Genomic DNA, 72089 nt, shown 5'->3' on the forward strand with positions numbered 1-72089 from the left:
AAAATGAGTCACATCACATGTTTACTCCCATAATAATGCACTCATTTGACTCTAAATGTAGGAGGAAAGGTGTGCAGGAATGATAGAGCCATGATAAATAAAGCCGTAATCAAAGCCATTATAGGTCACAGTCTGTATTGTGACTGCAATGCTGAATTTGAATGTGGACAGTACTGACAAGACAGTAACTCAATATCACATTATGCTTTTCAATGTTCATGTATAAACAGAAACATAAACATATAAACAAATTTTGTGTCTCTTGCAATTTTGCCAATTTGATGATCCAGATAAAAGTATCTTGAATTCTAAATGTGTCAAATGCACAAACGTGACGGACAGTGCTTTTAGTGAAAGCTAAATCCATGAGCCAGCCACACTGAGAGAAAACTGGATCAGTTCACTCAGCAGGAATTAGGCCAGGGATTGATGTCATATTCCCCAGACCTCCTCAAATGCCGGCCTTTACCAGGCTGCCCTCTGCCCAGCCATGGCAACAGTGGCAAAAATGCCCAAAATGACGCACAAACACATTGTAAATATTTCCCCACTGGACTGCACTCTCTCATGGCTCCATTATCGGCCATCCTCTCTTTGGCCACATTCACACTGCAGGCCTTTGTCCTCAATACAGATTTATTGCTCAGATCTGATTGTTTTGTTTGGCTGTTCACCTATTTGTCTCATTCGGCTAATATCATATTCCAGTGTGAACTACTCACAGTCCTGAACCGACCAGCATGCACATAAGAACAAGAGCTAAGCTAACAACCAAACAGGATTGGTACAACTTTTGAAAAGTACAATTCAAGCATTTTCAAGGTATTGGGGGCGGCAGTAGCTCAGTCCATAGGTGACTTGGCTGGGAACCGGAGGGTCGACGGTTTGAGTCCCTATGTGGATTATAAATGGAGCGTGGACTGGTGGCTGGAGAGGTGCCAGTTCATCTCCTGGGCACTGCCGAGGTGCTGTTGAGCAAGGCACCGAACCCCTAACACAGTTGACAGTGGAGGGGAGATGGGGGTGTTCTGGACTGTTGTGGGGTTGTGAGAAAACAATGTTTCCATTCATCTTTTTCCTGTAGAGCTAACATCATCAATTGAGATTGAGAAAACTGGTCAGTGTGTTTAATATGTCACCGATCACTGGCAGCATCATCTCTCCATTAATTGCATGTATATAGGTCCTGTCTGTGCATGTGTGTGTATATCGGGCCTGTGTGGGTGTGTAACATGAATAATAATAGTGAAAAAATAGAATTTCCCCGTTGCGGGAATAATAGAGGAATTCTTCTTCTTCTTCTACCCAACTCAAACATTTTACAGACCCTCAAAGCGTTTATCATTGCCTACAGGGATTCGTTTACATGAGTGATTGTGTAGATGAAACACCAGTTAATGTTGAAAATCATGCATTTTTCAAAGAGTATATTCAAATTAAAGCCTATTCCAGACCTGGAAAACAGGACTCCCTGCATATCAAAACATCAGAGCTGTATGTGATTTAGGACCACAGATGAAAGGTCAGATTCCATGTGACTCATGTTTTTCACCTGAGTGTGAGCGCAGCCTTAGTTCCCTGCAGGCTCCTTAAAATTGCACCAGAGGGGGGAAAAAATGCAGCTTGTCAAGTCCACCCGGTTCTTAAAGTCACAGAGCGTGCTGACACATGTTTAGAACAGGTGGAAACAGGTGTTTCCAATGTCAACCACAAGTACGGACAAAAGGCTGGATGTCCTTTCAGAGTTTACCGTTGCAACAATTGAATTGATTTGTTTTGATAAGCGGAGATTTGACTGATGGCCACTTGGTTATGATTAATGAATAAAATCAACCATATGACCATGCAGACAAACTACACACAGATCATCTAAACAGACTTCCAGGAGCTTCCAATGTGTGCTTTGACCAACCATAACACCAATGTGTTTTACATTAGCGACCGTCTCAGATTCAACGTGGGATAAAAGAAGCTAGGCCCATGCAGGTTCTATGAAGACGTGCCAATTTGTGCTGATTTAATCATTTTGAATATCAGGAATACTCTGATCTACAGGTACTAAAACTGATTATAGGAGGATCGCTCACTGAAGCATCTGGAGGCAGGTTTTACACACTTTAATTGGTGGTGGTCAGGAAGGAGCTTGAATCCTATAGTCAGTGGACGACACTGAAGGGCTCAAATCTACACAACATTAACTTTTCATGTATGTCACAGAGGTTATCGCACTGGAATAGATATTATTTGTTGGTTTCTGCCTAACAAAGACTAGCCTGCCCAACAAAAGGGTTGTGCGTGTGTTGACAGTGACTCATCGTGTTCCTAGATCATCTATTCAATTATGACGACAGCAGACATTATTCAAGTGTTCTTACCTGTCTGCTGCTTTTGCCTGTTGCGGCGGCTCCCCTTATGTCTGTAAACACAATAAAAGAAACACTGGTTATTTTTTATTTTCCAGGTAGGATTAGAACAGATTCATAACTACAGCATATGTTTAATAGGGGGTTACCACATCATGTATCGTCACAAATAAATAATGGAACTGAATTTCAACAAAACAGATTTTAAAATCCCCTAAAATTACACTAAAATGGATTATTTTGGAGGCAAACGGGGGTATCTGTGTTTCCCCCAAATGATTGATGGCAGAGGATCAAAGATTAAATGTTCTTCTGTTTATTCTAAAGTAATGTGGCCGAATCCAAACCGGCTTTTAAAATTATAGTGTATATCAAAAAGAGTATTTTATTCTCTTTTTATGATGATGATCAAGTTTTTGTTATTCCAAAGTTTAACAAAAGGCACAGTGTATTTATTATTATTGATAATTAACACATATTTAATAGAGTCCATACATAAAACTCTATTTGGATGCTTCAGACATGGCCTCATACTGAACCCCCACTGATTATTCTAACACAAAAAGCTTAATTATTAATAAATTAATAAGTCTAAGCACCTCGAAATGCTTTTTCAAAAAATTCCTTCCATGGAACAATAATCATGTGAGTGCTGTGTAGACTGGTGCAAAATTTATAGCTGGAGGATTATACATAATCCTATTATAATCCATTCTTGTTATAGTGAGCACTTTTTCCAGTCACATTCTTGGGGATAACAACCTGCCCTACATCCACTGTATCTCTCCCTCACTCAGCCAGAAATAGAAAGTTTAGGGAACAAAAGGAACAAAACGGTATTGACATACCAGAAGAAGGCTGTAAGTTAAACACCCATGCCTTTATTGAAGCTTCCCTCCACTCAAAAACATGTTTTGCTTATGCACACTTGAGTTTGACAGTAGAAGATGATCATTTTGTGACATGACAACTGGTTTTGAAGGAAAGTGTGGTTTAATACGCCTGTGTATGTTCTCATTTGTCCAGGTCATCGTTATCCCCGAAGCCATTTCAGTCAAAAACAACTGGACTTGGTTATTTGTCTAGGAAGACGTTTCACCTCTCATCCAAGAGGCTTCATCAGTTCATGGACGCGTCTGACCAGACTGGGACTGGACCAACTAAGTGGTGGTTTAATATACAACTTACAAAATAGTGACGTGAGAACTTGAAACCAGTGCACCTAGGCTGCATTGGTGAAGACTTTATTTTGTATTGTTTATTTTATTTTGTATTTTTCTGTGCTTTTTGAGAGAGGAGAGAAAAAATCCAGAGTCAAATTCTTTGTATATTTGCACATACATGGCGAATAAAGCAGATTCTGAGTCTGAAACGTTTGTATATTCATAATCCATATTTTTTAAAGAACAACCATATGGGGACACACATCATCAATCAACACAGTGTTTTTGTGTGTCTGGAGGGGATAATTAAGTGAAACATCTTTTAGGAATATCACAGGCAGGTGCTTAAGCATTAGGATACGTGAGTAATACAAAATGATGAGGATTTTGATTTGAATTAACAATAATAATCAATAAGAAATGAGAATATGGTGTCTACTTTTATTATTGGCAGCTTATTAGGCCTATACTAAATGAGTAGACATTTAACATTTTAGGAACTAATACTTTTGTTACACTAAATTTATTGAGAAAACTAAAATAATAAATCACAGTCGAAACAAAAAAATTCATGCAGTCATATGTAAGCCACATATAGGCCTGAGAATATTAAATAATAAAGTCCTAGGCTACTTCAATGAAAATAAACAGTGTCGTGCTACTTTACTACAGATTATAAACAGTGCTGTCTCTCACTGAAAACATGAGCTGGAGCAGCTGTAAAGCAACTACAGCCTTAACCGTGACACAAACCGACCCCACCGACGTGCTAACGGTTACATAAGTGACAGACTCACCGCTGACTCTCGTCTCCACCGTCATGTCTCCTCCTCGGTGCTGCTCAGGTGCTGCTACCTCTATGCACGCCGTCCCAGAACAACAGGGTATTTACAACAGCGAGCGACTTCTGATTGGACGCTTCTGGGTCAGCTGACTCCAGCCCTACCCGGAAGTAACGGCAGTGGTGTCACGATAATAAACAATGGTGAAGGGTTGAAACTGAGCATGGAGGCCGGGCTCTGCGACGGTGTGCGGCTACACAGCATGCTGAGAAATAATAAATGAGAGGAGAATACAGTAAAACACACTGCACTACAGTTATTAGATTAATAAAATAATGTCATAATAGATAAAGCAGCTTATTATTATTGTAATCAATATAGCGCCGCCTATAAAATATCTTATCTATAGCTGGAACAATTAATCAATTGGGCTAGTTGACCGACTACCTCTTAATCTGCAGCTATTTTGTATAGCCTAATCGATTAATCATTTTAGTCATTTTTCATTTAAAGCACCAAATAGTGTGAGGATTTTCCACTTGTCTTTGTGTTATGGTTATAGGGAACTGAATAGCCAGGACATCATCTTTTGTCTGCACATCATGTTGTGATAAGCATTTTTACACTATTAATTGAATATATTTGAAAAAACATTTTGCAGATGCATCACTAATGGAAACAGTCTAATCCATTGTTGCAGCCTAAATGTTATTTCTGTTCATTCTTATGGACCCCTGATTCAATACTTCACAAATAATCTCTTATAGCCTATAGTTATTTCTTGGAGACAGAGCATATTATTATGATAAATCATAATTAAGGGGCCCAAGAGTCAGTTCAGCTAAAAAAAACAGGATGATGAAATGGGTATCTATGATTTCTTGAATTTATTTATTCATGATCTGTGATATAGGATGTGTTTTTCATAGTGTCAGGAGGTAGGTAAGCTGTCTCATGGGTTTACCTCTTTATTTTAGTTTAAATTCTGTTAGAGATGATTTTGAGAGATGAAATTTTATATCTGTTTTTTTTGTCTTGATCATATCTTTTGGTTTGTTTATTGGTTGCAAACACACTCATTTTTTTGTAAATGAGTGTTAACAGGGTACTCCTGCAGAGCATACTCTCTGTGAGTTTCCCCTGCATAAATAAAGGTTTCAATCAACCAATATGATGAATAGTATTTTGCCAACCACTAAAAGGACAAGTCTGGAAACATGGTTGTTGTTGTAAACAAGTCCTCAAGTACTCAATTTCCTTGCGGAAATCCCAAAGGATCAATAAAGAGAGGTCTAAGTCTAAGTCTAAGTCCAACGATATGACCAGGACCAAGAATACGTTCAATCAATGAATTCCTCCTTGGCTTTTGGTCTTTTCATGAGAATTAAAAAAATAAAAAAATATCCTCAAACTTATGTTTAAGTGCTACTTCAAGGGACAATTAAGGGACAAACTGTGATAGTAACAAAAAAGCACATTATTATCTGGTAACAGGAGCAAAAGTGTCGTAGCTTCCTCATGACCGTAAGTTAACTCAACCAACGAGATCTCTGGCTCCAGAGCAGCTTTTCCTCCAAGACATGTTTAAACATAACTGCAACGTGCTGTTCTGTAATATTTACAACGCACTCCACGACCACTGCAGAAAGAGAGTATTGAGGACTACAGGCCTCTCTGTCTCTCTCTCTCTCTCTCTCTCTCACACACACACACACACACACACACACACACACACACACACACACACACACACACACACACACACACACACACACACACACACACACACACACACACACACACACACACACACACACACACACACACACACACACACACACACACACACACACACACACACACACACACACACACTGTTAACCTTCTCCCCTCATCAATAACATCTCCTTCAGCTATCACTTCACACTCCCTGACACAGATAACCTCCAGACCTGTCTACTGATGCAGCGACATGTGGCTCCACTATCACCCATTATTGCTGTACAGGGGGTCAGTCCACCATTATCATTATGTAAAATGAGTACGACTTACGTGACTTTGAACACCTGGAAACCCCCTTTAATAAATGTGGAGGGAGAAGTTAAGTATTTCTTACTAAACTCATCAAATGTATATACTTTCTTATCGTCTGAACCTCTAAATTATCGCTATAATTAGTAGATTCATGACACTTGTTATGACATATGCTGCGGAAATGAAATGTAATCTGCTTGGAAAGACTAAACAGTCTGGTTGTGTTCTGTCATACCAGCCAAATACCTCAATTCAATATTCAAGATGTTTATCGTCACACCGGTTATACAAGGACAAACATAAGCATAAGCGACATCTCAGCATAAGCATGGAATAGTTACAATTACAGCAAATGTAAGGGACATGTAATAAAATAAAGTATAAAACAAATATAAGAGGCAATGAAAGAAAAACTGTTAATATAAAAAGGCATATAAAATAGAATAAAGTCAATATACAGGAAGAAGCAATTAAAAATATATAATATGTGTATATAATGAAAAATATAAATATTTGAGCATGTTTACAAAGACAGTGACTATTAAACACAGAATGAATATTGCAGAGGAGGTTGATAATGATATATGTCTTAATAGTTTGCTTGGTCACAACATATTTGCACTGCATGGCATCAGGGTCTCAAGCTTTTAAATCTATTCTCAGATCATCCAGGAGGGGGCGCCAGACATTTTTAGCTGCTAACTCATTCTGTTTTAGCGGAAGCTATGAAATAGAGCCTCCCACACACCAAATATGACAACACAAGTCATATGATTTGCTGCTGACCATTTTGCATGACTTTGGTCTATTATGTGCTGTAATTACATAAATCACAGCACATCATGAATTTTATTTATTTTGAAGATTTGTCAACTGTTATTGGTGTCAGTGTCAAAGAGAACGGCAAATTAGGGATTTTGCTGGACAATATAATTCTTTTTTCTATGTATGTACTGTAAAAACAAGAGTTTTGACTTTAATTTACTTTAAAAATTCCAATATGGGCCGGCTGGTGGCCAGAGCGGTTAGAGCAGTCACCCCATGTAAAGAGGCTGAAGGTCCTCGATGCACCGGCCACTGGTTCGACTCTGACCTGCGGCCCTTTGCTGAATGTCTCCCCCTTTCTCTCTCACCCTATTACCTGTCCGTCCTAAATAATAAAGGCTTGAAAAACTGCCCAAAAAATTATTTATAAAAAAAACTTCAGTAAATTCTAGTTTGTATCCCAAATAGTGTCACTTTAAATGCTTTTACAAAAACTGATGAAATGGCAGGTGTATGATTAGTATAACGTTCATATTCTCTAACATGTTACTAGACACAAGTCTAATTTACATAGTTAAATCTCACTCGCAATGATGACTTTATCTTTTCTGTGTAAACTTCAGCTCCACAGTCTACATAACATGAGCCTGTGCTGACTGCGTGAAAGACACTTTCACCGCATACCAGCGTAAACAGTCCTCCTGCATAAATAGTGTTTTATTGCACAGCTCCGGTCTGACCTCTGGTGGGAAGTTGTTGCCAATGCAACAGTGTGCTGCAGGGTTTGGGCGAACATCTGTCACTTACCCTTCACAGACACTCTGAAGGCCGTAAAGCCCGGACTGTGTTAATAACTGATTACGTATGAGGTGGTGACTTAGTTGACATTGCTTCGAGTTAAAGCTGATATTAGGAAACAAACAGCTGTTTCTGTTTATTATGGTTGTACTGAATGTATGGGACATGGTGAGAGTTTAAAGATAAGGTCAGCATTGTTTTATATCTTTAGAATTATCAACAAATTGTAATAATAGCCCATAATGGTGTAAAATAAGATGTCTTGTATGTGTTTTATACGTTCTTGCATACATTTTTGTTACGCAGACAACAGTTATTAGTAACACACATTCCTTTATGGTTGTGGGATTTGTTGAAATAAATAATAAAATAAGGGTTTAATTCTGTTTAGCTGCTTCAGTCGCACTATCATGGATTAGAAAAAGAGACTTTGTTAATGCCATTATAACCTGTGTTTTGCCAAACATCGATGCTGTCCTGGCAAACAGAGGGGTCAGTAGAGAACATTATGTCAGTGCCAGTGCTCAAGTATTGATTTGATGAAATTAGTTTGAGAATGTATTTAATTTAAAAGGTGTTGACGTCTTTGATTACTTTGGAGAAACACAGCTGATTATTTCCACTGTCAAAACGTTAACGCTGTGCTGAAAGCTACGTGTTTATCATGGGCGTGTGTGTGTTTAGAATATTTACTTAACAGGCTAAGACCATATATAGAAAAATGCAGGTCAGCATGTTTACCCTCTCAAAGCTGCTTCGACTGGTTTTGGCCTCTTTTAAAATCAATTCAAGCGTGATTCAAAGGTTACCCCTCCCATGATAGGGGCTGCATTGATATTCCTGGAGCTGTCTAATTCTGTTTGTATCATAACTTTGTGTTTGACTCATTTGATTATCTCTATTACATAGCTTGTTAAGTTTCTCTTATAGAATATGTGTTGTGGCGGGCAAATTGTATCCAGGTAGGGAAGGCCCTACTGAAGCATCTGCTGCAACATAGGCTGTTTTTCTCCTGTTTATATATTATATTTGTTACATTAAGGCTTCAATCTATAATGTTTTTATAAATATTCTTATCTGAATGACAGAGTGTGGAAAATAACAATAAAGGTGGAACATTTACACATGGCAATGGCTGTCTGTCAGTCAACAATCCTATATGATTAGATGCACTTCCATGAAAGTTTGTACTGATGGTGCCTGCATGGAGGATGAATCCTAATGACTTTGGTGATCTGGCTTTTAGTCTCCCACCATCATCAGGTAAAATGTCCATTTATCCCATAGACTGTATATGATTTATCCAAAATACCTGAATAGGCTTAACATTATAGCTTCCTGCAAAACTACTGTTTTCCCCCTCAGCCTCTGCTTTGTGCTAATTACCAAATGTTAATATGTGATAAACATGGTACACATACTGTAGCATCAGCATTGAGCATGTTAGCATACTTAGCATCTAGCTCGTAACACCATTACATTGTGCTGTATGACCGTAGACTCCTAAAGTGTGTGCAGACAGAAACTGAAGTGAATTTTCCTGCTGTGTTTGTGTTTATTTTGGTTGGTAAGCAAGTAGTTAGCTGTAAGCTAGCTAAGAGACACTCAGATAGGCTACAACTACAAACTCACAAGATACAGTCACAAAGCAACAGGTGTGTTCAAAGTTCAAAAATGGGTGTGATCCGAGCAAGGATCCCCCCACACACACTTTACAGCCCTGACCTCGTTTGGCGTCATGATGGGATCACACCCTCTTTGCAGCCTATGTTAGGCGTGTAATATTTTGCTCATGTTTTAAACATTTTCAACTTGCACACGTAAGTGAATTTAGTGCTGTTGTGTCACTGTTGCTCTGATATAGATTGACAATCTTTTTCATACATTACCAGAAAAAAAACAACTTAAAATGTAATTGCAAACATAGGGATTTGTACACGCGGGGCTTGATATTTGTATAAGGTTCCCAGAATGTGTGACACCCCTGCAGAGGCGCTGCTTGCCAGCAGGCAAGGCAGGCAACTGCTTGGAGCCCCAGGCCAGGAGGGGGCCCCAGATGGCTGACAACTACAGCAGTGACAATGCATAAAATTTGCAATAGGTGCGTTTCCACTATGGTCAACTATCCGGAATGAGGTGGGTCTTTTTTGCCAGAACGCCCCTAATTTCGCATGTGAGTCGCTCAAGAGGCCGTTTGACCGGGATTTCCCCAATTACTGATTGGATAATCCTAAGCGGTATGTGACATGTGGTAGTACAGACGCCACAACAACACGGTGAAGTAGAGTAGACACTTTGATCCAGTGGTGTAATAGAACGCAGCACAGAAAATGATCCGTGCATGCAATGGCACGGCACTTTGCAAGCGGGGCGACGGCCTGTCTGTCAACACACACTTTAACAGCACCTCAAATCTTTAAGGTGGAGTGTTTTCTTTCAAGTTACTTGTACATAAGTTGAGATTGTGAATCATGCAGGCCACCTTAAATCAAACTATTTTGTATTTCTCACTTTGAGGAAGTGGGGCGCAGCGCTTTATCACTGATCAGCTGATCATCTTTGATCTAGACCCGTTCTGAGTGATACGTCACCTCAGCGGTCTCGTAAATCCCTGTCTGGCCTTTTTTTTGTAATGGAAACACGACGAGTGAACGGCCATTTGAGAGGGCGTGCCTTGGAAGTTTCCGAGCGGCTACTTTATAGGGATAGTGGAAACTCACCTATTGACAGTAGGAGACCTGACCTGCCTTAGGGGGCCCCAACTGACTCCACCCAAGTTTTTATTGTTCTGGTTTTATCAGGTTTTATCTGGTTACAGTACGACGCTACCCAACGCCCTTTCAAAATAGGATGTCCCAGTCCAAGCTGGTTCAAGCCTCGTATTTCTACGCCGCATAGCCGTGTTCACCGTTGTTTAAACCGATCTAAGTTTTTAAAAAAACAACGTAATAGTCATCTAATTGTGACTAACTGACGAAAGAGGTGATCGTAATTGTTCACATGTTCGGCCGCTGTGTCTGTTTTGGTTCAACGGAGCGTTTGGACCCAGAAATCGTATTTTGAAAGGCATCAGACTTAACAGCCGGATTTCTTTCCTGTTTTTCTATTTATTGTTCTTCATATGAATATGTTTTTTTTAATAACTAAAAAAAATATATATTCATATTTTGAAAATAACTAACTTTGAAATAACTAAAATATGCACTTTTGAAATAATTTTCATTACCTTTCGCAATTTTTTTTGTCGGTGTCAGATTATTTATAACATAATGGAGATAAATGCCGGTTCTAGGGGGCTCCTGTTAATTTTTCTACCTTGGCCCCAACAGACTCTAGACTCGCCTCTGCATCCCTGGTCCAAAGAGTTTGACGTCGCCTTCAGTAAAATACGCAATTTAAATGTGACTGTCAGAAAGCCTGGCCTGAATGTGAGAGCTTGCATCGATCTTAACCGTAAACACTCAGCGTTTTTTATCCAAACCACGTGTTTCCCTGCACGGGGAAAAGGTGTAAAGGTTTAAAGATCATCTCGGCAGCAGATTCACATTCAGCAGGTTCGCTCTCTCCGGTAGTTGCATCGCTCCGCGGGCAGCAGCGCTGGCTCGCTCCGATATCTCAACTCGCTGTGGATTGTGGGAGTCGAGGACACTGCCCAGGCTTGTTCCCGAAGAACCGCAGACGGTCTTTCCCCCCGCTGTGTTTTTGTAAGTAACGCACCGGGCTTTGTCACCTGTCGTGTCGAGCACGGTCCCTTATTCGGTGTCCGCTCTCGTTAACGTTGCCATTTTAGTGTTTTTTTTTATTGGCATGGAGGCCGAGAGCGGAGACTGCTGGAGCTGGCAGGCGGGGAGGGGAGGGAAGGAGGAGCGGGCAGCTGCCGCCGCTCTGCCGGGGTTATTTCCACCCCAAAAAAAAGCTCGCTGACCTGCACGGGAAAATGTGCTCAGGTCGTCCGACAGCTCAATTTTAGCTTTTAATATAGTCGCTGAGTCTGTGGATGAAATGAATTTACATGTGCGAGACATCCAGCGGGCTGTTGACATGCGGAAATCGTTGTCAGCTGCCAGCAGAGAGAAATACAGTCAGCGAGGCGGTGAAATCAACCTCTACCTGTCCGGAGCGGAGAAATGCCGCAGATGGGTGATCTCCTTCCCGCCGCTCATTAACGTTATTGCCGGTTAATTGTCACGGCGCAGCGCTGTGTTTCATACGATACAATGTAGGCTATATCGTGTGAAATCCTTGCATTACAGCAGTTTGGCCTTTGGTGGGGGCTAATTAATTACCAGGAACATACAGCTAATTAATAAATGAATTCATGTCTGCAGCTGTTACATGGGAAAATGGTTTCCAACACATGTCATGACAACATCCACGGGAATAACTTGAAATATTAAGACTTTTCTATTCGACTTTAAGCCAGGAATTCATAGCTATATGCATATTTACATTGAATAAGTCATCATTCCCATGGTAACAGGGTGCTAATGTGCATATGTTAATACAATCTGACAGCAATCCATCACTGCTTACAGCCAGTGTGGCATTTCAGATGCTCTTTGGCCTTAGGGTGATCTAAGTAAATAAAAACCTGTGGATCTTGGGCAATTAATATTATGAAGTGTGGGGAAGTAAATTGTGAAAGTGATGTGCTTATGCATCCAGGGGATTTGTAGTTACTGAGAGTGAAAGCACAGGACTAACTAGAGGGTGACAGTAGATCCATGATGAAGGACTTAGCCTTGATCGAATAATAATAATTGTATTATTTATTATTACATAAAGTGAACCTGACGTTGCTTATATTTCGATTGCTTTGATTCTGTATTTTTCTTGATATTTATAAGCATTTGTGCTTTATTTTATTCTTTGTAAATAAGTCCTTAATACAAGGCGATATTCATTTGAGGCAGATGCAGTTTAGTTGTGCTTGAATAATGACAGTAAAGAGTTTAGAGCGGGGTGTTTGGATGTGAAACCTTGAAACCTATTCAGGATTGTATCAGCTTCTGTTTTTATTATATTTAAGGGGTCAAAAGTTATCCGACCTCTAAACACTAAATATTACATAAAGATGTATTGGTTCTTTATTCAGGAAGTTCTTTTAGTTTGTTGTAAAAGTCTTTAGAAAACATTATATCCGTGAATGTCACACTTACAGGAATGTAACGTGTCGGTGTCAGAAAAATATCATGAAAGTACAATATTAGTATGTTTTCAGTGTCAGAAAAATATCATGAAAGTACAATATTAGTATATTTTCAGTGTCAGAATAGATGTTTTGAAATTATTCCATGGGACCCAGCGAGCCCCAGAGGGCCGACTGCTTATTTATTTCAGTCTTTATTGTGATTAATCACTTCCTGTTGGAGAAGAGAAGTGTCCAAACATAACACTGGGATTTCATCTGGGCAAATTTCCAGTTTTGGAAATATGTCCTCTGTTGCAGCCTCAGTGTGTTATTGCAACCAGAGCGCACGTTTTCACCACTTACCAAGACAAATAAGGAATACAGTCAGCCACACTAGGTGTACTCTGTATTGTATTACTGCTTATTAAATATTTTACTCACCATAAAGGAATATTCAGATGGATCCCGGTTGTTGTGTCCCTACAGAGACCCACACTGGTAGCGGTCTCAGCACCATGTCGAGCCGAGGAGGAAAGAAGAAGTCGACCAAGACGTCCCGGTCCACCAAGGCCGGGGTCATCTTCCCCGTGGGTCGTATGCTGCGCTACATCAAGAGGGGACTGCCCAAATATCGCATCGGGGTGGGAGCGCCCGTCTACCTGGCTGCTGTCCTTGAGTATCTTACTGGTGAGAGAATGATAAATATGAATAATGCTTATTTGAATACAGATGTCAGCTTATCTACTATCACAGATGCTTTTTAGCTGCTACTGCAGTTTTGTACTGTTGTTTGCTGCAGCAACTTGTTCTCAAGCAAGACGAGCAAAATCTTAATATTCAGTGGTATCTACTCCACGCAGAAAGCAACGCAACCAAAATAGGCAACTGCTATGAATTAGAAACTTTTCCCACAAAATTGCATTACATTAACATTAACACAAGCTTCACATAGAAATAGGTAACATTGAGGAACTTTTCTTGAAGCTGTACATATATTCAGAGATGACCTAATCTCTTGGTATGAGCTAAAAGATGATTGGTCCAGACATTTGCTCCATTCTCATGTAAATTATGTTTTTTTTTTCTCTGTAGAGATTATATAGAATTAGAGGACCACGTGAAAGTTTAACATTATTTATTAGGCTTACCTCAGCATTCATAGATTTTCTACGCCACATGTTCATTGATGGTTGCAGGTTCGCATCCCGGCCTGGGCCTTTCTGTGTGGAGTTTGCATGTTCTCCCTGTGTCTGCGTGGGTTTCCTCCGGGTTCTCTGGTTTCCTCCCACAATCCAAAGACATGCAGGTGTTCGGTTCATTGATGACGCTACAAAATTGCCCTTAGGTGTGAATGGTTGTCTGTCTCTGTTTGTCTCTATGTGTCCTGTGATAGACTGGCGTCCTGTCCAGAGTGTACCCTGCCTCACGCCCGGTGTCAGCTGGGATTGGCTCCAGCCCCCTGCGACCCCGACCCCAGGAATAAGCGGTTGAAGATGAATGAATGAATTAATGTTAATTGATGGTATTTTTTATTCACCCATGTAGCTGAGATCTTGGAGTTGGCCGGTAATGCAGCCAGAGACAACAAGAAGGGTCGCGTCACACCACGGCACATCCTGCTGGCCATCGCCAACGATGAGGAGTTGAACCAGGTCGGCTGCTGCACTCATCTGAAAAAAACATTATTGACATGCCGCGCTTATGTAAACTTGATATCGTCAAGTTCATTTTAAAGTTTTCTAATCTGTCACTTGAAGGACATTGTGTAGTCCATTTACAAAAAAAATTACAGCATTCTATCATTGTCAATGCAAGACTTTTTGATTTCTTACCTTCCCTGCAGCGTGGGACAGTGTGGACCCCGGTTTGTAACGCTTGTCTTCCTGTCTCAGTTGCTGAAAGGTGTGACCATTGCAGCAGGTGGAGTCTTGCCCAACATCCACCCGGAGCTGCTGGCTAAGAAGAGAGGAGCAAAGGGAAAACTGGAGACGCCGGTCTCACCCGCCCCCGAGAAGAAACCCAAGCCGGTCAAGAAATCAGCGAGCAAGAAAATGAGTGGGAAAAAGGGAGGAGCGAGGGCTAAGGTATTGCTTCATGTGAACAGTCTGGTGAATGTCATCTACACCTAATGTGTCAAGGCGTTAGCTGAGAAAGGTTCATCACTGAACACCTGTTATTAAGTATTTGTTTATCTGCTTTATCTAGCAGCACTAGAAACATTTAATCGGACTTCTTTAACCACTTTATGTCATTGTTGTGGTACGTTGATTGATTTGATAAGCGTGCAATGCTCAAATTAAAATCAGAAGATTAGTTTTTTAAGACATGCAGATTTTGCTACTGAAACACACTCAACGTCCTCAGCAGCAACTCACAAACTTTATTTTAATGAACCTTTACAGTAGTTAGTAGTATACAGAAGGGGAAAATGCCAATCGTGCATCAAGTCATACTAAAACCTGTGACCAACAGTCATTTCTGGAGCAGTGTATTTTATCTTTTGAGCATTCAGTCTTGTAGTTTGAGTCATTTTGGAACAATAAAAGAGAGAAATGAAGAAATCCATGTTGACATCTGATAGCCAGGCTTTTCCTCCCCCAAGATCTGGACTGAAGCTCATATTTAGCTATTTCCTGATGTGTCCTTAGCTGGCTTCAACACATGACAAAGATGATCAAAGATGAAAAATTGGTGTTTCCAGTCCAGTACAGAGTTACTTTCCAATAAACTTTACACAAACTTTAAAGACATAGTACGGGATAGGTGAAAGAGTTTAAATGTTTTGTAGTAGTTGGGAGAAAATAAGATTCATTTAAAAGGCTCAACATCTTAAATGCGGACGACTTCTGGTCGGTTGATCGACTGTTTGGTCAATATGCTCTTGTGCGGCCATCTTCTCATTGGACGGACAACCGCTGGCGTTGCTTTCATAAGGCAGTGGCGTGTTCAATTAAGCATTTTATCCAAGCTGAAAATTCCAGGCGAACTTCTGTAGACATCCAGCAGAGTGAGGTTGTGGTTTTTCTATCTACCTGAGTGAGTCTTTGCTTGATCTTGAATCCCGCTGCCGTGCTGTGAGATGTCGGCAGACGTGTCGGCACATTAAGGTGAAATAGGTCTGGATGAAGGGAAGGCTGAAGCCCGATATATACGGTCCAGCAGTATTACTTTCTCCTCTGTTGTTGTTGTTCAGCACTTTTGTCCCGTCCATCCTTCACTGTGATTGGACAGCTGGGTAAAAAACAGTGATGAGCACAGCATCACAAGCGACCAGGACATAACTCCAAATGAGCAGCACTCAGCACCTCGCACGCTGCTGGTGTTTGAGTAAATACATATATACTGTAAATACACGGCACTCCCATTGCAAATAATAAAAAACTAATAATACACTGCGCTTAGGACAAAACGCTTCGGTGGACACTCAGCACTACCAGGTAGAGTACACATAATTGGTGGAAGAGTAGGTAGACCAAGTTCCTTGGGTGACTAACGGCCCTAAAGTTCAATGAACATCCAGAACAAGAACAATCTAAAAGCACAGCACTAAGACAGGATGTTATCGTGAAACAGCTTCAGCAGTAAAAATTAATAAACTAACTTATTACCTCCCTGCAGAAGGGACCAAGGGAATAGATAATATTCCCATATAGTGTCACATAAAGACAACGTGTATTCTGTTTCCTCAACAGAAGCAGGGTGAGGTGAGCAAGGCAGCGTCAGCGGACAGCACCACAGAGGGCTCTCCAGTTGACAGCTTCACCGTGCTCTCCACCAAAAGCCTCTTCCTGGGTCAAAAGGTCAGTGTTCTGTCTGTGGAAATAGACACAGGTCGAAGCTAAATACATAATAAACTACAGGTGAGTCTCTATTGAATGATTTAGGTTTGGCATGAACAGATACCTAACTCCTAACTCATGCCAGGCTAAAATAAGGCGTATACAGAAGTAAGAGTTCAAGACACATCTTTGAATACTTACATTAAATACATAAAGGAGGACATACAAATATGTACGCATTAGATATTATGAGTAAAATTGTTTTAAAATGATGTGCCATACATTATAAAAGTTTTAAGTTGGATAAAAGTCAAAGGAATAAGACACAATCTCATGCCATTTCTTTAGTCACGGAGGATCTTATCTCTGTTTTTGGTTTTTGATGAGCAACAAGATGAATCACATCATGAACTATAAAACTAAAGATATGTTTTATATTCTCAGCCACAGGGGTTTTAATTAAAGATTTAAGACTAGAATAAAATCTGTTATTCAGTCTTTTATCTATTATTGAACCACATTTAAGAGGTGCAATCAATCAAAGATGAGGTGATAATGTTGTGTATATAGTTATCTGTTCTGTCTCATAAAAAGAAAGCTGCTTGTGATATTTCGTCCTATAAATGTAAGTTTCCATCACGCTGTACTTCCTAACAGGTCTGCTATAGTTCCCCAGACTTCATATGAGGGCTCATAGTGCTACACAACAGAGCAGCGCACAACGCTTTTAACCTTAAATGTAGCAACCATGAGTGTTTCAACTGTATCTCACATCTGTAAGCTCCCCCTCGCTTTGGTCCTGCTGAGCATAGAAACTTCTTTTTGGCCATTTTCTTTTTTAAATTGAACTGAAACATGGAAGTAAATTTGCCTTGCAGTCACATCCAAGCCTTTTTTTTCTATTTTCAAGTTTCAAGATTGCAAGATCATCCTGATCAGAAGCTCATAAAAGGCGGGACACCTTATGTGTAAGAGAATGACTTAAGAATGATGCAAGAAGTGTCACTGAGTCCCTAATTTCAAACAGTTATAGTAATTATGGATTTATTATGATTTGGGCTTCTGTGCACCGTCTTTGTGCTTTATATATATATATATATTTGGCGTTACTGTCCAGTACAACATAATATTAACACAAACAGATAATATTGACTGATAGTGTCCACAGAAATGTAATTTGGAGGTGTTTTACAAGTCTTCAGAGAAGGGCTGGACGATAATTCAATATTATTATCGTCTTTCAATGGAATCAGGTTGTGATGAAATCAAATATCGAGATATCATGATACACAATTAGGTCATCTAAATTGATAACAAGCACATACTAACTCAAATTGATGTAAATTATTTTGAGTTTATTTTTTTTCACCAAAGTTCTTATTGAATTTAGAAAATACTCAATAGTATTTTTCATGTTATATGTTCAATTCAAACAGGAATATACAAATATAGGCCTTACCATGTGGTTATTTTAGACTATTTATTTATTCACTCAGCAGAGAACATGCTGTATCTTGATAAATATATATATATATATATATATATATATATATTAATTATCATTATGGAGATAAGGAATGATCCATATCGTGATAGAAGATTTTGGCGATATCGTCCAGCCCTATGGAAGAGTCATGAAAACTCTCTCTACACTGTTTAAACAGAATCCAAAAAAACACAACATTAAATGCCCCCAGTAGAAGAACAAAAAGGGGAAATTTACTTCCAGAGCTCAATGTTTCAGCTCAGCGACTGCTAAGGGCTCTGCATGCTTTGGTCTACCCTGCATATGCTAATACTACTGTAAGAGTTATATAGTAATTACCCTGACCTGATGTGATAGCAGATTTAGTTTTTAAAGGATCATGAAACAGACTCCTTGCTTGCGGTTTTGTCAGAAATCTTGGGCAATTTTTCTTCTCAGCCATGAATTCATGGATCATTTAGGATCCTCGGAAAACATCACAGTCTGTAGCTACATGTATAACAAATTACAAGGCTGGAGTATTACAGTTTAAACACATGCTGTCTTGGCTCAGATGTATTGCATTTAATATCAAACTTACATTTATTTACTCTGTCCGTCTAATAGATTAGGCTCCAGTCAGTAGAGGGACGTATTTGTGTGCTGTCATACTTTCTTCATTAGTAAAATGTGCTCGATCGTGTAGTCGACCACAGATTACAGCAGCTGTTTGAAATCAGCGCATGGTAATCAAATTAATTCCATTAATCTCCCACTGATTAAGATAATGAACCTATGAGTGGAAAAGCTTGTCTGTTTTCTGTTTTATATACTTAATTAGCACAACTGCACTTTTTCTGCTCCTTTGTCTGTTCTGTTTCTGGTCTTTTATTACTTTTATTACCGAGTTCATATCACTAAAATGTAGTGTTTGCATAACCGATGATGAATCTTAAGCCAGTTTCACACATGCACTGCAAACCTGAAAGCACCTAGACATTCCCGCACAGTTGGAACGGACATTAAACAGACTTTAACCTGCCAGCTCCCTACTACAAAGACGAAACTTTGTCGATGACATTTCTATTTTGCGGATCGCGTAACCGGAGAGACGATGAGGTTCTGGAACTTTTGTCAGGAAGGACCAACACTGTAATCATCAGATTCAAGGGCCGGAAAGAGAATCGTTTATTTATGACCGAAATAGGCTACACGGCCGCGTTGTAATCCGCGCCACGCCCTTCCTCCTACGGGTATTTCCAGTAAGTGAGAACGCGTCGACATGGAAAATCTCCTGATTTGTGTGCTACATGTGCGAAATAGAAACTCCTAACATTGTCCAGCGTTCTTTTCAGGAAACAGCTTTTGACTCTGAGATACTAACAGGACAATATATATATAAGGATACCATGTTTGCTCTGAAACTTTAACAAAGTATAAATATTAATATAGTGGAATTAGCTTTGCAAACTAATAAATAGTAGGACGATGAACTGATTCCAATAGGAACAACAGGACTAAAGGAACATTAGCTAGACTACACTCTACACAAAAAACGAAAATAAAGTAATATGCCAAACTTTAGGAAAAGTACAGGTGTAAATAATCCAGTTATTGATGGTTGAATTGCATTTTGCTGCTTCAGACAGTTTCAGGGTCCTGGTATTGTTTGTGCAGGCTCACTGTCACGCTGTCACGGCTTACCGGGACACTTAAATAGACCAAAAGACCAACTAACAGTACATATTGTATCCATCATATCCACGTTGGTTAGTTTCTGCTTGTGACTGCTGTCCCTCTTGGTTGCTTCCATCATGGTCCTAATAATCCAGTCTCTGTTCATTGACATTTTAAATAATTTAGCATTTCCTAATCAATACACCTGCAGGCCCGCTGTCCTTATTTTCTGTCTCCTGTACAAAAAGTCTAGTCAGTCTGTCGACGGTTAGTCATTAAATTGCACGCATACGTTTAGCACTCACTCACTGTGTGCTTTCAGCTGTAGTGCAGATATGTTAAGCCGTGGTGTGAATCTGGTTTTAATTGCTTTGCTTCCTCCCCTCTTCCTTCTTGCTCTCCCTCCTCCTCTGCATGCCTCCCCCTCGCTCCCTGCCCTGCTCCCCTCCGCAGCTCAACCTTATCCACAGCGAGGTCAGTAACTTGGCTGGCTTTGACGTGGAGGGGGTCATCAACCCCACCAATGCTGAACTTGAACTTAAAGATGATCTAGGTGAGCTCCCCAGTCCCCCACATCCTCTCTGGTTCTGATTTTAAAAAATCCTTGAATGTTCGAGAGCTTGAGAAATTCTCCTGAATTAAATCGTCAGTGAATGAAAAACTCTCAACGGCCATCCTTCACCAGGTCTGTTCATTCACACTGAGGACAATTTGGTTCATGAAAGTGGAAGAGATATTGATTAAATTTGCAATACGTTTGCCTTAACTACAGCTCATTTTGAATTTCTCTTTCAAAGAAACACAAATGTATCGCTTTTCATATGGATGAATTGAAATCAACTGAAGATCTGATAAAAAAAAAAGAAGAATTGATACAAAATCCATTGAGGAAAACTGGGACCTTCTCTGCATTTTCTCTTTGCGTACTATCACTGTGGTGAGCTCCTTGCAAGCTCAGAAAAACAAGTTTATCTTAATCGTATTAATCTAAAGAGATAAGCATCCTCCGGTAGCAGGAAATACAACTTTTGGAAGCTTGGGAACATGAAATGAAATAGATGAAAATTAGTTTAAACTAACTTTTAAAAGCAGATATTATATTATACAATACATATTTTTGTTTATTTGCTAGTTACTTTCTAAATATCTCAGTACTGTAAATAAAAGCACAGGTTTAACCATTGCCCAGCTTTGTTGCATGTACGTCTATTTCTGTGTAAGTACTTTGCAGCGAACACCGGAGAGATTACACTTTACAGTAAACCCTAACGAAAGATTCAACCATTGGAAATTAATTGAAAAAACAGAAAGGAAAGCGAAGGACAGGTGCTATATGGTTACCCTTTGATGTCTGCTGACCGGTAAAAACCTCAGCTGCAGCCAACTTTCTTCAGCCAACGACTTAAAATCATAAAATCACTTATTGATGATGTTGCTCGCAGTGTGAATACCTGGTGAGGATTTTATTTTTGATCTTCTTGGACCTTGAGGGACTCACCCTGCTCTTTGACTGAAAACGAAGAGAAAGATTAATTTTAGTTCTTGAAGATGTACATAAAATACATTTCCCAGCAGCAAGGTATGAATTCCTGTGGAGACATTCAAGGATTTTTTATTTTTAAATCAAAACTCCACAGAGCAGTGATCCTGCTCGCTCTTCCCATTGTGTAGATGTGTTGAGGTTCATTCCAGGTCGTCCTCCTTTCAGATGGCTGTCAGACCTTTTTTATAATAATATGAAATGTGATGAAATAGAGCACCAATTTACAGGAGAGAAGCATGGCGTGAAGCTCTGTTAGTTGCTCGCTGCAGCTTGACTGTAAGGTCGGTGGCTTGGAGTGGGATCATACAATTGTGTGCTCAGTTACATTTGCCAAGAAATCAGGGCTGCACAATTAGTCAGAAAATGGGTTCAAAAAAATGTTCACTTTCTTAATATCCTCAATTTAAAAACTACAAAAACAAAGTGTGATTATTTTCAAATGCACTTGAGTGAAAGGTACCAAAGGTTAGGGTAATTTACTGTACTGTAAGAAATTAAAAAAGTAAATCTGCTAACTGTGCAGTCCTGCTTCCTAATTAAATAATGTGACTCACCATGTCCTCAGTTGCCTCCTTGTTTCCTGGGACGTCCTCAGCCAATAAGGAGCGCTCTCGCTTTGTCTCTTTTTTCCCTGTTCTTCTCTTTCATCCTTTTTTTTTGGTTCACCTTGTTTCTGCCCATCTGGTTGCTCCTGATCCCCTTTCACACACACACACACACACACACACACACACACACACACACACACACACACACACACACACACACACACACACACACACACACACACACACACACACACACACACACACACACACACACACACACACACACACACACACACATACACATACACACTCACTGTGTTTTTACCACCATGTTGTTTGCCTGTTGTCGTTGTTGTCGTCGTCTGTAGTTGCAAGTTGTCCAAGCCGACATTTCCATCGTGGAGAGCGATGCTGTCGTTCACCCGACCAACTCCTCCCTCTATACAGGTGGTGAAGTAGGTAAAGGAACCATTGAAACCAGAGACCACAAGTGCCTGTCTGTCTGCTCTCTTTTTGCATACTCCAGATAGTCCGCACTGCAGTCTGTGGACAAACACCACAGCAGCAGCAGCAGCACAATGTCTTAGTCTGCAATCGTAGTTGTTTAGCCGTTGTCATCAACCCAACTCCCTGCGGTTCTTAGTGTAAATGCTTGACTGTGGTAGTTATGTAATCTGGTGAAACATCGACTGAAAGAACTACTACTCTATCATGAGTGGAGATGTAATTGCAGAAGCTTGATATGTGCAAGCAGGGACTATTTTATGTATGCAGGGAAGTGCTTGTGGGGAAACTCCAGTCTCCAAGATTTGAACATGAGCTGCCAAACAGTGTTACAGTCACACGCTATGTTTTCACTAAACCTCACCCAGAAGACAAACTCAGTGTGGACACTGCAGGAAAAGATCATTTGAATTTGGCAGCGTACTGCATTAAAAACAGTCTGATAGTTGGCAGCCGGCTCTGTTTTCTCAGATGTCAGAAATTCCTGCATTTTTTTTACGCACCAAAAATGAAGAGTTTTAAAAACAGTTCCTCTTCTCAATAAGGCTCAGCCTCTCAAAACAGCACTAATGAGGTTGGCTGGATAATCTGGGACCCCCCACCTCAATATTGTGGACTGAAGCTGAAAAAACTGCTTTGGTTTTTACACCATCGCAGCCCCTTGGATTGTTTTAACGCAGGGCTGTTTCAGTCTGAGTGTCCATTAATTTAGTAATCCCCTGATATAGCTGCTACCCAAGCCATCTTAAAAAAAACATTGAAGTAAAAGTTCACTGTCTCACGCAACTTTCAAGTCTTTGTAGGTTTATCACATCACACAGGCACGGGCTACAGCCAGCCTGCAAAATGTGTAAAAGCAGGGACACAGTCCTTTTTAACATGGGGGGCTCATGTGTCGCTGCTGTACTCTACCCACTGATGATCCACCTTCAGCTAATCCCACTAAAGAAAACATACACAGTACTTCAATAGATTACCCTTAATAGTCATGTTGTACCCAAAGGCAGTGTTATACACAAACATGATCTACAGTTGAGTGCATAATGTAATGCATACACAGCTGTATATCAGTGTAATCCTGAAACCATGCTGCTGCTGCTGCTGCTGCCGCTGCCGCTGCTCGTTGCTGCTTTGTTCCTACTTCCACTTAACTAAAACGTGGGCAATCTGAGACCCGCTTCACTTCCTGTTCCCCTCGACTGTGCTGTCAGTTTTTGATCAAGACACGATCCAGAAGCCTCAAATTCAACCTTCTGAGCGCCGATCACTGTTCATTTAAATGAACCAGTAATTGTAATTTGTAATGTATTTAATTAAAGACAGGGGCAGTGCACAGTAAGACATTGATCTTGTACCAGAGGAGAATATGCATTGTGCCTGGTAATATAAAAAAAAAAGAGTGAGTGAATGCGTAACTATTTAACCACTAATGAAACAAAAGATAATACAAAGAAGATTCTTTTTCTGCTTGCTTGTATTGGCTGTTTAATCGTTTGAAGAAGGCTTATCACTAACTTTTCTTTAAAGCGCCGATATTAACCTTATTGTAATTTTCTCTCCTGCCTGTTTTTTTAATGATATTGCAGCCAGAACATTAATTTCTCTGGCTCTGGTAGTCCTTAACCACCCCTCTCTCCTCTCCGGTTTCCTTGTGGCTTCTCTCTTAAGCTCTGAGTTAATCTGAGCAATGTGGTACGACGTCCTTTAGCTGTTAACATAAGTAGGGAATAAAGAATTTGCTCTTGGTAAATGTATCTTCCTTCTCTTCAGAGTTGATTGGGCTGTTTTATTTTAAACTTGTATGCAAACTTGTCAGCAGAGCTTTCACATTATCATTAACAACACGCTGCTAGCCTTTTTTTAGCCTCTAATTTGGGAGTGTAAGAAAATACCCTCAGTCCACTGCAAATAAACCAGTATGTGAGGACAGAGGGAAGTAATTAGGCGCCGCAGCTTTAATACATTAGTTGAACAGAATCAGAGTGAGTCATTTGGAAAATAGCAGCCCAGAATCTTTACACTTCATTTGTGAGTCTTTTCCCTCATAACTGGAGTAACAGAGGCTCGGTGAGCTCAGAGATTCAGAGAGAAAGCAGGTGAAATGATTGACAGCATCGTTGTCTTGCCCGCTCGCCTGTCGTGCCCGTCTGCATGACGTCACCTCTCCTCTTTCCTCTCCTGCTTTCTGTCTGTCTGTCTGTCCATCAGCAGTATGCCAGGATGTAACCCCTCCAATCCCCTCCTCTGCTCACAGGCTCTGCTCTGGAAAAGAAGGGAGGGAAGGAGTTCACTGAAGCGCTGTTGGAGGTGAAGAAGAAAAACGGCCCTCTGGAGGTGGCTGGCGGTAAGTGCACAGACCAGATAACAGGATTGCCTACCAGCACCTGCTGCTTACATTACCACGGGGATGGTAAAGAGAGTTTAAAAAAATATTTTCTTTTTATTTAAAAGTATAGTTTGTCATTTCGTTTTGAGAAATTTGGGTTTTTTCTTGCATTATTAGATGGACCTCCATCAAGTCAGGATCTGCTGTTGTGACTTTAAACTGGATGTCACAAAAGACCAACAGAACTTCCCCTTTAGAGGGAGGGACCCATGTTATTATATTCTGTTATCATATGCTGTGCTCATAATTCAAAGAGATATTTTATCCTTTTTAATCCAGGCCTGAGTCATGGCCGTTTACATTGTGTTCAGATGAATGGTGTTTGGCCAGTCTCAGAGGCCGAAGTCCGCACAGAACGGAGCATCAGAGATTTGCCAGATTTCTGCAGAGCGCTGTGATGCGAAACGACTCATTTCATGTCATTCGGTGGATTTCGGCACATCTCCAATGCTCCATTCTGCAGAGACTCTGACATGTGACAAGCCAAACCCTGTTCATCTGAATACAATGCCCTCATTGAAACAGACCCGGTTTAAATATGGCAAAGTGTCTCTTTTAAATGATAGGCTGTCACAGATAGTCGGCTTAGACTTTAAAGTTTATGATTGTTTTATGTGGCAAAACAGCTGCAGCAGTAACTTCATCGCAGCAGTGTTCCAGGAGATTTAACAGAACCAGAATGACGGTTATTGCCATGGATTCACTTTCCCTCACACTGCATTTGCCTTGGTGTTTGGCGCATACAGTAAACATATTGAGAGGAAATTAAAATAAAGGTAAAGTACTGCAACAGCCAAGAGCATGCATGTAAAATAGAAACAGGAAACAGTGATAGATTGGACAGAACACAAACTGAAACACTGCATTACAGTTATTCTCAGAAAAAAAAATGGGTAGGACTTTCCGTAAGTGCTGTCTAAGTGGTATCAACTATTAGTAGTTGATTTTGCCTTCCATCCGTATAGGAGCAGCCAACATGTGTGGCTATGAGATCGATTTTAAAGACACACTTTGGCCTTTTCATTCTTCTCTTAAAGGTTTTGCCAGAATGTCCTGTTATTTAACTTTTTAGTGACCCTGTGAATACTTAAGTTATTTTTGTCATGAAAATGATCATAGACATTTATTATTGGCACGTAATATCTGTCCCTGGCAACTTTATCCTAAAACTACAGGCATCAGTCTTCAGGGACCCATATTCTTTGAGCCACCAGATTATTTTATCCTTCAGTCCATTTGTCTTCACTTTCTTTCTGCCCCTCTCTTATTCTTTCTCCATCTGTCTCTCTCCTTAAGCATCACTCACACTCCCTTTTTTAAACACTCCCCACCTTCACCAGTGCTCTCTCTCTCTCTCTCTCTCTCCCCCCCCCCACATTCAGCCAAGTTAGCTCAGCCTCATAATCCCGGTCTCTGAGTGGAGCTCGTAAATAGATTACCAGGTGACTGAACACCGAGCCAGCGGAGCCTGTCAGGGATTCCTGGGAATCAGGATTGGCCTAGCAGGCATCCTGACCAGACCTGGTTCAGAAACTGCTGTCAAAAAAGTTCTTCAGGATGGAAAAAATACTTGTTAAAAGTATTTGCTCATCTAAATTACACAACCAAGCTTCACAATTTCGAGTTCAGTCAGATACAGTACCATAGAGTTGTGGTGAAGATGGATTTGTAGAGAGGAAAAAAAGGCCAAAAGAGAAGGTTTATATATGTGCTGAGGGAGGGCATGCAGGTGGTTGGGCATGCAGGTGGTTGGTGCGACAGAGGAAAATGGAGAGGACAGGAAGTGTTGGAAACAGATGATCTGCTGTGGTGACACTTGACGGCAGCAGCCAAAAGACGAAGTATTTATTGACAATAAGAAAAATACAGAAATGTCTTTTGCAGAAACAATTCTATGGCACACAGGAAGTAATGCGATCCCTATTTCTGGAAGCAGCATGACCTGTTTTGCTTTTCAGACTGCATTAAAGACATTGGTCAGCTAAATTGCAAAAATGTTGCACGACAGTACTGTCCTCATAGTTTGATTGACAGGCGATCTCCAGATGTGCAGCGCACAAACACCACCACCACACACTGTTCCTCCGTTCCAAACCACAAAACAAGTTGAACTTTGCAGGCTGTCATGAAGACTGTGATCATCATCATCCAGACACTTTACCTCACAACCAGATCACATATGCAGTGAGGCTCTCACTCCGCTGTGTGAAGTCTCTCCATCCTCTCTCTGTGTGCCATCTGGAAAGAAGCTCGTCCTCAGCTTTGACTCCAGTCCACTCACACGTTCGCTGTGAGCTAATAAAATCTGACTGGAGGCTTTCTCACTTCACAGAGTCACGGGGCTTTGGCCGAGTTGTCTACAAATGCCGGTTTGACTCGTTCATCTCGTGTCTTCTCTCCGTTTCCTCCTCTCGCCTTCTCTTCCTTGTTCTGCTTCTCCTCCTTTTCCTCGCTCCTCTTCAGCGGTCTGGAGAAGTGATTTCTCCAGCCCACCTCGCTGTAATGCCCTGGCCAAACCAAATTTTAAGCTCTTAGGGATTTGCTGCATGCCTTTTCCACAAAGCAACTTGTTCTTTTAGCATCTCAGGCCTCCAGGGTTTTTAGACTTCTGACAAAAGTGGTTAACGAAGCGGATTTTGACTGTAGACAATAGACGTGAGACAATCCAGCAGTCTGTCAGAGGTGAATGAGTTCACTCACTGAAATTTAGCTAAATATGATGTGGTGTCTCAGGAAAACTATGTTTAAGGTAACTGATTTCACTCTACACAACAGATAACAGCAGGTGTTTAGTGAGGTTATCCGGCTGTTAAGTCTGACGTAACACCCTTTTAAAATATAATTTCCGGGTCCAAACGCTCCGTTAAAACAAAACCGACACAGCGGCTGAATATGTGAACAATTACGGTCACCTCTTTGGTCAGTTAGACACCTTTTCCATCCATAAGAAAAAGGTAAAATGACAATGACAGTGTTTTTTTAAAACTCAGGTCTGTTCAAACAACGGGAAGACGGAACTGCGGTGTTGGAGAAATATGAGGCTTGGACCTGCTAGGACCCGGAAATCATATTTTGAAAGGGCGTTACGTCACAACTTAACAGCCGGATAGAACATTTAAAGTGTCATTGCAAGGTGACAGTGGCTGTTGTAATTTAATTTAGGGCTGAAGCGTATTAGTGGATTGATTGATTAGTTGATCCACACAAACAATGTGTTTTAAACCCTAACCTTCATTAGCATTAGCTTTTGGTACCATGATGTTGGACTTTTGATCAAACAAAACAAGCAATTTGAAGACGTCATCTTGACTATCGATACTTTTTTTTTCATTTTCTAACATTTTCCTTAATTGTATTCAAAAAGATATTCTAATAATTTGTGATTAAAAATAATAATTTGTCACACCCCAAATTTAAATCATCATAGCTCCTAAAAACTATTCTGATTATTATATTAAAATAGAAACATTTCTACTAGGAATGCTAGTACTTATATAAGATGAGATGAAACTTTGTTGTCCACTCACATGGAAATATTATCCTTACTAAACTTTTCTACCTGAAGTACGTTTCCATTCTGCTCCTCCTCCTCTGCTTTGTCCCCAATTTTGTGTCCTTTCCTCTTCTTATAACACTCGTCATCCTCTCTTCTCTCCATCCCTCAGCTGTGTTGACCGGCGGCTTCAGTCTGCCTGCGAAGTACGTCATCCACTGTAACAGTCCAGGCTGGGGCTCCGACAAGTGCGAGGAATTGCTGGACAAGACGGTGAAGAACTGCCTGGCTCTGGCGGATGAGAAGAAACTCAAGTCTGTGGCTTTCCCCTCTATTGGTAGTGGGAGGTAAGAAAACACACAGGAAGATACACACCCACTAAACCAGTGTTTATACATTTCCAAGCAAATTCTTAGGATGAAAATCCGTGCTCGGTGTGAAACGGCTTTAAACAGCTTTAAAACTGGAGTGTATTTGCAAAAAAGCTTCGTAAAAGAACACTTTTTTTTTTAGAAACATGGTCCCTGACAAGAAACACCCGAGCTACATACCCCCAACAGGCAGAAATGCCTTCACATGTCTTCATAACATCATGAGTGGCATACTTGCGTCGTCAGCAGTCAAATGTTCATGCTCATGTGTCTCTGCCCGCTTTTACATTTTGCTGCATTTTGTCTGTGTGAGACTAAACGGGAGTTGACATGGTTCCCTGGCAACGGCGGTAAACGGCTCCACTTTGATCAGGAAAGATTTACACAAACCTAGCATGTGTTGGAATAACAGTAAGAATGTGTGAAAGCAGCACATGGAGGTCAGCGCAGCGGATCAAAACCTTTTTGGCTCGAAGAAACATGCACCTGTGAACTCTCATCCCAGGTTTAATACTGTATGAGCTGCAGTAATTGAACCAAAGGGTGATGTTCCCTTCTTGTGTCATTTCAGTAGTCAGAGGGCTGAGAAGGTAAAACAAGGATTTAACAAAAAAAAGTCTGTGTTTAGCAGAAATATAGCCACTGTAGTGGTATTGCTCAAGTGTTGGTCAGTTGCTCCACCACTTTGGTCCAGACTGTGATATCTCAATTCTATTGGATGGGTTGTCCTGACAATTTTGTACAGATATTCATGTTCCCCTGTTGTGTGAACTCATCTAGGGCCAATATCCGGTCACAATTTCAGTTAACTTTAGTTTGTAATTAAATACCTCCAAAACTAATGACATTCCCATCAGCCTCAGCTTTACTTTGTGCTTGTAATTCGCAATGTTAGCATGCTAACATGCTAAACTAAGATGGTAAAGAAGGTAAAACAGTATACCTGCTCAACATCAGCATGTTAGCATTTGGCACAAAGCACCGCTCTGCCTGAGAGCACAGAGCCGCCAGCATGCCTGTAAACCTATTTTCTTATTCCCCATTTTGTTAATTATTTTATGACCCATTGCGTTTATCTTTCGGACACTTGTTGGACTTCGAAACACAGGCTGGGAACCACTGAGCAATAGGGGGTCAGTCGAAGTCAGTCAGTTCACAGTAGAACAAGCAGCTTTAGAGTGACGTGCAAAGTTTTCACACTCACACGCATCAGGGGCATACGTTGTGAGAAGAAGTGGAAAAAAACCCCAAACATTCTACTTAAAATTTGAGCCTGGGCTGAAAGAGGCGTATGTACATGTATGCTGATGATAAACCTTTTTTTCATTTTACCTTTTTAACATTTCACACATCTAGTTGCACTGTCGTTATTTGCTGCTCTGTGTGCCCTGAATTGCCCCCCGGGGACAAATAAAGTTTTTTGAATTGAATTGAATTGAATTGATATGCAGAGAAAACAATGTTTGGAGTGATTTAGAAATGGTGTCAAAAATTCACTATATGGGCTGTAATATCAGTTATCTGTTCATTTCTTTGACTCTCTTGAAATTCCCACATCGGTCGGGCCCTAAACATAACGAAAGTCACAGTCATGGTCAAGTAAATAAAAAGGTCTCTCCAGCATTTGACCACGTGTGTGTTCTCAGGAATGGTTTCCCGAAGCAGACGGCGGCCCAGCTGATCCTGAAGGCCATCTCCACCTACTTTGTGGCCACCATGTCTTCCACCATCAAGACCATCTACTTTGTGCTGTTTGACAGTGAGAGCATCGGGATCTACGTGCAGGAAATGTCCAAGCTGGAGGCGAGCTAAAAGAGTTTGGGGTCTTCGCCTCCTTGTCCCCTTTTTTCCCCCCTTACCCTGTTTTTTCCTTCAAGGAAATAGGAAGGTGTCTACTAGTGATTTGTTTTATTATCAAGAGAAGAAGAAAAAGAAGAATCCTTCTAAAGGCCGGGAACTTGTTTTTGCATTATGTTTGTGTTTTTACTATATTATTTTTAATTTCTTATTTACTTGTCACCTCTGGCGTGTAAATGTAAAAGTGCACTGTTCATTCTGCGGTCTTTTAATACAAACAGTGCTCTACAAAACAGATTCAACAAGTGAAAAAGACTCACTTTAAGATTTGCTTTTCATGGTATATATACGGTAAAAGATGTGACGAGAGATAGCTACACCTCAATTACCAGGCTTCCAGAGAAGTCTGATGAATACGGGTTAATGCATGTAACGGCAGTGAAGATGGAAAGAAAAATATTCTCTTTCTTTTCATCTCAAAAACACAAAACACCTAATTCAGTGTAATTTTTTGGTATTAATTCTCCGTTTATCATCTCTGTTGTTAGCAGTACTGTATAATGAAAAGGTAAAGTTCAGTTAGCTCTACTTTGGTCTTCAGGAGATGAATATAACAGAACTATGGAATGAGTTTTTGTGTTGTGTGTTGCCAACTCCTGTGTTTGCCTTTCTTTACACAGGCAAAGCATTAGTTTTCTTGTGTGCTGCAGAGACCTTGAATTTCCCCCAAAAAACCTTGACCTGTTTTATTCTAATAATCATCCTGGTACCGGCGTCATGAGTTGATACCGTAAACTAAACACCTGTTGGTTGTCACTTACAGTCAAAATAAGCAATTTATGGCATAAAAATGGTAGAATTGGAGGTTTTTGCAGGACACGAACGGTTTATATTGTGTGTTCCTATCAATGTTTATATAGATGGAGTATTTGTGAAATGTTATAGTAAAATATTGGACTGTAACATAGATTTTTATTTTCTATTTAAATTGATCCTAAAAGGCACAGGCGGTTTAGAAGAAGAAGTAACAAACAACCAGCGAGAGAGTTGTTATTTTGTGTGTTTCGTCTTTGTTAAGCCATAAAACAAATGTAATCATTTAAATGGAAGCTCTCTGCTGTTGCTCTTGGTTTGCTCTTTCACTCAGCCGCCACTAGATGGCTCCCTCTAATCAAGAATTGGATTCTTTTCATCTCAGCCATTTTCTGTGCAGCAGCAGGCCTCGTCACACAGACGCCGTTTGATTTGAGTTGGATTTGAATTGGGATTGAAGTACCTGTACATGAGGAACCAGACTGCTCTGCTGCATTTGGACTTTTCAGAAGCCTAACTTTCTTATGAAAAAAAAAAAAAAAAGAAGTAAAATGCTTTCTAAAGAATTGCTACAATTAATGATTCTACAAAAGGTCTGTACACACTCCGGTAATAAAATACCTTTAAAAACGTCATTCTGTCCCTGTCGAAACTATGAGATCATTTTGCGCTTCGACCTCGAGGATGCCGCCAGCAACGGCGAGCTTCACAGAATTATAAGTGTGTGTACGAGTGTGAAGTTAAATTGTAACAGAAAACTTTGTCCCCCAGTGGAAACGAGTGTGTGTATGTGTGTGTGACCTTGAATGGAATAATAAATCCATCTTCACTTTATTAAAGTGAGCATAATTGGAAGTGTTGCAGAACAAATGGCAGAAGGATGACATGCTACATTTATTTGAGTTGAGTGAGAGCCACATTCAAAAGCCTCAGGATCCCCAGCTCAACCTCCAGCTCTACGAGCATGTGTGTGTGTGTCTGTACTGTACTTACGAGGCCCAAGTGGTCTCAGTGAGAAAAGAAAAGACTCAGTGTGAGGACGTTCAGATGAGCTATCATTTCTGATACATTTGGAGACATAAGGATTGGTTAAAGATGAGCGCGGAGAGGCTTAATGTACGTGTAATGCTATTGTATTGGGATGTGGTTGTTACTCAATTTTTCAGCTTCCCCATTGGTGATTTCTGATACCAACCATTTTCTAGCCTGTAATCAGTTTTATATACAACCTCCCCACACCTGATCCTATACAACAGCACAAACATGGAACAAAAGAGAGCAAACATACAAACGACAGGTATTAAAGCACTTATTATTGTTATTATTATTATTATTATTATTGGACCAGGAAAAATAAAGACCTGAGACAACAATGAAACAGCAAGAGATGGTCATTTCTACACCAGTCCAACGCCTTGTCAAAGTCAGCGGATATTCAAAACCAAAATGTGACCAAATTTGACAATATGACCATTTTTGAAATGATCTTACATAAGGAGGACATAGGCAGGTCCACTATCAGGTACACACCATTCTTGAAAATGCCAAATAATTTTGTGTTTCTGGCATATCAGGGAACTGCAGAAGAAAAAGAAAAAAAGTCTGTTAAAACATACTGAGCCTTTATTTTCCTGACATAGTGTAACAATGTGCAAAAGTGTCAAAACGTCTCTTCTCCAGTTAAACATGCAGCACCGGCCTCTTATGCCATCCTTCCCTAACCTTAAACCTGCAACAGCAGATTTTTTTGGCCACTTAAGGGCAAAGGAAATAAACACGACGTTGGTATATTATCATTTTTATTTATATTATCAAGTGTTGCCAAACAGCGCTGCATATATACATATCAGTAGAAAATCGAGCAACATTAGCTTTTTATTGGAGGCTCGTTTGTGGTGACCTGGAGTAGTCCAATATTCACTCTCCTGTTACTTCTGTTTCTGGTTTCCACCAACTCCCGAGGGGAATAACTGTCTCTTTAGCTGCTAGATGCTCCACTATGTTTGCCAGCTAGTTTCTAACTTTATCCGTCTGTTATTTGGTGTTTGATAAGTAGCATACAGCGAGTTTATCGGAGTCTTTTAGCTGGAAACTGAAAAGCTAAAGGCTGCTAAGCTTTGCAGAATGTCAGTGTTTTGTTTACATTAGATTTAGATTGGACGGATTGGTCCTTTAAGGCAGTGGGTTATCGGTTACAGTTCGATTTTCATAGTTGAGCTCATTATTTTTCTGGGTTATTGGAGTTATTGATATTATTGCTATTGTTTATTTTCATCTAATCTTGTTTTGTTAAGCACTTTGGGGCTGCATCTTTGCATGACGTTGGCTACACAAATAAAGTTATTGTTATTTGTCAGGGTAAAGACAACATTCAACAGAAGTTGTTGCAGAGTTCTGGGAACTTGTTGACATCGCTAAAACAAAGTCAGACGATCAGTGGGCAAACCAATAATGTATCCAGATGATCGAAACCACTTAACTTTAATGCTCAAGATAAACTTTATTCAATTCAACTTGGAGGTAAAACCAAAAGTGACCACAGCTGTAAAGTCCAGTAGTTTGTTTGTGTTCTCTTTCAAATGACCCAGAACTTTTTTTCTCTACCTGTCTTGACTGCTCGTGTCTCTGCCATGTTGGACTTCTTTAAGCGATGTCGCCACGTTCCCAGATCTCAGTAATTCACCTCGTGATTACAATTCCATTAATGTCGATAGAAACGACGGCAATCAGACCCCAGTTGTATGACACTGGAGCTATCCTTTAAAGCACAAATATAGGGTTTAATGTATGTATTTATAATGTACAAACATGACAGGTTCAGTCCGCCGTGCAGGCGGCGGTGAGCCAGCCTTGCTGTGGGACAGAGCCCAGGCCTCGGTTCTGTCCTGAGGCTACATGCTGGCAGGGCACAATGGAGATCACGGAGTCAGATGGGGGTCAGTTTCCCAGCCATCCAGGGAGGCCGGGACCTGAGACCTCCTCTGAGGGCGCCCATCTGACGCCTAATCCCCAGGAAATACAGGCAGGTTTCACCCCCCTTCAACCCCTCCCATCTCTCCCCCTCCACCCCACCATCCATCCCTCCATCCCTCCCTGCTTCTCCTCGCAGGCAGAAAAGCCCTGTAAATTCAAAGCATCTGTACGGGCAAGGGCCAATCCGAGGGCCGCCTTTCCCAGAGCCCGCGCAGATGAAATTTTATTCTTTGCACGAAAAAATTACAGGGGGAGGGGGAGAAAAAACAGAAAATAAAGTAAAGCAAACAGTGGGGGAAGATCAAGGAGGAGAGGAGATGAGGGGTAAGGAGTTGGTCATCAGAGATCTGCCCTGCTTTCCAGTGTGTTCATAAGAAGAAAGTCATTTTAGGTTCTTTATGAGCACGAGTCCTGACTGGAGCCTGATAACAACAACAGTGTGCTCGCAACTGCTACTGATTTTCGGACCTGTACTCTCCAAGTGTTCTTGGTGAACGCAGGTTACGGTCAGTTGGAGGCGATTATGTGAGTCGAAGAAGAGGCCAACAAGCCTCATGTTATTTTGAAACACTCAGTTTTCCAAGGACACTGACGTCGAAAGTCATGGACTGACCAATAAATGACCTCATGGCAACACGCATCTATGTACTGCATGACAATGAAAATGCCTCTATTTCAGTTCACTGTTTCTAATGTGTCTTGAATTTAAGCTGTTCATGAACTAGGTTGAAGTGGCATTGAGAGAGAAATCTGTTATGCGAGAGTTATGAAGGTGGTCTAAAAACCAGCACTACGACAAAAAATACAATGCAGACAACAGCAACAGGAGAGGAAATGGTCCTCATACCTCAGTTCTCCGGTAATATTCCAAATTCATACGAAGTGAAAACAACACAATCAAAAAAGCTTAATTAGAAAAATCAAGAGGATAACTTCTGACAATTGTTCCATAATGGTTGTGTTGTGGATCTGTTTTTGCAGTTATGAGAAATAAACATATCTCACTGTTTTATATTAACGTGAAATGATGCAATACATCCGCCAACAGTTAAACCGTGACTTTGGCAACTTAACTTCACAAAGATATTAATATTTATGCTTTTGTTTTCCAAGATCATCCTTGTGCTATTTCACAACCGTCCACAGTTTTATTAATTTGATCTTTTCCAGCTGTTTGTAGCTCCTCGTTTTCCTTTGTAAATTTTATTCTGTGTGGGTTAGCAGTGTAAATCAACAGAAAGTTACAAAAGTCAAGCATTTTTTGTGCGCGCATGCTCTGATTTCCACGGGCTACATCCTCAAAACCTGCTTAGAATCAGCGTGTTGTGTGGAATTAAGAGGACGGTACCTTTAACCTCCACAGTGACCCCTGAGGTTCCCTAGACCTTACTTTGGGAAACCAGTGAATGAAATGACTCTCTTTGTTAGAATACGTTCATAAAGGCCTCCTAAACCCTTCTGCGGTTAAGTGGAGCAGGAAATAAAGCCTCTGAGAAGTATATTTGTGAGCATGGTCGGCGCTTTGTGCTTCTCGGCGACGGTTAAACAGTAGTCTTCGGTTGTTGTTGGTCAGAGCCGGGTTTCATGTGGTCAAGGACAAAGTCGCGACGAGAAACTCGATAATTTCCAAGAACCCAAGAGATGGATTTACACATGAGCAAAAAAAATATTGGATGTGAACTCATGTGACCCGTGAGAACCGTGTAATCTGGGCTCAAATTAAACCTGACTCATCTACAATGAGTCATCTACAGCCCGGTTTAAAACAAATGAAGACGGTTCAGATTGTGTGAATTGCGAATTTCAATCAAAACTAAAGCTGCAGCACTTTACCGGGGATCTCCAGAAGTAGCTGCAGTTATAGTTAAAAAAAAGAAAAGTCGTCTCTCTTCCCCTCAGCTGGTTTGAAGCAGTTCTATAACATTCAAAAGGTCATTGAATCCCACACGACAGTAAATGGATCTGCATTTTTCAAAGGTGAATACAGTTGCAGTTGTTGGCCCGTACTCACTTTTTCTTCTGCATTTTGCACCACGTCGCTATACAGCACGTTTATTTTGGCTGATTTTGCAAAACCATAATCACATTCAATCATGTTCTTTAACTTACAACGCCAGCCTTTTTGAAGGCTTTTACTACGAGTGATACCGGGGTCCGACATGGACACACTGCCAACGTTTGAGCAATTTTGGTTCATTCACACAGGAGAGATTTCTGTATTTGTTTGCTTACTTTTCTCTTTCTCACTGGTTGAAGTGGGACGGGCTCTGTTGGCAAACACCAGAAATATTTTCACACTCAATCTCTCAACATGGTAAAAGTTGCCTTATTATTGCTCCTTTTAATGTTTGATTTTACATTCAGCTAAAGTTGTATAATTCTGCTCTGCACTGTTTTTCCTTATCTAGCTTTTTATGTTATGTGTATATGATTATCTTAAAAAATGCTGTGTGAATCAAACGTATTAATATCATTACTGTCATTAAGTCTAAAATCTTTATTTCTAGAATATCTGCACAAGGCAACTATGGTTTGGATGAGAGTAAAGGAAGATCATGGTTATGGCAAACAGTGTTTGTGAGGCAATGTGAACACATGGTTAAAGTTAAGAAGGGAAGCATTGTGGTCATTGTTTCAAAAAAAAAAAAAAAGAGTTGATCCATGAGAGGACACGATATTTGGTCTCTGGCATAAAAGTCAGACGCATTACATCAATTATATTTCCAGACAAGAGTGTCCAAACCCAGGCTCGTGTTCGTTATGACATCTTTTTAAACTCTTGCTTTCTACAATATTTGCACATGGCAACTTTGATATGGTTACACTTAAAGGTTCTGTGTGAAACATTTTAAATACTAATCATTTTTTATTGCCAAGGGGTGAATGGGTTATAATGTAAGTGACTTTCCCCTGCCCTCTCTACTGCCTATAACAGCCTGTGGACTGACTTCTATGTAAAGGACTCAAGGACAAATTTTCCGGGAAACTTCCACCAATTCTGTTCTTCCGCTATTTGCAGCAGTAGCCCGGAGATGGACCGAAGGTTGCGGGCTTTCCTGTAATGGCAGCGACTAGTTTGCTGATCCGGAAGGGAGTCAGACTGAGGGCGGGACCCCCACCCCTCAGTGCACAGTTACCTCCACAATGTTACTTTTCACCTCACTACGGGACACACTACTTCCTGTACTGGCACAGACTGAACTTAAGTCATTAGGCGGTTTGAGTTATTGTCCAACATGGACGTAATTTCAAGGGTTGCTTTTAATGCCCTTCCACCACTCTGACCTCAATGTCCTCTCTTTTTTACCTCGCTACATTAAGAGTGCAGCACTTCCAGCACTGGATGTTGGCACTGGACTTAAAGAATGTGCTGCAGAATCATCACGTGAACATACTTTACCGGAGAGACAGGGCTGGCTTTTCAACAGGTTACTAAAAAGGAAAGCTAGGTTACTCCTATGGCCTACCATGAGCCTGTGTCCCTTAATCCCATGATCCACAACCATTAAACAAGGCTAAAGAAGGATATCCAAATCTACCAAACACTGGGAGGGAGTGCCAACCGTCCCTACTGTGTCACCTTTGGTGCACAAGTCCTATCTGTGTCTCTGCCTGCAGCCTCAGAGTGTCAGGAGATAAATTGGTACGGACAAGGAAGGCAACAGCGGCTGATGCGGGCCTGCCACCTCGAAAGGGTTAAGTCAGATCCCAAGCTGGCCACATCACACTGTTGGGCCATTTAGTGCAGGAAACCTGATAGTTTGGTTCCTTTTGATGGCCTGATTCCCAGGCTTAGGAGAATAAATTAAATGCAATCCCCGCCTAGGCCTCAGCTGCAGCGGCAGGGCATACTGATTTAGGATTTTCATCTGGGGAGCTTTTCCCTCCCTTCCTGCTCTCCTCTTCCACAACCCCCCCTTTATCCACCTCCACTCCTCCACCCCACCCCAACCTGCCCCACCGAGCAAAGGGGTGAATATGATTTAAAATATGGCTTTCACGCGGCCATAATGAAGCCTCACAGCTGTCAGTCACTACGAGGAGAAGAAGAAGGGTAACTGCTCCTCCTGTGGAAAGGGAAAAAGTGGATAGGGATGAAGATATGTCACCCACTGGCTCAAGAGTCTGAGATCCAGAATATTCCGTCCTGATCCTCTATGCCCTGTCGCAGTATGAGGGGCTTTAGTAGAGCCACCAGTCTTATGGCCGAGGGCCGATGACAAGCCTGTAATATGTGTTTAGACTCCTGATATGTGTGTCGCCTGTGTCTCTAAGTGGCAGAGCTGTGTCGGGGTTTTAAGGGATGATGAAACAAAACTGCGTCCCTGTTGTTAAGCACAAGTTATAAAGCTTCATAATGCCTCTGTTGTAGCCCCGCAACCAGGACTGAAACAGGCTGAGAAAAGCTTTGACATTGGGTTCAGTAATGGGTTTAAATGATATCCAACTTTCTCAAGATCACTACACAATGCTGAGGTGCAATGCAGTAAAAAATAATCACATGAAAACAGTGCACTGTTGTAGTTCTTCTCTACAATTAATTAAAGGAAAGGAAATATTGTGCAAACATTGGGAAAGCTGTCTTAAAGCCCAGTACACAATGCTCACAACTAAATTCACATTTAAAGCCACAATTATCTTTAATATATATTTATTTTTAAGTTAAAGGGGCGTTCACTGATTTTACACTTTATGTTTAGTTCAGTGTAAGTTCATATAAGTCTAACCAAATATGCTGTAGAGTTGCATTTTGGGAAATGTACTGTTGGTCTCTGCTATTTTGATTTTTTACCATACTTAGTCACTGTCTGCCACATGATTATATATTATATGTTAATATTTTAATTTCTGCACTATTTTGTGTCTTCTATCGGTCACCTCAAGAGAGTCGATTAAAGCTTATATATCCTGAAATCATGTAACGTCAGAACAATGTTCATCCATACAGTCAATCTGTGAGAATGGTCCTAAAACTTGCGTTTAACCGTCCGACTCTTCCTGTGCGATTTCCCATCAAAACACTTTCAGACCAGGCTGTTATTCTAATAAGCAGAGTGAATCTTTGGCTTGAAGGGGAGGCTGTTGTGTAATGCAGCCCTTCTTTGCGGTAAGAAGGGTGTATCAAAAACTGTTGCATGATTTGGCTTTCAGGAGGGGACTTCACAATATAGCTCAGTCATCTGACGTCAGTCTAATGTCAATCTAATATCAGTCTGTGGATGGAAACGCAGAGCTGGATCTCTCCTTTCTTTCATCTGTCACCAGCAGACAAACACGGCCTGTACTCTGCTCCTGTGTGATGCATGAACAGCGGGGGGTGGTCGCTGCCATGTCTTCATCCACAGTTTTTGGTGAGCAGTCAAACCGGAACAGAATTTCATTACAGTGGAATAAAGCGAATCCTGCTTTGTCCACCGAGGACAGTAAGCCTTTGGGTTTTTAGTAAAGGGCAGAGAATGCCGACCTTTTGCATCCAGTTTTACATTTCTTTCTGTTTCCTGTTCTGCCTGACAGTGTTCTTTATGGATACACTTTTATAACCATGTGTCAATAAAGACTTTGTATTTTTTCACAAGGTTTTCATTCAATAGATGTGAAAGGAAACTGGCAGCGTACTAATCAACCTGCCCACAGGCAGTCGCTGTTGGATCTGTTAAAAGTCAACTGCACATTCACATTGGTAACAATCTGAGGACCATAAACTGTCGTACCGGCTTAAATGTTAATTCACAGCTTTACTGAGGGAAAGCTTTCAGTTTAAGCACATGTTTGAGAAGGTAATGCTGCTGTTAAGGTCGATTTTACAAACTAACAAAATCAGTTAAGGTGGGTTTTGTTTTAATGTGTTAAGAGTTGTAGATCTCATACTCACGAGCGGTAGCTCATTGAATTAAACATACATTTATTTATTTTGAACAAAGTTGCCATGTCATTAATTACAATCATTGGAAAAATATTCTTATCATGATATAGATTTAGCTATGGATGTCAGTATCACCTAGGGCTGCACAATAAATTGTTTTCTTTAATTTTCATTTCATCACTGTGAAAGAAACAGGGATTTTTCTTTTAGTCAGCTGACAGAGAATATCAGTAGAAAACAGCACTTTAAAATAAATGTAACTATCTTTTTGTAAATATTCCTTTTGTGTTCGGTTCAGTTGTTTGATAAGAAAATGTTGGAAATAATTTCAGTTTTTTTAAATTCAGCAAAGCAAGTAACTTGTTGTGTATCAGCAGCGTACTGGAAGCAGCAAAAAGGCAGAACTCTTTATACTACTTCATTTATCATAAGTCATATTGTTATATCTTAGTGATTAAATATTTACATTAAAATAACAGGAGCTAATAAAACAAAGCCATATCATTTAAATGACGTGTTATTCTACATTAATGTGGCCTATTTTTTTTGTTTAATCCAGAATGAATCTTATCATCACTGGAATCAAAATTGGCGGAAACTCTTCGTTTGCACAGAAAGTGTTCAAACGGAGAGGTGGATATCAAACTCAACAAGCGAATCATCAGAAGAAAAATTAAAAATGAATCTGTGAAAACAAAACGAAGAACTGAAATAAAAAAATATATCCGGGAAATACTTCATCTTAGTCTCGTTTCAATCAGAGTTGGGATTAAAGGTTTAAGTGCGACGCAGTAGATTCTTAAATTTGGTCGTAAGTATTATCATAAGTAATATGTTCAACAATGTTATCACACATTGTACATCATCGTGCAGCCCGAACAATAACTTTAAGTGAAGTAGTTGTTAGTAGTGAATCTTTCCAGTAGTTGCTAAGATACAGTATGTTGCTAAAAGTGTAATTCTGAGACAATACCTCTGAATTACAGATTGGGTGATTAAATGAAGGACAACAATGACGGGCTGGGAATTTCTCCCCATGGGAAAAGGACAACAGGTCAGGTAATGTATGTAAGGTCAGGACAGTTGTAAAGTGCTTTTATTGGTCGGGCCAGGGTCTCAGGGTTAGACTGAGGTTATTCAAGGCACAAACAACTCCAGACACACACATATATTCACACACTAGATATATGCACACACAATATCTTTGTCACTTCTTACACACACACACACACACACACACACACACACACACACACACACACACACACACACACACACACACACACACACACACACACACACACACACACACACACACACACACACACACACACACACACACACACACACACACACACACACACACACACACACACACACACACACACACACACACACACAGGCTCTGTCTCTTTGTCTGCGGGGTTAATCTGTGGGCCAGATCAAAGGGTCAGGTCCAGGAGATAAACTCCGGCCCTGGAGGTTCCAGCCCCCTTCTCTCCGTATATCTGCAAATCATTAAGCTCAAGGTGATTCACGGCAGCTCACCGAGTAGCCTCAGAGGATCCTGGGCCAGATACAGGAGGATTTCTCCGAGCCGTTGCTGTCGACCCCGCTGCCACTCACGATGACGTTACGCTGTCGCTGGGCTTTGAGCCTCTGCATGCTCTGAACCAGACATGAGAGCCACTCAAGACACCCCCAGAGATAAAAGAGCCTTCACCCCTGACAGGATGGGATCTCGCTGAAAACACACCACGCAAATTATACTCTCTGCCTGCTTTGTATGAGGGATCTCCGAGAAGGAATTCTTTTGAAAAGGCCAAATATTCAGCCGGTTGAATGTCTGGAGGCTTTATTAGGCAGAAAATTTTCAATGGGAAAGCAAAAGGCTCTGCTTGTTCCTGCTTGATTTGGAATACACTTCTAACAATGTAGACAGGGGTGGATGAATGGGAACATGTGTCATCGCCGCTGACACGCTAAATGAAGGGTATCAAAGCATGGGAGTTTGGCAATGGAGGGGGAGAGGAGAAGAAAGAGGCAAAAAAGAAAGTAGTAAATATTGAAGAAAACAGAATGAGCCACAAGAAACAAAAGGCACATCTCAGAGGCACCAGCAGCCTTTCAGCAAAACAAATGTAGTTTCCATTATGGTGTTTTGAACGAGGACTTGCCGCCGCAACCTCATAATGTTTCTTCAATCACTGTGACACCTGTATGCGGCGGGGGGAGGTTGGCCCCCGGCTAATTGGGATCCCAACCTTCTTCAGAGGACTAAGAGGGCTCTCACCTCGGTGCTTTGACACCTTTAGAAGGAGAGAGGTGACACCAAGGTGCCCCCCACCCAAGAAGAGAAGAAGGGTGGAGGTAGGATGAGGGTGCACCCCAGGGCGAGCTTTGGCGCCGTGACTCAGGTTTGTGTGAATGTTGGTTTACCTGTGTCTCAATATGTGTGTGTCTGTCTGTATTCACGCATATACATGTGGAGGCCTGCACACTTTGCACACAGTGAGGCGAGTGTGTGTGTGTGTGAGTGTGTGTTTCTGTGCGTGTGTGTGTGTCCGCTCATTCCAGGTATTCAACAGGGTGTGTAACAGGGTGTGACCGGTTCATGAAACGCTGACAACAATGACAAACTGTTTCAAAATGTCTTTTTTTCTTTTTTGTTTCCTTGTAAATGTGGTTTGGTGAATTACACAAAACATCTTTGACACATCTATAAATAGTTTACGTTCTTCCATTAACTGGGACACACCTGGGGACCGGTTGAAACCAGCAAAGACTGGACAAACCACTCAAAGTTTCCACCAACTCGCGCAGATTTTTAAATAAAGCTTTTCATAGTCAGGAGGGAGCATGAACCTTACAGCTGAGTAAAGACACTAGACGACCCATTGCCCGACTGCTCAGTACGACTGGAGTTCTGGGTTTAGACGACCCTGCAAGGGCCACAAGAACGGCAACTGTTGTGTGACCAAAACAAAACATCGATGGCAGCCAGCAGCTTGCATTGTTTATATGCAGTAACATTTGTGCTGAAAAGGCCACCCTGATTTCTACTGTAAGGTTTTCATGTCACCCCCCCTGCACACTCTACTGTACCCAGGCACCAAGACATTCAGAATCTGCATAGGAAGGAGGGTCGGGATGGTGTATGGGTCTCAAAACACAGGACCTTCACTGCCGTGTTCATGTCCTGGTAGTACTTAGCCAAACGTACATAATTTTAAAGTTAAGTTAAGTTAGTTAGGTTTAATTAATAAGTTGTTATGTTGCCACGGTCATGTAGGTCACCATTTCACAGCGTTAGAAAGTCATATTTCTTAAGATATCATACAAATCTGATCATGAGAATACAATGAACTTAAAGCACGCATCACACTGTAGCTGAGCTCTAGTGGTTTGATCATTATACAACTGCGTTACCGGTCACAAACATGCACACATTTACTGTATGTGCAAATAAAAAACAATCAAAGATGAAACCCAATATAGTGGTAACATAAGTACATACGTCATCAAATCGGTCAGTTTTTCTTCATGAGAACGACTTCAATCTTAACATATCAGACATTATTTTGTCTTATCTGCTGACTGTCAACACCAACTGACTGTCAAACACATAATGTGTGTCCCGGCCTTTACACCAAACACAACAAACAAATACGGTGCATCTAGAATTAATCAAATCAACAATAAATCGGCAGTGTGAGTGCACCCTTTGGGCGCACTCGCAAAATCTATATACCATTTAAACAGTGCTTGTTTTGTGATTTTACTATTTCTTACTAAGTCCTGTTCCCATACCTTGGCAGCATGTTAATGACAGGAGTCAGACTAAATGAAAAGTTTTACCTCCTCCAAGTTGAATATTGCCAAAAAGCTGGAGACCATTTGAAGATTACATCAGCATTTGGTCGGTGTTAGTTTCAAACGCTGGGTGTGACCCTAAATCCACTCAGGCCAGTTTTGAGCCATGCAGCCCCGCAGACGCCACCATCCTCAGCCAGCTGATTTCCTAAAACATCAGAGGCCAGGAGTCAGATGGCAACAGATGGGGAGAGATGGAGATAAATGGAGAAGCTTTGCCGTTGCATCACTGGTCTCCCTGGCAACCATATGTCAGCATCACAGAGATCCATTAGTGAAATGACTGAGGTTACGATTAGCTAGATAACATGCAAAGGTGATCTATTTAACACAAGATTAATCACATTTATCATTGAACAGGCGATGTAGCAATACTGCAGTGTAAAAAGAAATGTATTACCACGGATAACATTTCTGTCTTAACCCATCATTATGAAGTAAATGTTGATTGCACAGTGTCATGGCTACAGAAAAATGACACCACTGCCGTTTGGATTGGTTTTCTGACCTCTAGGATAATCACTGATTCTACAACCACAAACTAGAGACCTATGACATTCAGAGGATGGATGGCTTTCCTAGGTATATTGACAAAAAGGGGGTTTCTGAGCAGTTTCCAGTACAGATTTTCTTGCTATCCAATCTCAAAAAAACACATTTCTTGCAGAAATCCCCAAATATCAAAGCTTTTTGATACTAAATCACAACGTGGATTTTTTCAAAAGGGGTTCCCCAATGTGTTGGTGTTACATGGTATCTGGAGGAATGTTGATTAATTCTTGAGTGGTGAAAAAAAAAGTATTAAATTATGCACCAAATATGTGTAACAAATAATTAATCAATCAACCCCAAAATCGCTCATGAGACATAATTTAGCATGAGATTGGGCATCCATGTTAATGTCCTAAGCCTTTATACACTCTGGACTATCAACATTTGAATAGGCACTTAAACAAAACACAGTGTTTATTAAAGAATTATGACTAGAAAAACTTAAAACACATTGCTGGGCTGCATCTCAAATGAATCCTATGGTCGCCACTTCTATGTGGCTGTTTCTATATATTGTAGACCTGCTATCTCCCCCTAAAGATGCTCCATATCCACTAAACAGATCTATGGAAGATATGGATGGAGTGGAAGAAAAAGTATCAACTCAAGAAAATCCTGGTAATTCCTGGACTAAATTAATAGTTTCCAGTCCTGCAGGTGGTGATGTAGGTTTTTCATCTTGTTATTGCACTGATAAATTGTAGCTAATTATTAATTCTGTCTTGTGGTGTTAAAGAACAGGAAGTGCACCGGCCTGTAATTTATTGAGAGATTAAATCGTGGTGTTGAGAGATAAAAACATATTTCCTCAGGGGGAAATGCAACACGTACAACATGGAGGCAGTTATTTTGTGTCTTTAGTTAAAGCAGTGAAATTAGCAGATGAGGTTTGGGATGCACCAAACAGCTGATACCATCAGGGTGGCTAACGCTGGAGGGTTCAAACCAGGGTGAAAATATTCCACCGGTGTGAAATAAAAGTCTATGTCATTATATTGCGTCAAAGACAAACTATCTCTGTCAACAACAGCTGTTTTAAAAGCAAACAACAACTGCTTTCGATCAAACAGCAGGTGATGTGTGATCATCTCAGGCTGCGCTCAGTGTTTACGGCCTCAACAATACTGTTGGCAAGAAAGCAGTGTCGGGTTTATGTCCACATGGACCAAGTGAGGGAGTCAACCAGGACTGTAATGGACTTCACATGGATCCAGAGCCGTTAAATCTAACACCTACATATTCATATCCTGAGTCTACTGGCAGTAAGAGACACCAGCACATGTAGCCATGCTAGCTGACGAGACCATCCATCAGTTAGTCACAGACAGGAACTCTCAGTTGTGAACAGTGCTTAAAATGCAATTTTTTAGATGATATCTGAACATCACATCATAGATGACTAGACTAGTTATTTTATAGAAAGCTGAATCTAATCAAGTCCCACCTCATTTTACATCATTATAAGCAGTTTTCTTACAAATCCACGCTTTGCTTGACAAAATATAACCAAGACATCCATGAGGATTTTCTCCACATATCACTGGACTAAAACACCAACGTATCACACCAAGAAAAAAAACCCTAATTGCAGCCGAACTCCGCTTCTTCTGGTGTGTAAAAAATAAATCCAACCCTGTGGGGAAAGAAGATCTTAACAATTCAGAACATCTCAGCCGGCTTTTCCCTGATGCCACATAAGTCGTCACCTGTCTGCTCATTGATCCTCAGACATCCTGAGACGTGTCAGGCCTCACACAAACTGCCAAACGACACACACCGGCCCGGGAGGACGGCGAGGAGAGGAACAAACCTCCTCGTCAGGAATTACCCTCCATTATTGCATTTATGTTAATACATATGTCTGTAATTCTTTGGAAAATAAATACTATTATTCATGCATTGTTATACAAGCTTTAAGCACCATGTTTAGTAGCAACAAAGCGTGATTTTTTCAAATGTATAGAGGTGGGTGGTACAGTAAATTTACTTAAACCTGCATTAATTGATATTTTGGCCACTTGGGGGCAGCAGAAACAAAACAACACTGATCACCCTGTGATGGCAAATTTGTTTGCTTAGTTACAGATTCAGGAAATATGCAGCAACATTAGCATGGATTTGGAGTGTTTCCGGCCACCTGATGAATCTAATATTTAAGTTTTAGCTGTTTTACTCTCGACTAACTCCTGAGGATCATATCTGGCTACAGAAGCTAAATGCTATTTACTAACATATCTATCTCTCGTTTGGTGCTGGGCAGGTACAGCAGCTTACAGCATATGTTTATCACAGCTTTTTATCCTGAAGGGAGCTGCCTGCTGCTGGAAAAGACACTGATGGGAGAGGCGAGAGTGAACCAAAACAGCTCAATTGTGGACTGGAAAACAAAAACAGTGAGCTGAAAGACGCTACAAAGCTTTGTAGAGCCGATGGGAACTGCAGAGTCTGAAGAAAATTGTCTGTCACTACAAGTAACCCTATTTCATATTCAGTTTTAATATTAAAAAATGATTAGGACGCATTTAAATACTCCACATTATTTATTAAATGCAAGTACCCTCACTACATGTATTGATGGCTGTCACAGATAAATATACTACATAAGAGAAGCTCCGCAGAGACTGAGCTATCCTGACTTTTTTCCCTATGACCTTCCCGATCGAGCTCTAAAATCACTCAATCCTACAACTGCCATAATGCAACTCAATAGTGTCTGTCATAGGTTCTCAAATGCCAACATCTTTCAAACTCCATTAAAATGAGTGTTGTAAAAACAATCATCGGCACCCAAACAATAATCACAACTACCCTTACACCCGTGTTCATGATGCGTGCATGTGTCACACAGATATCTCAGTCCAGTCAAACAGAAGCGCAGCAGAGTGAGGCAAGAAAACGCCCCTGAAGACAGATTACGTTTGAGAAATCCACCCTGGAAGATGGACAGGTGGAGCCAACCCGGTGGTCTTCAGCTGGGACTTTGGTCTGGGGGTGGAAATTGTGTTTCTGGATCATGCATATTTAAACATGTGCCTGTGTGAATATGTGTCAGTGTGTGTTTGTGTGTGTTATAACACGAGGTTGAGTCTGTATGTCTGGGTCGTGTAGTCTTTTCTTGTGCTTGCTCAGGCCACACATGTACATCTTTGTTCGTGTGTTTAGGGTGTCAGGGTCCTGACGCTTTAAGCCTTTTCCCTTTATACCTCCAGGAAGATAGGACCTGAGGCCTTAGGCGCACACACACACACACACACACACACACACACACACACACACACACACTCACACACACACACACACACACACACACACACACACACACACACACACACACACACACACACACACACACACACACACACACACACACACACACACACACACACACACACACACACACACACACACACACACACACACACACACACACACACTCAGTGTGTATGCAGAGCTCAGACAGCAGGCCTGGGTGTCATCTATTCCTCCTCTGAGTTCAAAGTCCAGCAGAACAATGAGGCACAATTAGGAGCTTACAGAGGGGATCTGGGCCTTTCGCTGCCGGGTTAAAAGATACTGATGGAGGAGCACAGTCTTTGTTTGTGTGTGTGTGTTGTGTGTGTGTGTGTGTGTGTGTGTGTGTGTGTGTGTGTGTGTGTGTGTGTGTGTGTGTGTGTGTGTGTGTGTGTGTGTGTGCGCACTTCTGTCTTTCTATTAATATGTTTGAGTATATCTTTCCCTCCTCTGTCTGCCTGTTCTTACCTGTCTCTTTCTGCTCTTGCTCTCTATTCTTTCCCAAAGAAAGGTGTTCAGAAAAAAAAGAGGAAATAATGACTATTAGAGAAGATTGCATCAGAGTTAATGGAAGTGTTGTAATTCTGCAGAGTGGCAAGGTTCAGGAGACACCCCCACTGATTCCCATTAGGATGATTACCTTCAGGAAAGCTTGGTGGTCTAAGAGCAAATGGGTTGATTTGATTGAGAGTACACAGAGTATATTTACTGATGTAATAAATGTGGGGGAAAGAAATGACATGCAGACATATAAACACGCTGGTCAAAGTACAGAACTTACTCCCTTTTAAGAATAGATGTCAAAAATGTTACATCTTGAGTGACTTTATATAATCAGTTGTGTTGAGATGTGTTTATTAAGACCTGAGAAGAAGACCTAACTGACAACTCAGGACTATTGTACAAGACATCGTGACTGTAGCTCAACAAATATAATGTCATACAACCAACAAACAGGTGACAACAACAGATTGAATTACAGTCATACGAAAATGCCTCATTAATTCATCAATCAATTATAGAGTCTACAATATGTAAAGAAATACAGAAAAATGCTTAATCTTAAATCCCAAGGTGGCATTTTTAATTGTTTTTTGTTTTTTCTATCAACAGCTAAAAACCACAAAATCCTGAGAAGCTGGAACCAGTGAATATTCATCTTTTTTTGCATGATATATGTCATTATCAAAATTGTTATTGATTAACTCACTGTTGATCAATTAACTGATTAACCTATTCAGTAATAACTGGCGCTCCCATGTAATCACACAGAACTCCGACATATACATGTACACTCAAACATAATTAAAGACACATACACATCTCCACCCCCTCCACCCATTAAGCATATTGTCCATGGTGTCCCCTCTGTCTGCGTCCCAGTCATTGTGTGTGTCAAGTGTAACTGGAGACCAGTCTAGACTGGCTGGCTACCGGCTCTAATCCCCAGAAACATGCAGCTGAATCAATCTGAAACCAGAGAGCTGCCTGCCGTCGCCCCTGTTAGCAGGCCGACAACACAAACACTCATTCATTAGAACAAACATACAAATAACAGACATTAACCAACAAATAGGAGCTCATATGGCTGCTCTAACACCAGCTGATGTATTATGGGTGCTAGTGGTGGTGGTAGTTATATAGAAATAGTGATTGGAGCGGAGTAGTTGGTGCTCTAAGCTACACATGCTCACAATCATACTGGCTAAAAATGCTGATTTTTAGCAGGTGTAATGATTACTGAGTGCACCATCTTAGTTTAGCATGTTAGCATGCTAACATCTGTTAATTAGCACTGAACATAAAGAACAGTTTGCAGGTTTCTTGGCCATAAATCAAAGTATTGGACAATTTGTTGGAGCTGATGATGATGATGGCACTCGATGGAAACCTATTACAATGTGAATGTTTGAAGCAGATTTCACGGTAATCCATCTGAGAGTTACCAAAACGTCAACCTCATGGTGGAGCAACAGAGTGACTTTGCTATCTTTGGAGGCATGCCGCTAGTGTGGCTAAAAACACATCCACAGGAGGCACTTCCACTCAGTATACAGTGTGTTCATATACACATACAGAGGGATATATTGCACAGTAGAGGGTAACATAGAATAATACAACTTATTATTTTCTCATCAACAGGTTTGTGTGATATCTTACAAAAAATGTTGCACAACAATTTGTATATCTTCAGAAATATGACTTCATGTATTTTACTAAATGAAACAACGACCCGAAGTGGACTGCAACGGTCATGTTTAGGCAACAAAAGGTGACGGATAGGCATTAAAACTAAAAGTTCCAGGACACGAACACCAGTCCTTGAGGCGAAAGTCTATATTTTTGGACCCATCCACTACCCCGGCTTCCCTTCCTACGCCAAGATTATTGGTCGTATACCTCGTCTTTCCTCTGGACAAACTTTCTACAGTAATAAAAGCAGGAATTACACGTGAATTAAATTGCACTACTTTCAGTTGTTATTTGTTTGAGCAATGAATGAGAGCAGCCTTACTAATTCCCTTATGATAATGTGTTAAAAATAACTAAATGACACATCTTTCCCAGCTGGCGTGGGATTTAGATGCACTTCCTGTGCGGTATCAACCAAAATAACCCAGAACAAAGTAGTATCAAAGCACCTCCAGTCAAACAACACCTGCATTTAATCCTTTTTGTACCCAGAGCTAGTAAAAAATTTAGATTTTCATGTTTTTTTTAAAGAAACTGATAAATAGCTAGATTGAGATTGTTGTTTAAAATACACTGCCAAAGTAATACTTCATTGTACAGTTTTGGACATTTATTTTCTAAGTCTTTTTAATAATTTGAACGCTTAAAAAATGTATTTGTGTAAAAGTAAATTGGATTAGGAGGAGTGATGGCATTTTGAATGCTTCCAGTCACTTGATGGGTATGGAATGAAGCAGAAAAAAATATCAAATGACGTACTCTATTGGTATCAGTATCTCTTTTAAGGCATTGTTTGTGTCATCTTAGAAATGATACCCAGTCCTACCTGTTATTGATAACATTTTTAAATTCTCAGCTTCAAGGTTGCTGCGGGTGTCTGCATGCAATTGCATGTGAAACCTAAGCGGAGCAGAGGAATGTGTCACTGGTAAAAGTATGTTCTGGTGGTGGAGGACTGGGTGGTGCAATGTCAGGCAGATGGTATCATGTCAGCAACTTATTACAATTGATTCTGTCACTTCAAAGCAGAAACCATTTTGCACGCATTCATGAAACGCAATCAGTGTCGTGAAGAGAAGAAAATCGAATTGATCGAAAAACTGAAAACGTTGATAAGCAGAAACATCTGTTGAGGAGGCCACAGGTGACCAGAGAGAATGTCAGAGATGTCTAGACCTCAATGAGCATTTCATTTCCACGAGCATGACAGACCTCAGATCATATTTACGTCTATACGCCGTGGCTCATTCTACAACGTGACACTGAGGGATGATGGGAAGAGAGGAGGGGAGGGTTGGAGCGGATGGTATGACGGTCAGACATGGTGAAATGACTCTCTATCTCAGACATCATGTAACACGTATGTCATTTGTCTCTGATGCGTCAAGTCTCTAGTCTCAAGTCTATAGATGAATCTGTTGATCATTTGTCTGTAACTAAAACCTCTGATCCACAGAGCTGCTGTCACACTGAGAGAAAGGCTACTGTGGGACAAGAAGAAGGCATATGTAGGTATGGGCTGGGAGATAAAAGGTATGTAATGCATTGTTTTCCTTTATAAAACTTACCATTCAACCTTGGGGTTATCTGTTGCACAATAAAAGATGCTAGACAAGTTTTTGCAAATGTCCCAAATATTACATGGAAGTTTAAATGTACAAAACTCAATTCAGAACAAGTTTCAAGGCTTCCAAAAACAACAAATACATCAAAACTGAATTACAATGAAATAAATAGAAAAAGTGAAGTTCACAAACAGACATTTTTTTACATAATACATATGTTTTTTTCACCCAATCTAAGTGTAATAGAAATGGACTGGACTTGTACTTCTATAGCGCCTTTCTAGTCTTCTGACTACTCAAGGCGCTTTCACAGTGTTTGTCACATTCACCCGTTCACACAGACATTCACACAGATGACATTTACAAACCATCTAATCTAATGTAACCATTCACACCACATTCACACACCCATGTGCAGCACGGGGAGCAATTCGGGGTTCAGTGACTTGCCCAAGGACACTTCGACATGTGGACCGGGGGAGGTGGGGATCAAACCACCAATCTCCCAAACGGAGGAAGACCCACTCTTCCAATGAGCCCAGACCCCACGGCCATATACTTGGCCTTACACAGAAATAATACAAAGTAAAGCATTATCATAAATAATACTATATTTAAGAAGTTTCCCCTCTGTGGGACTAATACAGGAACATCTTATCTTATCTCTTACTGTACAAAATGTTGTCAAACCAAAGAGAGAAAAAACACCTTTTCCATCTATTTTTTAAGGTACCCTTTACAGTTGGTTGTTTGTACTGGCATGCACACCGGTGCACGCATGTGCTTGTGTAAGCACATGGTGGATGCAATACACATTCCTCCTGCTTTCACGCCATTCAGATTATTGCCAGTTGCGGGCAGTAATAGAAACTTTGGAACAAAAGCATGGAAGAAGAAGAGGACTGATAGCTAGCAAAAATGGATGTAAACATTGCACGATTTTAAGCTTTTTTTTCTCCCCAAAAATCCGCCCGGAAATGGTCTGAACACAATTTGTCAGATTTCATAAACACAATTTGTTTTGGCGACACTAAATGTCAACGTAACTAAGTTTGTGTCCCTTTAAAATCAAATCACAAAGGAAATGTCAACAAGTGCTCTAAATGAAAGCAGACCATCATCATCTGTCAGTCAGTTTTCTGATCTTACACGGCTACGGTTAAGGTTTGGTTTAGGCTCGAAAGACTCGGTTAGGGTGAGGAGAAGTGTTTTGTGTTTTGCATTGCAATTCTTGCTGCAGGTTGGAGAATGATCCTGGTGACGAGAAACCAATGTTGACTGTTGGTGGGAAATGGTAAGCGGCATTTTGTTGAACTATCCAACCACCCTGACCGCCTCCTTCTGCAGACTTGAGTCGAACATCTGCTAGAGATCCTTTGTTACACGTTATTTGGTCATTTTAGATGCCTCCTGAAGAGACAAGGGGAATGGCAGAAAAGTCAACACTTCAGCAGCATAAATATATTGTTTTTTCTTCTTTTTTTATGCATAAATTATCTCATGACCCCACAGAATTAACGTCCGACCACTTGGTCATTTTTACAGTTTTTTGCATGACCACCTAAGCTTTGATAATGAAGGCATGCGGAGAATAAACACAGTAAATCAGTATACAGCAGAAACTATAACGTCACATTGATCAGGATCAGTAACAAGGCCTCAGGGTCCCCCGCTGCACCCTCGATGAGATCCAGACACTCACATTTGTGTTTGTTTATTTGTTACCAGGCTTCATGTAAACGAGTGCCGCGGACAGACAGAGGATGTTTTTGTATTGGGTCAAAACAGGCATGTCTGGAGTGGAAATCATAGATCAAATCAAAACCAAATCATAGACAGATCATGGGTGATGTCTGAAACCACGGAACAGATCATTTACATTTGATCCCAGAAGTATTTCCAAATGGAAAAAAACAAATTGTTCAAATAGTTTTTTGTTTTTTTTGCACCCATCGGATGAATAGACAACCAGTGTTAACTGTTGCTTTAAAACAGCTTAATGAGCTTTGACAATGCAAGTTAGGTGAAGGTTTGTTTTGGTATTTGTTGATTTCGTTCTTGTCAGTACCACTCATTATTATATATATATTATACATGATCAAGTATGACAGTCGGCATCGTTTGGAGAAGGCATTCTTCCCTCAGTGCATACAACACACATGCGGAAATGTATCTGACCTGGAACAATAGCATCAGAGTTTGAATTCCTGGGTAACACAGTCAAAAACAAAAGTAGCAAAGAAGGAGACAGCCTTTCAAAAAGTGCGCCTTTCAAATTTGATCAAACTTCTAGGATACAAACAATGTGTCCTGGTGATTCAGATGACAGATTGACTTCCCTCCTCCCATAGAGCACATCATGGCCTCAGAGGATTGAGTTGTGTTTACATTATGACACCCTCCCATTTCCCCCCTCACGTGTCAGCTGGCCACCCCTGCCTGTTTTTTTTTACCGAGGACAGCTTGTTTTTCACTGTATATCCTCCGCCAGCGGTGCGGCTCCATCTCTTTCTCTGAGCTGAGATGAAAGCTTCAGGGTCAGACTTGTATATTTGACTGAGGGGGCGACCACTCAGAGCCAGTCAAGATAAAACAACACTGCCTTCCTCCCTCGGCCCTCCCTACTATTTCCTCCAGCCCTCCATCCATCCATTCATCCTCTTATCGTTTCCTCAGGCCCTCTTGTCCTCCCTCCCCCTCTCAACTCAGGTCAGTTCAGCTCAATCACATACAGTTTATGGATGTAGGCTACATTAGCAATCATTTTAGAGCATCTAGGTCCAATAAAGGATGAAAAATGAAGGTTGAAACTATCCCTACGTAACGTAACACCACCAACTGACACCAGCCACTTTAAATAGGAGGGATAAATGAAAAATGTATGTATAAAACGTAAAGCCAACAGGTGATTGTAATGTACCAATTTGAACACGTTTATAGTGTATGTTCTGTGTGTGTGTGTGCGTACCTAGCTATATCCATGCCATGATTTTTTTCTTCTTCACATTTTTTATTTGTTCATTATTGATTTTATTTGGTTGGAGGTGGAAAACAAATTGTATTTATTACACTAAAATATGAATATTGAAGAGAGGATAGCGGTGGATGCTAAATGCACTGCTGCTGCCCCAGAGAGACTTGTGTGTGAGAGAGCTTTTGAGTGCTTCCAACAGGTGTCAGATCACCTGCAGGTTACACAGGGAGCAGCGGTGGAGAGAACAGCTGCTGCTGCTGCTGCTGCTGCTGCTGCTGCTGCTGCTGCTGCTGCTGCTGCTGAGGAAGATCCTGACAGAATTGGGGCTCTTAATGGGAGCCGGATTTCATGGCTGCGTTCCTTTCCTAGAGCCATTCAAAAAAGCTGCTCATTGTTCTTTTGAAGTTCTTTTTTGAGGAGCAGGGGTTACTATTTATCTGGGAATATATTATATATAATAATAGTATTGTGCACAGGCACCTGCCTGTCAGCACGTTGGATAAAAGTGTAAATAAAAGAGTGTTTTCAGTGTGACAGCTGTCTGTCGTCCTGCAGCCTGCTGCTCCTGCACTGAGGGTCTAGGGAAGGCAGTGAAATTTGGGCGTACAATAAAAAGAGCGGCTCGATTCCCTTCATTCATTACAAAAAGCTGTTCAAAAGAAACGTTTTGTTCATGAACGATACATCACTGAGAGATCGTCACACAGCTGCAGCAGAAACAGATCTCAGAGGATTCAGTGTAGATGTTACTACAGTACAGTCTGAGAGCTCGTAAGTCTCTCTACAACACACACACACACACACGCACACGCACACGCACACGCACACGCACACGCGCACACGCACACGCACACACACACACAGTTTCTCAAGTGTCTCTGGCCCTCGCAACACACACATTTACATGTATACATGCAATCAGTAGGAAATGTTTACAGTATGCACACAGACACACACTATCCTGTATACAAACACACTATTCCTATATGTACATACTGCATGAACACACACATGCACACAATACACAGACACTCCTAAGCTTAAGACACACATATGGGAAAAGACTCACACTCTCTCACACAACATACAGCAGAGGTCTGGGTCAAGTGCTGTATTTGAAGCAAACACTTCAGCTGAGAAGAACAGGCTGATAAGAGCTGAATGAAGACTAGATCTGTCGTGTGTGTTGGTGTTTGAATTATTAAGCCGATATCTGATACCTCTGAGGCACAGCGCTGTCATAACCCAACACACACCCAACACAGTTTGTTTAATTAATGTCAAACAGTGGGTTCAATATAAGACGTCCCTGACTATAAGGTGACCCTAACTCATTTTTTGAAGATCAGGCATGCAGGTAGATAAACCCAGTAAGTCCTTGTATATAGAAGCTGTCACCGTGCGTTTGCAATTTGATCTGTTTACGCAAGTTGTCTTGAAGTAAGGTAAACTGACAAAATGCATTATTTCACCCAAAAAGGGAAAAATGAAGTAACAATATCATTTTCCACACATCCCAAAATGATGTAAAAGCTGCAGCATGATGCGGGGTGAGGGATCATGAATGTCTGAACCGAATGTAATGGCAACAGTTGTGTAATTTCACTCAAAACCACAATTGTTGCACTGCAGGAAATATCCGGGGATCCCCAAAGACAGAGGGATTCATCCTCTATGCATCAATCAATTGATGGGATATTTCAGTCTGGATCAAAGCATCTCCAGAGGAAAGTATAATTATTGGTTAAACTGCAGATGCATTTGAAGTTGTATTCTTAACAGTAGTTTTTAGATCCACTCTCTTTGAAGTATCTAAACACTATCCAGAGTTTGCTTTGAAAAATAAAAAATCTAAATAACGGAGACCTAAACCCAGCCAACGTAACCGGAGATCAGCAAAAGACCAACAGGAAGAAAGAGTGTGAGGGACTAAAGAGAGAGAAAACTAGACTCCGTGAATCCAAATCAGGGACCCCCTTAATCACGCACCAGATCCATCTCATTGGGAAATTGCGCTGTTTGTAATTAATGCTCAATTAAACTTGACATGGTCCCCCCAAATCCCCTGTAAGGTAACAGATTAGTCTGCACAGCTGGTCCACATTGAGCTGTGCTGAGGCGGACTCTAGAGTTACCTTGTTAAGGTACATTCCCTTCCTCAATGATAGTATTTAGGAGATTTGTTTCATCCCTCTCGGCCGCTGACCGACCCACAGAGAGAGGCAGAGGGGTGGGAAGCTTTAAAGACATACTGTGGTAACTTCACCATTTGATTACACCGGGGTAATCACTGACACTTTGTAAGAGCACGCACGCACACACACACGCACACGCACGAGCGCACACATGCACGCACGCACGCACACACACCCACACCCACACACACGCACACACACACAGGAGGTAAGAATCTGAAGAATCCATCTGCAGATGCATTTATCCAAGTGTATTAACTTCTTATTAACAACACATGCTCTTTGAGGAGAGAAAATGGTGTCTATTTTTCTGCCACAACAATGAAATATAGTGATGGAATCTGCGCTGTGAAGTTATGTGTGTGTGTGTGTGTGTGTGTGTGTGTGTGTGTGTGTGTGTGTGTTATTTGGTTAACAGGGCTGAAAGTGCTGTGTGGCGCTGGTGAAGCCTTTGTCCTCCCTGTCATGATGTTTGCTGTGGCATAAGGTGGGCAAACAGATGGAACGACACCACTGACCAGTCTGTGTTCTCATTTGACCCTCGTTGATGAATACTGTCCGCCCTCTTTATATATTCAACAGTAAACGAAACCACTTTATAATAAAGCATACCTAATGAAGGGTTTTTAAGTAAACAGCTTCGGTGAAGTCGGGCAATGTGACCATATGCACCATGAGAGGTTATTTGTCCACCATTTGTAATAAAGCAGCTATGACATTAATATTTCTGGTGTTATACAGTGGGCCATATAAATCCATTACTGGACTGATTTATGAATGAACTACTTTTACAGGTATTCATTCACTGGATTACACCAAATCATTTCCCACATTAAACTAGATAAAGATCTCCACATAATGACATATTTCTCATTTGCTGCAAAAGAATAAAACAAACAAAGTCCAAAAACTAAAATCATGTATTAATTCAGGAATATCACACAAGAGGGAGTGGCTCATTGGATAAGTACCACAGTCATATGTACATATTAGTACCCAGGCTTCTTTCCTTTCCCTTTTCAGATGACAATTCATAATTGAATTCAAATGTTATTTGTTGAAATATGTTTATCTTTGCAGTGCAGAGTTTGTAAAGCAGAGTGATACGTGTACGGTTAAAGGTTCCAGTGATGTTTTACTGGATATCAGCACTTGTAGAAATCCTCTTGTCCAACAAACTGTTATAAGACGCTTTATAGTCCCTGAATTAGCCGTTTCTGGTTGGTGTTTAACCTGCTCCAGCATGACATGTGCCTTCTCTCTTTCCCTTACGCAGTGGTATTAAAATCTCCTCTTGCTGAAGTTTACTCTAGAGTGTGTTCGGTACACCGTGACATCACTGCTGGGTGTGGTTACAGGTGAGAAGGGGTCAGAAATGCATAAAAGACTTCCAACCACAGATGGCAGTGAAACTTCAGCTCTGAGTTAAGTTACAATCCAGGAAGATCCTTCCAATGGCCAGTTAGACATTATTATCATTATTAATATGATCAAAAACCATCCATTAAAAACTAAGTACCATTTACAATTGCAGACATGCTTATCATAAAGAAAAAGGCAAAATATTAAGAATAATAATACTATTTATAATCAACTTCTTTCCTTTTTTTTTAGCTTATTTATTTCATGTTCAAAATTGATTTGAAAAATTTGCACGTACTGAGATTCCTTAATGAAAACAGTCACCATTTACCACTTCAGATGCTAATTATTAGGCTGGACAAAAAGAATCTAACCCTATTAAGTGGAAATAATAGTAATAATAATAATAATAGTAGTAATTTAGATGTATACGTTGAAAAGCTCTTGGCCCCAGTGCTGGGCAAAAACCACATCTCTCTAAAAAAAGAAGCCACCACACTTTTAAATGTTACTGAAGTCATTAACAGCTTACTCACTGTATAGTCAGTAATAAATCCTAACCAGTATCAAATTTATCCAATTTCCTACTCCTCAGATTTCTCCTTAAAGACCAAAATCCACAACGTGAGAGACGACTTCTCCTTTTCTCCCCCATGCACCTGCCTATCACTGTTTACAAAACATTATTAAATAGTTGTGTAACCACTGATAAAGCCACTAATTACAACAATAACAACCTTTTTTTAATGCCTAAAGCAATAACTTAAAATAAAGTTTAGAAAGGGGTCTGCCACCGGGCACAAGGTCAGCATTTTAAACTCTCCGCCTCTCTTCGTGATCGACCTGCATTCACCTGCTGTCTCTCTGAGGACATTCCAGCGTGTAGTTTTATGTGCATACCTGTGTGCCTTGTGTTTGTCAAGAGCCCTTGTTGACTCTTGGCGAATGGTTACCTCCTGGAGTTGTGTTGCGACAGGAATTGCAGCGGCCCGCTGCTGAAGCTATGCGCTTATCAGAGGGAAAACCATCACGACAAACACTTCAGCTGCAGATTAAGAGGGGAATCTGTGGTGATCATTACTGACTAGCTGGGTTTGTGACATCAGAGAGGTTACATGTGCTGGTTATTGATCAATGTAATGACCTGCATGTCGAGTAAGGAGGTCTTTAATCATTAATCATGAATAAAGTGTGTGTTGATATCTGGTGCAGGGTATAGGAGCAAAAATGAATGTGTGTGTGCGTATGTGTGCGTATGTGTGCGTGTGTGTGCGTGCGTAGCTCTCAGTTGTCAGATGATGATGTTTTCTCTCGTCACAGCGCAGCGTTGAACCTGCTCTGGTGTTTGGACGGTGATGAAGTTCAGTGTTTGCTTGTCATGAAAGATTCAACAAACGCTGCATTTTCTAAACCAACACTCCAGCAGGGAGCACAGAGGCTGAACTAGGCTCCACGTCTCTGCTACCTGCTAAAAAGGGAAACAATTTTAACAAACTACAATGTACGCTGACAACAATATTATATCTACAATATCCACATGTAGCAACTAAAGGATCATTCTATGTTTTTATGGTTATGTTTTACGGCACGTGTTTAATTCACCACAACTTGGATTGAAAGATTGAGCTGCAACTTATTCATAACCGATTCAATTCAATTCAATTCAATTTTATTTACAGTGCCAAATCATAACAAAAGTTATCTCAGGACACTTTACAGACTAGGTAAAGACCACACTCTATGATAAACATAGACCCAACAATTCCCCCGTAGAGTACGGTGGCAACGAAAACCTTCCCTATAACAGACAGGAACGTCAGACAGACCCAGCTCTGTGTATATAGTATATTAAATGTTTGAAAAGTGACATTCTCAACTTGCTACTTTTGTCCAGCCAACAGTCCAAAGATATTCAATTAACAATGATATAAAACCGCAACAAATCCAGCAAATGGTTGACAAAATAAGATTTTACTTGGTAAGTTTGATCTCAATTAAGTAATTAATACACTATCCTAAAAAACACAATTTATTATCAGTCAATAAAAGTTTGAAGTCATAATAGTTGATTATATTCTTTGGGAGATAGCTGTTTGACCCGAAATTAAAAGGTCAATTAGCTGACTTTTTTTTTTTTTTTTTTAAACCGCTACGTCACTGCCTACAGCTACTGTACGTACACCATGTTCTCCGATGGCGCCGACCACATTGTCTCGATATTTTGCTGGTTTATCACAGCCTTTACAGGAAGGTTAGCGGTGAAAGTCAGGTCAGAGGAGGCTGTCTGTCAGCTGGACTGCTGCTTTTCCGCCCCCATCCTCCCGAAGGTGTTAACATTGAGCTGACATGGGTGACATGTTAGTATGACATGTGTGGCGTCAGGGGGAGACACCGCTCCGGGGCGTCCGGCTGCTGCACCGTCTGAAAACTTAAAGAGCTGGAGTTATGTGGCATTGTTCTGACGTGACAGGCGAGATGTTGTCATGCGTATGTGTGCTTGAATGTGCATGAGAAAGTGTGTGTGCTCATACTGTGCAAAAGTGTTTAAAAAATGATCATTTTTGAGTATGTACAGCCCTGAGGCCACCGTGTCAGACTTCATCTGATCTGTGTTTAAGAGATAAGATCACCATGAGTTATGTTTTCTTATGTCATTTCAAGCTAGAGGCTCAAAACAAATTTGAGGTATTTATAAGCTTTCCATAAACTTTTTCTTCTTTGAAGTTCATCCGGATGAACACTAACTGTGTGACACAGCATGCGTATTTAATGGAAATATGTGGAATACAGCCATGAAGTGAACAAGACAATATCTACAAACATAATTGGAGCTTAGTTTAATGTGATAGCATGCTAATATTTGCATGTCATTGATATTGCAGGTATCATAAAACAAAGTACAAGAAAATTTTTTTTTGACCTGATGGAGTCAAAATCAAGATTAGGATTATCAGCCTGCCGCTCTTTTATAATAAACTGGAACAGACTATTCACTCACACTTCAGGACTGGGATTTCAATCTGGATTAATTCCTTAAGTCACTCATAATCAAGGGGATTAATGTCGATTAGTAAAAAAACAAAACAAAACAGTGTCTAGACAAATACAGACATAAAATGTCAGTGAAATTCTGCAATAACATCTCGATTTTCAGCATCACCTGTGCTTGGAGAAACGCTTTAGGCGGCCATGTTTGGATGACGCACATGAGCTGAACGTTGCATGTTGTGTAACGTGTAACTTCCCACCGCTGTCACTGTCTGAGAGGATGGATTTGCGGGTTACTGTTTTCCAGAGTCTTAGTGAGGGCGGGAGTGTTGTCCTTATCTGATCTGCATGTTAACATGGAGGAAACAGTCCACTGTCAGCGGCTGCTTGTGTAAACCAGGCGTGAAGCGCCGGACGAGAGGAAGTGTCAACTTGTGTGCAGTGCTGGCTTAAAAGTATTTGGTAATCACGCTAAAAGGGTTCAGTTAAAATCAGCTACTGATGCCTTTGTTTGCCACTGATGGACTGACGTTAATAAGAAGAGTTTGACTTTATCTCCATAACATCTCCATGGCTGTGGAGAGGCATTGACTGAGAGGGAGAGCACTGACAAAACCAACCATTAATTAGAATATGACTGAAGTAGAGCTGAGATTATAAATTGACTAAAATTAATCAGCAAGTATTTTGATGATTAATTCATAATTAAATTCTTTTTTTAAAGAAAAAAATGCTCTTAAATATTTAGTTCCAGCTTCACAAATACTACTGCTACCAATAATATGTTCTTGTTTTCATAGTTATGCACAGGAATTCATATGATATCTTATCTTACAAAATATGACGGGACCAGATTTGTTTGATATCTTAAAAAATATGACATTGAATTTATGTTACGTAATTGTGAAATGGCAACCAGAAGTAGACCGTGACAGTTACGTTAAGACAACAAAAGGTTACAGTTAGTCATCAAATTATTGGTCAGGCCTGTAAAAAACATCAGGGCTCGGCTTAGTACTTGAATGAGAACGGCATGATAATAGTAAATAATCTTTCAGGTTGTTGGTTGGACAAAATGAGTCAGTTTAAGCCATCACCTTAGGCTCTGGGAGCTTGTGATGTGCACCCTTTGCTTTAATTAATTGCCAAACTCTCCTGTAGTCTAATCGATAATGAACGTAACATTAGTTGCAGCCGGAGGTGTATTGGCAGTTTGGGCCCTTATTCACTCATGATTAGATTACACAGCCTTGTACAGAGCTTGTTTTCTTCTTCCCATGTGAAAGATGTTATTAGAAGTGAAGCTGTGGGATTCAGCCCTCAACTCTTGATCCTCAGAAGACAGAGGCAGGAAGAGACATAAGACTAGACTGTGCGTTTATTAAAAGACACCTGGGTGAGAATAAGGCGTATGTAATGGGACGCATGTAATGTCAGGGAGATACGTGTTTGCATACATAAACACTGTTTATTGCAATAAAGGTCCTAAAAGACAGATGCCGTATGTGAAATCATTCCACAACAAAGTCAAAAGAGAACAAAAAAGAGCTGATATCTGTTGGCTGGCTACTTACAGTTAAAGTAAGACCAACATGTTTGAACCTGAGCAGAGATTTCTTGACTAATGACAAAAGACTTCTTGCTAAACTGAGTCGTCTGTGTATTTTACGAAATGCTTTGTACTCTTTGTTTTTCTCAGTGTTCAGGCAATAGCTGGAAAGTACCTCAGATTGACAGTTTAGCGTAAATGTGGGTGTTTAACTTGATTGAATTTATCTCTAAGCACGTTAAAATGATTGCTCAGTTTGTAAAAATACGAAAGCTGAGAGTTTTAACTCTTCAGCGGCACAGTCTGAAACTCCTCAGACTTCAATCTGCAATGACTCATGTTAGGATCCTTCACGTTGCATCTGCTCTACAAACAGTTGAATGTGCACTCTGTTCCCGCCGTGCCGAATACAGCACAGTCAGCTCTAAGAGGTGTGTGAGAGAGCGACTCATCACAACATGTCGTCGGTAAGAACGAGGCTTTTATGTGCTCATCTCCATTATTCCTTTGCTATAGTCGAGCAACTAGTTAGTGTTTTGTTTGTTTATTTATTTGACATTACAAGAAAGACGACGTTAAATCCAACACAACTACAAAAATGACAATGATAGCAACACTGTGGTCCTCGATGTAAGGAAAGCAAAGATGCAAAAGTGCAGACAAGTCGATATCTTCAGTTGTCATTTGTTTTTATTGGTTCCATTTATTGATCTCTGTTGTACCTGCAGCTAAAGTTGTCAGCACCAGAGTCCAAGAAAAGATTCTCCAAGAGGACAATAAAGCATATTTGAATTGAATTGAATTCCAACAGCTAACACAAATATAATCGTCCCCAAAAATAATAATAATAATTAATAAAAGGATATAGTCATATTAACTTACTAACAGTTCCTCCAGATTTCTGTATGTCAGTTCCTCATGTTCATTAATGTTTTTGTAAGTGTAGCAGTTTGAAAACTAGACTTAAGAGGACCCAAATTCACTGTAACAAGAGGAACAGTCATTTGTCACGTCTGGATTTGCCTCCACGACATACGAGGGGTCGTGTCTTCTGGAGGAGGAGGTGGAAGAGGAGGGTGTGAAGGTTGGCCTCCTCCCTCTTCATCCCTCGTTAGTTAGGAATTTGTTTACTCTCCGTCTAGAGCCGTGACCTGTAATGGACCACGAAGCCCTCTGGTCAACACAGGATTACCCAAGAGCCTTTCCTCAGGGTGAGGACCCTCGCACACACACACACACACACTTCACACTGGGCGATAGTTCGCCTAAGCCCCACTGATAACAACCATTACTAATGGCAATTAGCCCATTAGATCCTTGTTAATGCCCAATGACTTGGAGATAGTTTGGGTGAATGAATCTGGGAGGCTTCAGTCGACGTGGCCTATCTCTCTTTACCTCTTTGTCCTCTCTGTCTCTTTAAACGAGATATGAGTCCCTGTTCAAACAGCAGCAAATGACCATTTCCTCATAGTTTGTCAGCAGTGATGTGGTTTTAGAAAGTTAGTTAATAAGTGCTCTGAAATTTATGACATGCAAAAATTTGTAAAATGAATAGTGCACGAACAAAAAGAGGCGCTTCAAGCAGAAGTTCCTTAAACAGTCTACAAACCAGGCGCAGAAGTGGGTAAGTCAGTATTAAACTGGGATTAGGGCTAATTAGAAATCTAGCAGTAACAGACTCCTGACTGATATTGCATGGAGCCACAGACTCTAGAAAACACACAATTAAATAACGAACACACTTAAATCAACCCAGCAGCACCATCACAGCCTCTGACTTGCCAACTCCTAATGCCAATTTCCATTTTTAACAATCATCGTTCAGTCATCAGCATACACATAAACTGCTGCTGCTGAACACCAGGAGCCAGACCAGCTGAGCATCTAACCTAAGCACCTAAAGCTCAAGTGGTGATCTTTAAATTTTGTTGCTGTGTGCAGGGTCTCTGCACCTCGGGCTCCATTAGAGGACTTTGTGTTAATCCTGCAGGGATTCTGCCGTCCCCTCACCGCCCCGGGCCTCTGTGTGGGAGATAGGAAGGCTCAGGGAGGGTATGAAGGCTTGGAGGGAAGCCCAAACACTGCTAAAATAACTCACCGGCCTTTTTTCTCTGCATCCCTCCAGTGAGCAAAGACAACACACACATACCTGTTTGATGAATGGGAGTTTTTCTGCCCGGTTTGCTCTGCAGCGAAAACGCCTTGAGTGACTCATTCTGCATACACAAAAAACAAAAAAACAACAAGAAACAGCATGCAAATGTGGAAATAGGGGTAGTCTGTGTCCTCTGCCAAAAAAACATTTTAAATGTTAGCAGTCTGTTTAATGCATGCAGCATTTTAAAGGCCCCGTTGCCATCATTTGGGGTCCCGGGCTCTAAAAAGGTCTCCATGGACCTGTTTTTTGTATAAACCAGCATAAATAGCTTTGGGTTGTGTTTATCCACTTAAGTTGATGTATTTTTATCCCAAAGGATAGCAGTAGTGTAAGAAGTGTGTGTTTTCTTGCTTCACTGTCAGCCAGTGTCTCTGCTCCTCCCTGGTCATAACTTTGACAGCTAACAGTACACCTCTGGATAAGCCCTGTTTGTCTAATTACGCCCTACAGTAACGGTACAGTTTGGGCCCAAATTAAGAGCTGTAAAGTTTTAATTATTTTAAAGAGGGATTGCACATGCAACAACAAAGCAACGATGAAAGAGAAACTGCTTGGGTGTCATAGTAAAAAAAAAATCTATCATAAATTAGGCGTAACCCCCCCTTTTTAAAAATAGCATAAAGTCACTGCATTTTAGAAAACAGTCACTTACTCCTCGATGATACTTACACATTTTACTGTAGTAAAAGAAGCAAAACCACTACAAATAATACTAAGTTACAAGTTAAAGTCCCACTTAAGCCTTATTAGGAAGTCGGAGCATCAGGTGACCTCTAGCTCTGAGTCCAACGTGTGCTGCATGTCATTGACTCTGTCTTCCTCCATTTAATTTCATTCTCCAGCTGCTCTGTGTATTAAAGGCAACAAAGAGTGCTTTTCAAAGTTAGTAGTAACAGTTGTCAGATAAATGTAGTGGAATGAAAAGTGAATGTCATGAAGTAGATCAACGTAAAACTGAAATACTCAAGGAAACGACAAGTACTTCAAAATTGTACTTAAAGAGCCAGTGTGTGGGATTTAGGGGGTATCTATTGGCAGAAATGGAAAACAATATTATAATATTAATATTATACTAATATACAATATTATACGGTATTTCATTAGTGTATCATCACAGGAAATTAAGAATAGCTTAGAGTCAACCCTTCATATCTACATCAGGAGTGGGTCCTCTTCCACGGAGGCCACCATTTTGCATGTTTCTACAGTAACCTAGAATGGACAAACCAAACACTGGCTCTCGAGGGCCTTTCGTGTTTTTTACATTACCCGAAGGCCACCTTAGTTTCTCCTTCACACTTGGTAAAAGGAGAGGTGAGCTGAAACCTCACAGTAGTTCAGTAAATGCACTTAGTTACTTGCTACCACTCAGTGTGTTAACATGCACATCAGTAACCCGAAAATGGCCTTACCCTGGTTATGGGAATGATCGGATTATTGAAGTTAAAGGGGTTGAATGGGAAAATAACGGAGTAACTCGACCTCCGGTACAGTAGGTGGTGCTTCACCAAAATACAGTTGGACTGAATGCGGCTTTTTTCCCTGTTCACCTTTGTCAAAATCCCAAATGGTCGACTTTTGGACAAAATTACAACTGAAATGGGTTTTCTTGGTAGTACGGTTACTTGCTGTTGCGAAGTCCTCCCTCAGTTTAAAGGTAACGCTCTATTATTGTTGTTTATTTCACGTTGTTTTCGGAGACATTACTTCCTGGTTTATTCTATTTCCGGGTCAAAAGCCACCGCCGCGGAGTCGGGAGCATGTGCACCCGAGAAACCTGATAATAACCAGAGAACGCTATACATGCATGAGTAATCGGGGAACTGAAGGAGTTCTTTAGGTTGTACCTGGGGTATGGTGTTTACATGGTGTTGAAGAGACCGAGGTATGCCCTTAACCCGATTATAATGGGGTTTTTAAACTGCATGTAAAGTACTGATAAACTGACTAATAACATTATATTTTTAAAGTATTTTTCAGGCAACTTCAATGAGAAACATCCCGGACCATCTGATCAGAATATGAGGGTTACGTTCGTTGCATGGGAGCATGTTCCGTGTTATAAAAACAAGCATTACACAATAGTATAGAGGTGTTTCCCCTGTAGACGTATTGTACATTTCAACTTTGTGACCTGAGAGAGATCAACTGCACCTATAGAGAGGTGGAGGTGGGGCGGAACCCATCACACGACAGTGAGGGTAAGTAGCGTAAGGACATGACGGGTGGTACGGTTGCACAAAGTCAACTTGGGAGTTTCCCTTTAAAAAGCAGGTCATTGTAAAAACAAGCGGTGTCTAACAACGAGTAAACACGTAGAGATGAATAGGTGGCCTACATGTCTGTTTGGAAGGGCAAGAGGAGTGGCGGGTGAAACGCAAGAGGAAAAATGTTTGTGGCAGTGATGCATGCTTAAAAATTGTCACGCTTTTGTCCAAAAATACTTTCACATTGATGCAGTATTTAGCAGTTTACGGAGATGATTGAATTGAGCCATTTTCAAACAGAAAGGGCTTACGGAGTAAAAGTGGAGATAAAAGGTTAAGAGGCAGAAATACTTAGAAGTTTAGGGGTGTTAAAGGTGGACTCTGGGCAGGGTACCTGACAGCACGACTGCTCTGTATCTCAATCCTCTTGCAGCAAGAGATTTTTCAGGAAATGCCAAAAAATGAAACATAATCAACTCTCGCACAGTGGCCTTACAATTGAGCCATTTACAACACTTAAAGTCACGATCAACTTGCTTGTGTACACTCTCCTGAAATGTAACTAATGCTGACTAGGGGAAAAATGGTTTTCTAACAAAGCGTACAGTGTGTGTGAGCAGCCGTGGGGGCCGCTCTGTTTATCAAAGGACTCGGCTGTTGTCAAAAAGACAGATATTACCTCTTTGTCAACATGATTCTGCGTAATGACCCTTATTATTTATTTGGTTGCTGCCATGGCTACAGATGGAGAGGCTTGATGTATGAGGTTTCTCAGTGCTCTGACAGTGCCATTCTCTCTAATGACACATCCAGTGTTTCACCACGACTCTGCGCTGCATGAGAATCCAGGCATGAAGCACACTAAGGCAACAATGGCTAAGCAGGGCTCTGCGTGCCGCTTTGAAGGGCTTTTCATCGGGAGCTTATCGTCATGAGGAGTAGAAAAAAAAAAAAGATTGCCTTGAAATTTACCTCACTGTTTTTTGACACCCTGTATAAACATAGAAATTAGTCCAGTAACACAGGAATATAAAACAAACAAGAAGACAGAGCGTTACTGTTTTCTGGGTCTTGAATCTTCTAAACCCTGGTGGGAAGCCAAAAACGGACAAACATCTTCTTCTTCTCTACATTTTGGTAATAATTATATTGAGTTGAAAATGCAGCAGCTCTTCAAACACATATTTCTAACACTGGCGATCTCTGTTTTTTACTGAAGTTTGAATGTACATTAAAGCAAAGATGGAAGTCATCAAAGCTCTTCAGAGAAGAATTAAAATGGCAGTTTCTGCCACACTGTGAGCATCCAGAACAAACCAAACGTCCCCTGAATCACTGACTTTAGATGCAGCTGCTAGTAAAGAGTTCAAAGGTCAAAGCCTCAGTGCCCTGCTGTGACTGCATGTTGTAATATTGCTATACAGGTATTCTGGTGTCAGGTCAGATGTGACGTGCTGTATTGTGGTGCTTCATCACTGCGCTGTGAGGCAGAGACGTTCGTTTGACCAGAAAGCTCTGGTCTGAAGCGTAGAGTGCGCTTTGATGTGGGCCTAATATGGCTTGTAAAAAGGGGGATCCTGCACTTTGAAGTGTTGCCTGACGCTGTCCAGACACGCATGTGTGTGTGTCTGCTGTGTGTGTGTGTCTGTGTGTGTGAGTGTGTGTCTGTGTGTGTGTGTGTGTGTCTGTCTGTGTGCGTGTGTAGTACTTGGGCTGTAGTAGGTCTGTGTCTGTCATCCTGGAGTTATAAAAAGTGATGTAAACACTGAGAGAGGCCTGGAGAGAGAGAGAGAGAGAGAGAGAGAGAGAGAGAGAGAGAGAGAGAGAGAGAGAGAGAGAGAGAGAGAGAGAGAGAGAGAGAGAGAGACACAGACAGACAGACAGACAGACAGACAGACAGACAGAGTGCAATATACATAATTTGCCCACTTTCCTTTATTGAACCGTTAAACCAAATTTAGCACACATTTGAACTGACTTTCGAGAAAATCTGCAAAAGACAACCACTGAATGACTGTTAAGTGAATATCAGGGGTTGGACGCATCTCGATGAACAGCTTGTGCCAGTTTTTCCGTCGACTCCCACTAAAGATAAAGAAGAGGTTGCAACGAGATGACGTAATTAAAATAGCGATCCTCAAAAAGACGACGGGGCTTAACGTGATAAAAATAGGGCGTTGATGTTTTTTTAATGCATTCATTTGAGTGACAGTCTGATATTTGTGCCTCTTCAGTGTAGCTTTGGTCACACGCTTCAAGTATGTTACGATTTATTTGCATAGGTCTGTTTCCCATATGTCACCTTTGGCTTTTATCGATACAACAACTTCCCGCCTCAGCCAAGTGTAAATCTTTTTTGTGACATTAAGAATCAAGATTTTTTTTCTATTTTGAACTTGAAAATGATCCAGTTTTGATGATCAGTCCTGTCATCAATAATAAGATTATACTCATCAAGTTAACTGCTGAGATCTGGGATTATTAGTTGATATTATTTGGAGCAGCATGCATTTTAAACATCCAACAGGGATGACACGATGACACAGGAATGACCGTTTTTGAATCAAAGATTTTTACTTAAGGCTGTAGAATACGTCTTGTAGGTCAGGACATTTTTGCAGCACCACAATGCTTAATTCAGAATGGTGTGTTTTGAATGTACTTAAGTGCAGCTAAATGATACAAATGACACGGTTGTAATAATGTAATGTTGTGATAAAGTGGGAATATCTGTCAATCCTTTTATACTGGCAACATAGTCTTCGTTTGTACGATATGTTATGAAATATGATGAGAGAGGATTTGTATGATCCTTGAAAAAAAGGTGACGGGTTATGGTTAGGCATCAAAAAGACTTGGTTAGGATTAGAAAATACTTCCTGGTTTGGCTTAGTACTTCCGGGACATGAAAACTGGACCCCCGGGTGAATGTCCTGTGTTTTGGAACCATCCACCACACCACCTACACCTCCCTAACACAGAGTTTAGTGGTTTTATACAACTTCACCTGATTACCTTCTATTTTTCCTCTGGATGTCATTTGTACCGTGATAAATACGTGGATTACAAACAAAATATGCCACCGTCATCTAGTAACTATCTATACCCATAAATATACAAACTTTCTAGGAACTTACCTGGAAGCTGTCTGAAAAATGTCACCTGCCTGAGTGTAACATACTCTAAAGGGTCGTTTTGAGTTCAATGGTGACTTCTTTGTTCTTGCACTTTTGTACTTGTACACTTTTTTCACTGTACCTTGTTTGTACTGAAATGTTTTTGATAAGCCTAAAAAGAAAATTATACTTTTGATAAACAAGAAAAAAAAAACAGATTAAGGACTTTTTACAATAACGGCAACAAGTCCTTGTGAAGAGCTTTGGTTAAAGAAAAACTCCCGGTACATCATTTATTCTTCACATACAATCAATTCAAAAAAGTTGAAAACTTTCTTGATATATGGTGGTCTGAAATGACACTTTAATGCCTAAACCATGTGCTATTTGTGTTATTTTACAGATCAAACATGTGTTAAATACACCAGGGGATCCTTTCACTGTGTAATCAGCTCAAACAAAGATAAAGAGCAGTTACGACACACATAAAAACCCAAAAGCCCTTTTGATAACACATTAAAATGGGAGTAACTCGGCCTCTGCTCCGTATCTTCACCGCCGGGTTATAGTAGTATACATAAGAGTAGATAAGACTTAATAAGTCGTAAGGTGACGATTATTCATCAGAAATGAAGAGATGAAACAGAAGATAAAACACTTTCAGCGCGCAAATGTGTGGAAAAACTCACTTTGAAGGAAAAAAGGGAGAATAAAAACAAACTTTTAGGCAGATTTTCTGTAGGCAGGGTATGCGAGTTGGTGTTTTTGGCGGGGTGTGGTGAATAGGAGCTGGGGGCTGGGGTGTATAGATCATGGTGTTAGTGAGGAGGAGGTCAGGGCCAGTGCATCTAACTCTTCTACTGATTGTTATGAAGGACCATGTGTCAGCATCCATCCGACCACTTTATAACTCTTTGCCGTTCCCTGCGCCTCTCTTGCAAAAGGCCCTAATGCATTCTCTTTGACCCTGCCGGTGTAAATCAAATATCTGGCCTCAGATCTCGTCGAGCTGCACGGTGCAGTGTGTGGTGTGAGTGTGTGTATGTGTGTGTGAGAGAGAGAAAGAGAGCATGGTAGGAGCTATGCAAGAAAAAAGGAGACATAACACAGATAGAATTAAGGTATGAGAGTGTAAGGAAAAGAAATGAGGGTTTTGAAAACACAAGTTTTTCATTATTGTTTCAAAATTCATCAGGATTCCAGTACATTAACTCAGTCAAGGAGTTAAACCCGCAATAGCAGAATTTATTTTATTGTCACTAGAGAGCTGCCGGAAGTGGAAGTTGTGCACGCAACATTAACAGAAAAGTGCAACATTACCACTCATTTGGAGTCATGCCCATCCAATCAGTTCTTATCCCAAGGACGTCAAATACCGTTTTGTCACTGACGCACAAGCCCTGTTTAAAACTCACCAGGCTTTCGACCATAAACCCATCCACAGCATCGTTAGGCGCTCAGAGCAAGTGCTCCAAGATTAAACGTGACAAAGTCTGTGTGGGGAGGAGGTCGAGCAAACACCAGACTTTCACCCGGGAGGCAGCGGTTATTTTAACTTGACCCACGATCTTTTTCTAACCCTAACCAAGTGGTTTTGTTTAAACCAAGCCACTTTTTCTTTGAATTCACAAAGTTAACCGTGTGTTCCCTGTGTTTAAAACTGCCAGTGTAGTGGAGGACCACCATTTCACACGCAGGGCTACCCAGTGCATTGACAAGTGATGCCAAATGGTCCTGAGAAAACAGCCGTACGTGACGACTTGGGATAAGAACGGGTTGGGCCGTCTGATGCATGTATGTCCAGGGATCACTCTC

The 72089-nt window shown here is 40.8% G+C and overlaps 2 protein-coding genes across 3 annotated transcripts in view; one reads left to right on the forward strand and one right to left on the reverse strand.

The window, feature by feature from the left end:
• faxdc2 (fatty acid hydroxylase domain containing 2) overlaps positions 1 to 4435 on the reverse strand; it is an 11965-nt gene extending 7530 nt beyond the window's left edge. The window contains exons 1-2 of the mRNA XM_083926852.1: positions 4324 to 4435; positions 2376 to 2416 (exon numbers count right to left, since the gene is read on the reverse strand). Coding sequence (XP_083782978.1) covers positions 2376 to 2416; positions 4324 to 4348 — 66 coding nt within the window. The 5' untranslated portion in view covers positions 4349 to 4435. The remainder of the gene's footprint in view (positions 1 to 2375; positions 2417 to 4323) is intronic.
• A 6918-nt stretch (positions 4436 to 11353) lies between these two features.
• macroh2a1 (macroH2A.1 histone) lies at positions 11354 to 32107 on the forward strand. 2 transcript variants are annotated; one of them, XM_083926853.1, is made up of 9 exons: positions 11354 to 11609; positions 13523 to 13723; positions 14582 to 14688; positions 14929 to 15120; positions 16729 to 16836; positions 20411 to 20510; positions 24807 to 24896; positions 28604 to 28778; positions 30449 to 32107. In XM_083926853.1, exons 2-9 carry the CDS (start codon positions 13552 to 13554, stop codon positions 30612 to 30614), a joined length of 1110 nt encoding a protein of 369 aa, XP_083782979.1. In that variant the 5' UTR covers positions 11354 to 11609; positions 13523 to 13551; the 3' UTR covers positions 30615 to 32107. The 2 variants fall into 2 exon arrangements, with proteins under 2 accessions (XP_083782979.1, XP_083782980.1); XM_083926854.1 differs by lacking the exon at positions 20411 to 20510 and adding an exon at positions 22417 to 22507 and having other exon boundaries at positions 11360 to 11609; positions 30449 to 32105.
• Positions 32108 to 72089: the final 39982 nt, after the last annotated feature.

The sequence above is a fragment of the Echiichthys vipera genome, assembly GCF_963691815.1.
Source record: "Echiichthys vipera genome assembly, chromosome: 14".
Classification (NCBI taxonomy): Eukaryota; Metazoa; Chordata; class Actinopteri; order Perciformes; family Trachinidae; genus Echiichthys; species Echiichthys vipera.

What these genes read in the sequence shown, in the direction of transcription:
- macroh2a1 (XM_083926853.1), top strand. Translation starts at nt 13,552, where the DNA reads ATGTCGAGCCGAGGAGGAAAGAAGAAGTCGACCAAGACGTCCCGGTCC. An exon ending in TGTCCTTGAGTATCTTACTG is followed by an intron (nt 13,724 to 14,581) that starts GTGAGAGAATGA and finishes TCACCCATGTAG; the next exon opens with CTGAGATCTTGGAGTTGGCC. An exon ending in CCCTCTGGAGGTGGCTGGCG is followed by an intron (nt 24,897 to 28,603) that starts GTAAGTGCACAG and finishes TCCATCCCTCAG; the next exon opens with CTGTGTTGACCGGCGGCTTC.